General features: G+C 40.1%; 2 protein-coding genes across 2 annotated transcripts; one reads left to right on the forward strand and one right to left on the reverse strand.

Annotated features, from left to right (window-relative positions):
- The first annotated feature begins 18851 nt into the window (after positions 1 to 18851).
- On the forward strand, positions 18852 to 31825 carry ATF7IP2 (activating transcription factor 7 interacting protein 2). Its single transcript, XM_048053766.2, has 9 exons — positions 18852 to 19197; positions 21245 to 21264; positions 22409 to 22543; positions 22799 to 22882; positions 24033 to 24193; positions 26312 to 26373; positions 27342 to 27394; positions 28720 to 28789; positions 31637 to 31825. The coding sequence occupies exons 1-9, from the start codon at positions 19023 to 19025 to the stop codon at positions 31699 to 31701; spliced, it is 825 nt and encodes a 274-aa protein (XP_047909723.1). The 5' UTR covers positions 18852 to 19022; the 3' UTR covers positions 31702 to 31825.
- A 754-nt stretch (positions 31826 to 32579) lies between these two features.
- EMP2 (epithelial membrane protein 2) lies at positions 32580 to 55440 on the reverse strand. Its single transcript, XM_048053770.2, has 5 exons — positions 55261 to 55440; positions 39784 to 39895; positions 37322 to 37415; positions 35829 to 35975; positions 32580 to 35270 (listed from the first exon to the last, which is right to left on the reverse strand). The coding sequence occupies exons 2-5, from the start codon at positions 39859 to 39861 to the stop codon at positions 35086 to 35088; spliced, it is 504 nt and encodes a 167-aa protein (XP_047909727.1). The 5' UTR covers positions 39862 to 39895; positions 55261 to 55440; the 3' UTR covers positions 32580 to 35085.
- Positions 55441 to 72089: the final 16649 nt, after the last annotated feature.

A 72089-nucleotide genomic window follows, 5' to 3' on the forward strand; every position in this document is an offset into this window, starting at 1 on the left:
TTTACTAACACTTCAAATGCCACCTAGTTTTAACAGATTATTCCCAAATAAATCATCATATATTTCTCTTATATCTGCCAGCTTTTTATCTATAAAATAGATTTTTGCAGATGGGGTAGACTCACAACTATTAGAGTCATATTTAAGCATCCTCTTTTGCTCTGTCATCTGGATTCTGGCAGCCATAGAGATTCCTCCTGCACACACTACATAGTTAAAGCACTAACAAATACGAGCTGTCAGTGGATGTGCTCAGTCTGATTTGCGTCTCAGTGGCACTTCTGCAGCTCATACGGCTGGTAACTCTCCAAATCTGTCTGATCGCCCTTTCTACTATTATACCAAAGTCTCCAGTTTATGACAGTTAAAAACAGAAGCACGTTATACCCTCTCTTAGAGCTGTGGAGCTGGGGAAACAACAGTTCTCAGATTTTCTGCATGAAGGGCTTTATCTTTATCCTGGTTGCCTATTGACCTGTGCTGTAGGGAAACAAGTCTTTCCCTAGCTCCTAGGAATATTTTACTCAGCTCTGTGGGTTGTTTTTTTTTTTTTTTTTTTTAATCTTTTGGATTTGGATTTTGGAGCAACAAATTTCAGAATAATGCATCTCTGAGAACCTCTTAATAATAATTCTGAAAAAAAATCTCACAAGATATAAGGCTATTTCATATACCCTTTTGAGTGTATTTTTTATACAAAAGCTACAGAAAATTATAATTTCTATACAAACGACTCCATTATCATTTTATCCCTTTCCTCCCACACAAGAAAATACCTCAGTACTTTCAAGTTCAGCACCAGAATTGAGAAAAGTAAGATGTAAAGGTTCATCTGAGCAATTCTATTTCATTCAGGATGCCGAATGCTGTCTTCAGTCCTAAGACAGAGTACTTATTAGTACCTTCAATCTTTGGGCAATTCTGTTAGCTCATTCTTGACTGTTAAGATCATCTTCTGCCTAAAAATTGTTTCAGAACAACTGATGCCTATATGAGAGATTAAATTTAGTTTACTTGCTGCAGGGTGGCATTTCTTTTGAGCTGGCTTTCAGTACATTAAGAGGAAAACTCCATTTACTCCCTGCTCCCGGCCTTTGAAGAAAGATCTTGTATCCAGCCTATGCAGCAATTGCACCACCTGATGGAGTTAGGAGTGGAATCCCAATTATCCTGCAGCATTTTTCTCAACAGCACATCAGAATTTATCTTAAATTATTATATATTAGCCTGACTAATCATGGCTTCAGAAAATTTGTGTGCTGAACCCAATTTAAGAATAGAAATGCATGTAGAGAATAGCATGTAGTGAATTTTGCTTATATTTCTGATGTTCTGCCTGTCATTACAGCTGGTAATCAATTGACATGAATTTGAAGCACAGCACATGTTCTGTCACATGAAAAGATACAGGATGGAAGCTCTGTATTAAGGCATGCATCATACAATACAATACGATACAATATCATAATATTATGACCTGAACTTAAAAAGCAGAAGTCAGGAACACATATTCTATATTCTGGACTACGAATATAAGATTAATGTGTTTTAAAGGCAATTTGCCCATCTTTCTCTAAGACCTAAAATCCCTCTTACAAGATGAGAGTCTTGTATAACCATAAACCCAAAAGTTAGTTCTGAAAAATGAAATCAAATGTGATTCACAAACAACTGGCAATGAACTGAATATTTTTCCTAAATGTCACTGCCCTGTTTTAGTTTCATATAATTCTGCAGAGCTATTTATAGAAATCTACAGCATCTCAGATTCAGTGTTTCTGAAAACTAACAGTTTGAATTGACTCATATAACATTCAACTAGATTACTTTTGTTAACCACAGTTCATATCATGCCAGTACTCCTCTGAAGACATTAAGCAAAGATATTTTAGTTTATTGCCAGACAAGGAAGTGTAACAGGAATCATTTCTGTTTTTCTTATGAGTAATACTGACCCTGGGAAGGAACAGAAGATACATTCAGAAAACTATTTTTATACACAGTCTTTAAACCACTATCTCTCTTGACTGTGATCAGTTTTCAAAACAACACGTGTCTTCGGGACTTCCCAGGCTTCTTGTCTTCAAGGAACACTTCCTGTCCAGCCTCTAAAAGTAGCTGTTGAGTATATCCATAATTACCACCACAAACATCTGAATTTTTTGCCTTCCAAACAGTTAGTCTAAATCTGAATATAAATACCACAACACAGCACCACTCCACATCTCCAGGCAGTATTCATCTGTTCTTTCTTTCTGCAAACCATGCCTGCTTCTGCTGTCAAAAGCAGAGAATGAAAAGCCATGTGAGCAATTGAAGCCACAGTGGAGAATCACTCTTAGCTAGATCTCTTCAAAAATTTTAACATATTGAACCACTATGGACCCAAGCATATCAGACATACCTTGCTTATCTATTTCCATAGTAAATTAAGTAAAATTAAATGAGGTCCTCAGACTGTCACTTTGTCACAAATTAAGCACAAAATCAACTATGAAAAGTCACCAGTATTGCAAACAGCATCCTGCACTAGAAGTGACATATGAAAATCTGAAAGTGAGGAGGAGGGAGGAGAAAAATTCCCATTTTCTGACACAAGAACCTAATTAAAAATCATAGAATCATAGAATATCCAGAGTTGGAAGGGACCATAAGGATCATCGAGTCCAACTCCTGGCACCACACAGGTCTACCCCAAAATTCAGACCATGTGACTAAGTGCACAGTCCAAACACTTCTTAAACTCCGACAGGCTTGGTGCCGTGACTACTTCCCTGGGGAGCCTGTTCCAGTGCGCGACCACCCTCTTGGTGAAGAACCTCTTCCTGATGTCCAGCCTGAGCCTCCCCTGCCGCAGCTTGACACCATTCCCTCAGGTCCTATCACTGGTCACTAAAGAGAATAGATTGGCATCTGCCCCTCCATTCCCCCTCGTTAGGAAGCTGCAGGCCGTGATGAGGTCTCCCCTTAGCCTCCGCTTTTCCAGGCTGAACAAGCCAAGTGACCTCAGCTGCTCCTCATATGTCTTCCCCTCTAGGCCCTTCACCATCTTTGTAGCCCTTCTCAGGACACTCTCCAACAGTTTTACATCCTTTTTGTACTGTGGTGCCCAGAACTGCACACAGTACTCGAGGTGAGGCTGCACCGGTGCAGAGCAGAGCGGGACAATCACTTCCCTCGACCGACTAGCGATGCTGTGCTTGATGCACCCCAGGGTACGGCTGGCCCTCCTGGCTGCCTCCTGCCTGGCTGACACTAACACAGTCAGCATTATTCACCATGATAGGACATCCAAATTTTCAGGATCTAATCAAAAGAACATTAATTTGCCTCAGCAACTTCAGTTACTTTGCCCAAGTGCTTTGGGAGCCTTCTGTAAGTTGCTGTTACCAGCAGCCATTTCAGAGCTTCCTTCTGTCACCCTGCCCAGACCTGCCTGCTCGGCAGGCAGCCTGCAAGTGCCTTTGTGGATGAAAAGTAATCGAATACGACCTTGACTACTACTTCATACTTTTAATACAGATTTGGAAAAAGTTAAGAACTATCTAGGACTATTCTCGTAAAATTATTTTTCTTTGCTTCAGGGTTTTCTTCAGCAAAGGTGAATTCTAATAGCATTCAGATACCACATTCAATTCTATTTAAAATGTTCTTTCCATCAAATTCATGTACCAAGAATTGACCTTGTTATTGTTTCTCTTTTTCCCTACACAGTGGGACAGACCATTATAAATGTGACACAAGTCTGGTATGAACTGCAGGCATTGGGGCCTCTGAGGATCAGTTTAATGTCATAAAAATGACATTCAGGCCCTGGGTTTGAAACCTGGTCAGAGCTGAACCTCCCACTACAAAATGGGTAAACATTTGGGGATTTTGTCCCTGAGGCTGGAGCAAGCAGTTACACTGACTCATTAGCTAATAACCTAAGTTTATGTTTTTAATTATATTTGAAGTTCTTCCCTGTATCATTCTTCTTAACATTTTGTGACTGGCTGAACTGAATGGAAGCTGGCAAACATCTGTTTTTTTACCAATGCAAATTCAAAACTCTCTGGCACTTTTTAAATATCTTGTCATCTCCAAAATGTTTGGGCAGAAATAAAAAGATTAAATGAAATTTAAAAATCCAAAAATCCACTACTATTAAAAAAAAATAAAAATAGAATACAATGGAAATTGGCTAATGGGGATCAAAAAACACATATAATAGGGAAGGATGCAGAAAACCATGTGTTACTAGTAAATATATTTCTCAATAAAAAAACCTCCAAAACCAGGTTCAGCATGTTTAAGGATTCTTAATTTTTACGTAAGAGGGAGGGAAAGCCAACAAGTCATTCTAAGCCTGTCAAATGTCACCTCTTCCATCTCTTCTCCAGAAGATGGAGCATCATGCTAAAATATTACAAACCAGGACACTGTAATTGAGCTTCACAATATTACCCTGTGGATCTTGGCTTGTTTCACTTCTGCCAAAGTGTCCTAAGCAGCAAGCACAATGCTTGAAGGTGCTGGGAGGAAAGGAGAAGAGTGCAGTGCTCAAGCTGGTCCGAGCCCGCTGTCACACCTTGTCCTTCCAGCAGCTCCTGGAGCTGTACAGTGGGCGCTGAGTGCTGGGCCAGGCTCCTTTCTTCTCTGATTCCTCCTACAGCTGCCCCAGCACATGCGTCTTAGATGCAGGGTTATGTTCACTCTAGAGAGTAATGAAACATTTCCAGAAAGAGCTCTGACTACTCCTATCCACACTCCAGAGGCTCTATGGGCAGATTCAGACCCTAATGGGCTCATCAGGCTTTAAAAATAACTTGAAGCAGAGCTTCTGGTTTCCTTTCCTTTGAAAATAATCTAATTTATGCATGCAAAAACTGCATTAAGAGATGAACCAACAGGACCTAGATAGAAGTAATCAGGGGACTCCCTTCAAAACTGCTCTACTCTTCTGAACTTCATTGCTAATGCAGAGAGAAGCCAAAGTCTAAAGTGAGGGTGTAGATGGGTATACTGAGGAGACACAAATGCTTTTACCTCCCTCCACAGAACAGAGCAGAGGAAATGACTGCATAACAGAATAAGGTGAGGAGCCCACTCAACTGCTGCTAACATATCTTTATAAATCATTTTATTCTTTACAATATTTAAAACAAGTACTTAAATGATGTATTCAGTGTAATACAGTGATTACAAAAGTTTATCAGGCATGGGGTACAACACAAACACAATCCAGTTTATGAGGTTGCTAGTTTATAAGGCTGTATACTTAAAAAGAAACAAGTTGTGAAAGCAGCAAGTTGAATATTCTTCCCTGTTCTTTTTAAATTTGTAAATAAAAACAGCAAGTAAAAGGGTATTATAGTTCTGTCCAGGAGGGAAAACAAACAAACAAACAAACAAAACAACAACAACAACAACAAAAACATATACTATGCATTGCAAAACAAATTTTTGCAAGACAAACTTTATTTTGCAGGGTTAGTAATAGTACTGAGAACTGGCAGGTGCTCAAAGCACAGCCTGTTTCTTGGAGACTGATTCCCTAGTCAGTCTGTCATATATCAGACTTGAACAGGTCCAGATACAGGCTCTTCTGCTTAACAAGCAGTTATTCTTCTCGTAATAAATCCTTTCTAAAGACATTTTCTTCTTAAGAAAGAAGAGTTAAAACACCTCTATTTGGTCTATTCCAATGTTCATTCCCTATTTGCTAAAAAAACAGCCTCTCTGCTTCTGTTCTCATGTTTAATTGGTCTAAGTTTCACTGATTTTTGGAACCAGGATAGTCAGCACGAACAACTAGAACAAGCTTAGGTTCAAAATATAAATTTCAGTGTGCTTTGTCCTTGTCAATGTGTACTGCTAAACATTATCATGATTAAACAGATAAAAAGATTAACTATCATTTACAGTTAAAAATGCTGTTCTTCTAGATATTTTCTGATATCATGTGGGCCTCTTGTCTGTAAGCAGGAGTTTAGAAAGGTTAGTGCTTGTGCTCTGGGCATATTTTTGGTTCCTCACACACGGTTATGTGTGTGGGACATCCTCTGAAGACTGCACAAAATCTGGGCAGAATCTTTTCTCATTAGAAGATTAAAAGATTAAAACCAAGAGTCCCCTTTCTAATACAGATTTTGAATATAGTCAACATCCCTGTTCATTATGAAGATCCAGACTGCACAGTGATTCAAAGATCATAAATCCAATTTCTTTAAGTGATTTATTCTTTATTGACGGCGCCGGATGCACGGGGGATCTTTCCGCCTATCGTGCATCCCGAAGTGAAAAGCCGTCCCAAATTTATACATCACAGTGATTAATATTTTATTAACGCCTATACATATTCATTATCTAACCCCGCCTACTCTCGCTTCTCATGCTAATCAGTTTTTTGTGTCCTGCGCCTGCGCAGATCCTCTCAGTGGTCTTGGGCAGGGGTCGTCGAGCTGTGGTCGGTGGTCTCAGAGAGGAAGGCCATAAGTCTTCCTCACAGTGTACTTTTCACCCTTGGTCAGGATTCTGCTGAATTAGCTTTCTTCCTAACCGCAAGGACTGTTTTTTCTTCGAATCTTCTGCTCATTATTTCTTATCTTGGATTCCAATGTCTTGTTCGAGATATATTGCCCGTATGTCCTATTTTGAGATACATTGTCCGTACATCTGCTTCCTGCCCTACACCTAATGTTCTGTTCTCCTTTAATAGTTTCATTCTTAACCCTTTCTTATCTGGAATCGCCTCAGCTTCCCTAATCAATCCCCCCTTTTCTTTTCCCCATGCAAATTCTTTTGCATTGCATGCCCTTATCATTAGCAGTATCGCAGTGACATACATACAAATATTCCTACTACCAATAACATAACCAGATCAGTAAAAACTTGTTCTAACTATTGAAAGTTGGGTAACCATGAAGTTAACTTATTCCATATTTCCTCAAAGCCCCATGAAATGTTATCCTTACTAATCTTATACAGAACCTTTGTTTGTTTCTATATTTCCTCTATGTCGGTAGAGACCTTTCCGAATACAAAAATTCTTCTTCCCAGCCTCTACGATATGTATCTCTCAATACCTTGCCATGTACTTTCGTCAGGGAAGCTAATATTGCCATTCGTTGTAACAATTTCCAATTCCAAACAAGTATTACAAAAGACAATATTAAACTTATACCAACTAACATCAATAGAACAATAATTGGGTGACACAATGTGTTCAAAATCCCAGTTGCAGTTGGCGACCATCCAAAGAGTTTGTCCCACCAGCTATGATCTGTGTCTTGTTTTACTCTTTGCAAAACTTTGTTTATTTCTTTTGTATCATGGTGGACAGTGATTAAAGTCTTCTCTCCATCTTCCTGAATGCCTTTTAAAATTTTGATCAGGTCTTGGTGTTTAAGTAATTGCTTCACTAGCGTGAGGTTCATCCCAGTAGGTGTGGGTAATAACTTGTGATACATTGTGTGGTTGGACTTGATCAACTGGTGGGATACCACTGGTGCTGAATATAAAAAATCACACCCGATGATTCTAACAAAGTTACAAATACAAAAGTTAGAGTGATTTTTGCTAGGTAGAGTTATGTTTTCCTCATCTACTTCTACAAAAGCACAAGCAGTTCTTAAACACACACAGCCTTGACCAATATATACAAGCACAGTCTTTTGACTAGTATTTGGATGAATTTCAAAGTGGCAAACACCTTGCTCAGTGTCAAGACAGACATCCTGAGCATCAATTGTGTTGCTCTCACAAATAAATCCTTGTTGTTCCCGGGTAACACATGATTCTAGATTCACAGACTGCCATTTCCCGTTCTTCATCCGGGCCCAGGTTCTATGCTCCGAAGGATAGAGCACTGTTTCCTCATGATTTAACCCTAGTGCAACAATGGGGTGGATAACATAAACTGTAGCATTACGTATAGTAAGCACAAAGGCAGTAGCCATGTTAATAATGGGATCATAGGTAAAATTTACCAGAGTCCACCAAGATTGGAACTTCTTTTCGAAATCATTGGCATTGTCCCAAACAATCTTTCGGACTTCAGCCGGAAAAATGCCTTCACTTCCTTCCCTAATGATCAAGGCAGCCGTTGCCTGCATCCATAACTGTACCTGTATACAACTAAGAGCTAAAGATACATTATCTTGTGCCATACTAAGTGCATCTATTATTAGTCTGTGGTCCTGGTCTTCAGCCTTTTTTACGGCTTCAGACCAAGGCCACCCACCATTCTCTATCATCATAGAAGCACCTTCCAATTCTTGAATCACAATTACAACTATAAGCCACAGAAATAAAACAATTCTGTTAACTAAATTTCTGCTAACTACATTACTAAATACTCCTGACCATAGTGTCTTCATTTTGCTTGACTGAACTTTAGTTTCAGTTCACCGTCACCCAGCGTTACTTTCCAGGGGGCTTTTGGAGCTTTCTTCACTCTCGAATAATGGATCCAGGCCGTTTGCTCCTTAATCTTGATGGCGGTATGTGTTGTCAGCAACACCTGGTATGGTCCCGTCCACTTTTCTTCCAAAGGGCGACCTGCAAATGCTTTTACATACACATAATCCCCAGGTTTAAAGGGGTGGATTGGTTGGTCCAGCCCTCTAGCCCTGGTTCCTGAGACAACTTTAGATATTTGATCCAACTGTTTTTGGAGTCCTATTAAATAATTACACAAGTATCCCGACCCCAGTTGCGTCAGGTCCTCCCCGCTGAACAAAAACTGATAGGGTCTTCCGTATAATATTTCAAAAGGGCTTAGATTTTCCTTTGTCCGTGGTTTTACTCTAATTCTAAGTAAAGCCAAAGGGAGAGACTGAGGCCATGATAAATTAGTCTCTTGTCCTATTTTGGCTATTTGTTGTTTGATTAGATGATTCATCTTTTCCACTTGTCCGCTTGCCTGTGGTCTGTAAGGGGTATGGAGTTGCCAGTCTACCCCTAAGACCTTACTTCTTGAACTATTTGCGCACAAAAATGAGAGCCTCTATCCGAGGACATTGCTGCCGGAATTCCGAAACGCGGTATTATCTCATTCAGTAAAACCTTAACTACTTCTCTTGCCTTGTTGGTTCGACAGGGAAAAGCCTCCGGCCACCCGAAAAAAAGTATCTGTCAAAACCAACAAGTATCGATACCCCCCTTTTCTTGGCAGTTCTGAAAAATCTATCTGCCATTGTTGTCCTGGATAGTTTCCTTTACTGATTATTCCGAACTTTACCCTATTTTCTGTATTAGGGTTATGATGCAAACAAATACTGCATTGCTGGGTTACTTGTTTTACCGTAGTATACAGATTTCTTCCCACCAAGACTCGACTCAGATTTTTATATAAGGTGTCTGCTCCCCAATGAGTCTTATTATGTTCTGCCATGACCGTAGGCCATATTAAATTAGAGGGTAGTACAACCCTATTATCTTTCAGGTATACCCATCCATCACTCCTTGCTTTTCCTCCCAGGTCCCCAATTAACTTTTGATCTTCCCGTGTGTACCTAGGTTCCTGTCCTTCACCTAAAGTTTGTATTTTACCGTCTGGTATTAAAGTGAGCGCTTCTGCCTCAGCCAATCCGGCCACCCTTTTTGCTTCTTGGTCAGCCAATCGGTTCCCTACCTCGAAGTCAGCGGTTCCTTTTTGGTGTCCCCGGCAATGTATAACAGCCACCTTCTCTGGGTGCTTTACCGCTTTCAACAACTTCAAAATCTCCTCAGCATATTTTATTTGTTTTCCTTGGGCCGTTAATAATCCTCGTTCCTTCCAGATAGCCCCATGTGCATGCACCACACCAAATGCATACTTAGAGTCTGTCCAGATATTTACTTTCTTTCCTGCTGCTAGTTCCAATGCCCGCGTAAGGGCAATTATTTCTGCTTTCTGAGCAGACGTCCCAGGGGGTAATGGTTTCGACTCAATTACCTGTTGAGTGGTCGTCACCGCATACCCTGCTTTGCGTTGTCCTTGTTTCACAAAGCTGCTTCCATCAGTATACCATGATTCGTCCGCGTCTTCCAAGGGCTCCTCCTTGAGATCTGGTCGGCTAGAATACACAGTTTCCATAGTTTCGATACAATCGTGGACCACTGGCTTGTCAGGAGCGTTACTAAGGAAAGAAGCTGGGTTCACAATGTTAGTAACCACAATTTCTACGTCATCTTGCTCCACCAGTATTGCTTGGTATTTTAAAAATCTTTGAGGGGATAACCAGTGTGCCCCTTTCTGCTCCAAGACTGCCGAGACAGTGTGTGATACCAGCACGGTTATCTTCTGTCCCATAGTGAACTTCCGAGCCTCCTGTATATTCATGATGACAGCGGCCACCGCTCGAAGGCAACCCGGCCAACCTTTACTTACTTCATCCAGTTGTTTAGAGAAGTAGGCCACAGCTCTCCTGTAGGGGCCCAGCTTCTGTGCCAGCACCCCCAGAGCCATCCCTTGTCTCTCATAGGAGTACAACCAAAAGGGTTTAGACAAGTCCGGTAGACCCAAAGCTGGTGCTCGCATTAACTCCAATTTAAGCTTCTTAAAGGCAGCCCGTGCTTCCCCCGTCCAGACCAATTTTGATTGGTTATTCTTGATGAGGTCATATAGGGGTTTTACAATTAGTCCATAATTGTTAATCCATAGACGGCACCAACCTGTCATCCCTAGAAAAGTTCGTAATTCCTTAATGGTCTGTGGTTCTGGGGTACGGCAGATAGTTTCTTTCCGTTCTGTTCCTAACTCCCTTTGTCCCCCTGAAATCTCAAACCCCAAGTAAGTTACACGTGACTGAATCAGCTGAGCCTTCTGTTGAGAGACTCGATACCCATTCAAACCCAGAAAATTAAGGAGACTTATCGTCCATTGCATGCAGCTGCTCCTATTCTCAGTGGCTATCAAAAGGTCATCAACGTATTGCAGCAGAACTCCTTCGGTGTTTGGGGCCTCCCAAACCTCAAGCTCTTTTGCTAGTTGATTCCCAAAAATCGTGGGGCTGTTTTTGAATCCCTGCGGCAATACGGTCCAGGTCAATTGAGCCTTTCGTCCTGAGTCTGGATTTTCCCATTCAAAAGCAAAAAGCTTCTGACTTTCTGGGGCTAAAGTCAGGCAGAAGAAGGCATCTTTTAAATCCAGTACGGTAAACCAAACTAAATTATCTTTTAATTTAGTCAGTAATGTGTACGGGTTGGCTACCACAGGGTGTATATCTTCAGTGATCTTATTTATAGCTCTTAAATCCTGCACTAATCTATAGTTCTTCCCATCTGGCTTCTTAATTGGTAGTATAGGAGTATTATATTCAGATTCACACTCAACCAGCAGTCCATGTTTTAAAAACTTATCCACTATCCCCTTAACTCCTTTCCTGTCTTCTAATCTTAGGGGATATTGCTTAATCTTAACTGGCCTTTCCCCTGGCTTTAATCTCACCACTATCGGGGCTGCATTTTTGGCTCGCCCAGGGATGTCAGTAGCCCAGACTCCTGGGTAAACTTGGTCTAAAATCTCCGAAGGTACTTTACCGATGGGGTCTGCTTGTATCAGCGTTAAGCTTAGCGCGGTTATCAGCTTTTCTTCTCTCACCTTTAACCCCACCTTCCCTTTTTCAAAGACAATTTCCGCTTCTAATTGTTCTAGGAAATCTCGCCCCAGCAAAGACTTCGGGGATCCTGGTAAATATAAAAACCTATGTATTCCCATCTGTTTCCCTAACTTATATTTTAAAGGCCTTAGGAAAAAGGCTTTCTCGTGCTGGCCTGTAACTCCTATCACCGTCACAAAATCCTCATCCTCTGGTATCAATTTCTGGTTTAACACAGAATAAGTCGCTCCTGTGTCAATTAAAAACTCCACTTCCTGTCCTGATTTCCCTAGCTTAATTTTAACCAGCGGATCTGCTAGGGTAGAATCCCCCGGTCCACTTCATTGGTCGGGAGATACACTAGCTACCATCAACCTGTTCTTCTCCCATTGTTTCGGACACTCCCTTTTCCAATGACCCACTTCCCTACAATATGCACACTGATTCGGTCTCAGGGGAGGCTTTACTGACCTTCCCCTTATCCCATTCCCTCTTCCTTTTCCCCGAAAAGGTTCTTCTTGCCTCTGTAAGGCTGCAACAGTTGCCGCAGCAATAGCCCTACCCAGCCTTTGTTTCTCATTCCCTTCTCGATTCCTAAATACCCTCCATGCCTCTTCCACCAGCCTTTCTAAATCTCTCACATCCGGCTCTTTCATTTTCTGAAGCTTCCGCCTTATATCGTCCGCAGACTGACCCAAGAACAGTGATACGAGCTGGACTTTACCTTCCTCAGAAGAGGGGTCTATCGTTGTAAATTTTTGCATTGCTGTCCTTAGTCGATCGAGAAATTCTGACGGGGTCTCAGTTTGCCCCTGTTTTATGGTATATAACCTAGACCATTTTACAGACTTTGGTATCGCACTTTCCAAGGCGATCCTAATCCATTCCTGATATCTTTTTAATAACCTATAATCACCCTCATCATTATAGTCCCAGTTTGGGTCCACTCTGGGCACATATACCTCCACAGTTCCAGGTAAAACTCCTGACGTTACCTGGGTCTGTACTTGAGTTTGTGCATTCTTAATTACCAGTTGCTTTTCCGTTTCCGATAATGCTGCCAGCATTATCTCTATATCTTTCCAATCGGGATCTAAATTCTTTACAATCAGCTCAAACCTCCGGGCCACTGATTCTGGATCATCCCGGTATCCTTTCACAGCTTCCTTCCGTGAATCTAACTCAGCAGTTGTGAAAGGTACTTTTATCCGAGCTGGTCCGTTAGCCCCCATAGCCTGTCATAACGGGGCTTGAATGATGGGCCCGACCTTACTTCGGGTTCGAGCCGTGATCGGGGTAAAGTCTCCATTCCCCCAACTCTCATTTTTCTTATCTATTCTGCCGTTTCCTGAGCTCGCCCCCACGCCTCGTTCTATTATCTGGGGCGGGAGGACATAATCCTCCATTCTCTCCTCTGACTCATTCAATTTCAAACATCTCTGCCCGATACTGCACGCCGAACAACATCTTTTCATTTTTCCTGCCCCTTCCTTCTTCATATCCTTTTCTATTGCCAGGATCAAAGGATCCTGTGGGGCTAAGTTAATTCCACACTCCTTCTGCCATTCCGGGTGGTTTCTCAAAGTGAAAAACATATCTGCGTATGACACCTCATCCCACTTTCCTTCTCTCCTTAGAAACAACATTAACTGTAGTAAAGTATTATAATTTAAGGTTCCATTCAGTGGCCATTTTTCCTCACAATCCAACTTATAAAGTGGCCACCATTGATTACAATATTTTATCAACGTTTTCTTATTTTCAGTTCCACCGGGGGATCCCCCTATATCTTTCCAATGACTCAAGATACATCCCAACGGGCTTTTCTTTGGAATCCCACTACTCTGCTGCCCCCCCATGCTACAGTTCAGAATGTTTCTTGTTACACAATACAAGCCGGCAGCTTTCCACAATAACACCAAGATCCTAGTAACGTTATAAAGAGTATAATCAAAATCCCAAAGACAATAGCCAAGGTCAAGTTCCACATTTAAACACAACGTAATACCAACCTCGCATGCAAAGGTTACTTGTTTCCCAACAGCAACTGAGTGCTTTCCAAAAAACCAAATGCCGTCTTGCAGAAAACTTTTACTTTCCGACTTACAGACGACCCCAACTGACCGGTCAACCAAATAAACCAAAATAAAGAATATAATCACTTACAATGATGGGGTCCGTGTCTGCCTCCGCAGTGATCCGTTGAGTCGAGGAGTCCCTCCGGGAAATCCCGGGGGTACCCTAGGGAGTCCTGTTCCCAGCGGGTCCTGCGGTCCGACAGAGAAGAAGTCCCATCTGGGTCGCCAGATTGATTCAAAGATCATAAATCCAATTTCTTTAAGTGATTTATTCTTTATTGACGGCGCCGGATGCACGGGGGATCTTTCCGCCTATCGTGCATCCCGAAGTGAAAAGCCGTCCCAAATTTATACATCACAGTGATTAATATTTTATTAACGCCTATACATATTCATTATCTAACCCCGCCTACTCTCGCTTCTCATGCTAATCAGTTTTTTGTGTCCTGCGCCTGCGCAGATCCTCTCAGTGGTCTTGGGCAGGGGTCGTCGAGCTGTGGTCGGTGGTCTCAGAGAGGAAGGCCATAAGTCTTCCTCACAGTGTACTTTTCACCCTTGGTCAGGATTCTGCTGAATTAGCTTTCTTCCTAACCGCAAGGACTGTTTTTTCTTCGAATCTTCTGCTCATTATTTCTTATCTTGGATTCCAATGTCTTGTTCGAGATATATTGCCCGTATGTCCTATTTTGAGATACATTGTCCGTACATCTGCTTCCTGCCCTACACCTAATGTTCTGTTCTCCTTTAATAGTTTCATTCTTAACCCTTTCTTATCTGGAATCGCCTCAGCTTCCCTAATCAACAGGGAGGACCATCTGAAAAATTGCCATAGGGATGACAAATACACTCAAAATGTTCTTGTTTCCAGATCAATTATTGGGCTAACACATAATGCCTTACAAGCTTTAATGCATTGCTACAACTTTAATAAAATATGTCAGTGTTCACTGTTTGAGATATACTCTGTTAAGCAAGTAACAAATCTACTAAAACTAGGCCTCTCAGAAGCCTAAGTGTTTTCTTCCTGCAATATCAAATCATAGAATCATCATTAAGGTTGGAAAAGACCTCCAAGATCACCTGGTCCAATACTTCAATATTAGCAATAAATCATAAAATGTTCACTGGGTTTAACAGAGCAATGAAACTCCTGTAATAAATACTAGATATCCTTTAATAATTTAAAGATATTGGAAAGGATTTCTAAAAAGACATGGAAAGACTAGCTAATAGCCACCATAGTTCCCGAACTTATTAAATTAAATACCACCTATATTGCAGTGAGCAGTGATACAGCAACATTTAATCAGCATTTAACATATTGATAATGTTAAAATCTAACTTTAAGACTGGAAAAGCTAAAAAGCCTGTTATTTTAAAAAGTGGAAGAATATGATAAGATAGTCTAGATAGTTTTGAAACAGAAGAGACTGATCACTTTTGGAAAAGAGAGCCCAAAGGAAAGGCTGAAGAAAAAGTCCTTGGTCAATAACAAATATTTGTTGTCCTTGACACAGGAAAACGGTTCTACAATTGACCTTCATTGTTATACGAAAAACAAACAGATGGTATACAGTATGGAAGAAAACTAATAGAGAGGGGAGACCCCTACTTCAGTAGTTCTTCAAAGCCAGCATATAGATCATTAATCAAACTTCTTTCAGTCACTACATTTTATCTTTAAAAAGAAAAAAAAAAGAGAAAATAAATAAAACTCTGAGTTCTAGATTCCTTTCACAGCTAATCTTTCTATCCTACATCAGGTCTCTGATTTTTCCTGTGTTCCAAATGGGAAAAGCCTTAGGCTGTACCCTGAGGAACACCTCAACCACATGCTGGCACTGCTGCTGAAAGAAACAGCTCTGTCCACCCTGCCATCCCTGGAAGCAGCAAACACCATCAATACCAGGAGGAAACAAATGGGTTCATATTTGCAAATATTGATAAAGTGGCATTGAGTTTTAAAAATTAAGGTTTTACAAAAAATAAAAGTTTTTTCTTTTAATGTTTTAACAATATTTGATAGTATTTTCTGTTTCTTGAATGTGCATCTGCTTCATGTAAGATAGCAGTAAATTACGGAGATGAGCTGTCTTACCTTCGAATTACACACAGAGGGATTTTCCATGCCTGGAACCAGCTTAGGACAGCTGGAGCTTTGCCTCTGCTATGCATTTTCTCTTGAGAGAGGTACCCTCTGAGGTCTGAGGTAAGGAACCCCCAGGCCCCTTACTGCAAAGCTGGTTTCTAAGCAGTTTTTATTTCGCTCCCAAGGCAGGGCTTTACACCTGCCTTTGTCATACTTCATCAGGTTCCTGTCAGTCCACTTCTCCAACCTGGCAAGCTCCCTCTGAATAGCATCCCTATTCACCACTGAATTCCCTTGTGCCCACAGGGAAGTCAGACTAGTTGAGGGAACTGAGGAGTGTGCCTCTTTCTTCCTGTCTCTGCCAGAACCCTAAATCTGCCAGATTCCATCGATCTCTCTTCATCACCTACAGCTCCTCTTCCTGCAGTTTGCTCTGCTCCTATTACCACAAACAAACTGAATTTTATCACATAAAGCATGGTGACTATGGTGAGAAGCCTTGAAGCAGCCTTCTGATAATGAACCATGGAGGAGACCTTCGTGACTCATTTGATATGAGAGTGAGGGCAGAAGACAAGCTGCTGCCAAGGGAATCAGCATGCCAAGCTAGCCCCTCAGCTACATGGCTGGGCTGGCACAGGGTATGATAGGAATGTAAGCATAAAAAGCGTATGTGAATAGAATACCCTAATCAGCCTGTTCAGAGAGGAGGTTTGCTCAAAACCTGGTAAAGCTAAGAGGAAACTAACAATGATGAAGTTTGCCTAAGACATCCATCAGCTGCATCTAACAGTAACCCAGGGATTACCAAGAGGTTTTTTAAGTCAGCTTAAAAACAAGTGTGAAAGAAGCACGAATACTTGTGATTGCAAGCTCTTGTGGTGAGAGGAATGTAACAGAGAAGCCACCAAATCAGGTTTGGCACTGCCATGAGTCACCCTGCTGGGATCACAACCCCTGCCTAGGCCCACACAGCATCCTCCCTGTGGTAACATCCCTCAGTAAGTTTGCAGACGACACCAAGTTGGGAGGTAGTGTCGATCTGCCTGAGGGTATGGTGGCCCTTCAGAAGGATCTGGATAGGCTGGACTGCTGGGCTGAGGCAAATGTGATGAGGTTCAACAAGGCCAAGTGCTGGGTCCTGCACTTTGGCCACAATAACCCCATGCAGCACTACAGGCTTGGGGCAGAGTGGCTAGAAGACTGTTAAGAGGAAAGGGACCTGGGAGAGTTGATCAACGCTCGGCTGAACATGAGCCAGCAGTGTGCTCATATGGCCAAGAAGGCCAACAGCATCCTGGCCTGTAGTAGAAATACTAGAACCACCGGGAGCAGGGAGGTGATCATCCCCCTGTACTCAGCTCTGGTGAGGCCGCACCTCAAGTACTGCATTCAGTTTTGGGCCCCTCATTACAAGAAGGACATCAAGGCCCTGAAGCGTGTCCAGTGAAGGGCAACAAAACTGGTGAGGGGTCTGGAGCACAAATAGAGGAGCAGCTGAGGGAGCTGGCGTTGTTTAGTCTGGAGAAGAGGAGGCTCAGGGGAGACCTCATTGCGCTCTACAACTTCCTGAAGGGAGGTTGTGATGAGGAGGGGGTCAGCTTCTTCTCTCAGATAACTAATGAAAGGACTAAAGGAAATGGCCACAAGTTGCGCCTGGGAAGATTTAGATTAGATATCAGGAAAAACTTTTTCTCTCCAAGAGTGGTCAGGCACTGGAACGGCCTGCCCAGGGAGGTGGTGGAGTCACCATTGCTTGTGGTGTTCAAGAAGCACCTAGACATGGTGCTACGAGATATGATTTAGTAGCTTAGTGGGTAGTACTGGTGATAGGAAGACAGTTGGACTAGATGATCTTGTAGGCCCCTTCCAACCTTGTGTTTCTATGATTCTGTGGTTCTCCCTGGGCACAACAGCAGCTTCAGCAGCGGGGACCCACAGCTCCAGTGTGTGCACGTGAGCTCCTGGAGTGCCTCCTCACTACCCAGTCGTTCAGCAAAATGCAGAGAGCATCATGAGCAGATGTAGAAGCAGAACTCCTCCACACCTCCATGGGCAGGCGCATAAGGAGGGGACACCACACCCCCAGGAGATGGGGCTATGACCAGGGGTGTACGTGCAGCAATGTGGGGCAGAGGGTGAGATGTTGGAACGGTTTGGGTCTAGTTGCAAAATGGTGTTAAGGAATTGGTGTTTATCAACATGTTGGAAGTGCATAATATTTACGTTTATGTGCTGAATGGCAGATAGTGATCTTGCACATACAGCTCATTGGTTGCTGGCTCATAATTTAATAAATCACTTCAGCCCCAACTTAATTTGAACCAGACGAGTTGAGCAGTTTTGCCTTGAGACAAGAACTCTTTGAAGCACTGCATGGACTCTGTTAATCATGGCTGCTACGTGTCCACAGGCAGCATGTGCTGATGTAAAAATAATTGTTTAGAGGGCATTTTCTTTCACTTATGCATATTAGAAAACATAAATTAAAATATTAAGTGTGGTAATGCCTTTTCACTAGAGAGGATTCCTGTTCACAGAGTGAGATCATATCATTTAAATTTTGGTTTAAATGTACAGTTTCATTCAAATGTAGGGAACTTGAAATGTTCTGAACCAACTCTGGCCACAAAAGTTTTACTTTTGAATGAAAGCATGATTTGTAATGAGGTATCTATGCTTCATTTGAAAAAGAAGATTAATTTCTAAGTCTTGGAAGCCATCCCATCTTCTTACGACTTTGGACTCCTCCTCACAGTGATAAACATACGAAATACTACTTGAAATCCCAACCTTGAAAGCAAATGCTGCTGACGCTTATAGAATAGCAGATAAATCGAAACTAACACAAAATGACTGAATATCAAGGGCAAGGCTGAAGCAATGAGAAGATAAGGCAGCCTTAACTTTTCAGGTAAGTGAAGGAAGGCAGTGTCTTGAGAAGGAGACATCTGCCTACAGTCCGCCGCGAGCTGCAGGGACATACATCAGACCCGTGTTTGTTATTTATAATAACAACAAATAAGCAATAAATGTTATTTTAGACAGAAAACAGAGAAAGCATAGGGAAAAAAAAAAAAAAAAAAAAAGTATTCTGCCCAGAGGGGACAGAGAACAGGAGCCGGTGGTCTTGGCTTCGCCCCCAGAAACGTTTCATCACTTCAGCCGGCCGGCTGTCGGTCACCGCCTCGGAGGCGTCATTGTCATGGTTCTGCCCGGCAGCACGGAACGTCTGTGGCCGCACAAAGCTCAACGGGCTCCGCCAACCGCTCGCCACGCGTGGAGAAACGAATGGAGCCGGCGCATCGGCGGGGCGCCGGCAGCGACCAGGGCCCGCAGCCCCAGCCCCGGGGCCAGCCTTGGCCCGCCTGCTCGGCTCCGGCTGAGGGCCGGGGCTCTGCGGACAGCGGCGGGCTGAGGCTCGGGCTGAGAGGAGCGGCGGCGAGAGCTGCGCAGGACCCGCGAGGTGGGCGCTGGACCCGGAGCCGCGCCTCAGGCCCCGCCGTTCCCCTCGTCCCGCGCCCCCAAGGGCGCTGAGGGGACCGGCTCGGTACCGCCCCGCTTCTCCCGCCGGGGAGCCGGCGTGCCGGCACGGCTGTGGTTACTTCTTCGCTACTTCGTTCACCCGGGCAGTAGCATAAGGCCCGGGGTTCCCTTGCCCCATCCCCCTCAGAAGGCTCCGGGCTGGGCCTGGACACCTCTCGAAGTTCCCAGTTGTGTGGGGAGCGGTGGGGAGCCGTTGCGGTCCGGCAGGGCCATGGCACGGGATCGGACTGCTGCTTGACGCAGCTCCGGTGAACACCAGAAAGTTTTCTTATAACTGGCTTGTACCAAACTCCCCGGGTGGATGCGGTCACCTGTGTCCCTGACTGCTGGAGAACTACTGAAATGCTGATAGCAGGGTGAGGAAAAAGTTATCAAGGAAAAGAGTGTGCAGTCTGCTTATTTGTTCTTTTCTTTGTCAGAAGCTCCTGGTCCTTTTTCTTGTTCGGGCTTACAAGTAGAGACTCTCTTCAGTCTCTAAGGGACAAGAGAACTTTCTCCCTGCAAACTGCCTAGAACAACTGACAATTTAAAAATTAAATATTACTGTAAAAGACAATTATACAAGTCTAACTGCTAGAGGTGGAAGAGGTGAGATCTTCTTGGTCTTTTTGGAGTGAGGAAGATTGAAGCAGTTGCAAACCAGTCGATGCCCTGGAGAATGAAGCTTTTCTTAACCTTCTTAATCATTACCAAAGTATAGGTGGTTAATTAAAGTACGTCTTCAGTTTGAAAGATATTTGTTGTATATAGTCCTAATTATCTTGTTTTGAATGTGTTTGATTAATAGCACTCTTCATCTTAATATTCTATTTAGAAAAAACAACTTCAAGTTTTTCACCCTTAGTATTGTAATGGTAGTTTAGTTACATTTCTAAATGGTCAGATATTCAGATATTTTGGAGGCCAGTGTTTTTACTAGCCTATTCATTTTCAGCTAGCTTATTGGCTTTTACGTTGTTTGGGGTAGGGAGTTAGTCTTCCAGCCCTGCCTGTTACTTCAGTAACTGCCTCTACTGCTATTGCTGTTGCTTGAGTGGTGATCAGTGGAGTAAAACAGAAATGCCCCATTCTCTGGATGTGCTTCTGCTTGGGTATGGTGCAAAACACCTGTTGTATGGTCATAAAATGCTTGTTAAATTTACATAGAGCATGGCCAAGTAACAAGGCAGGAATAGTTCTTTTGGCAAGGTAAGTAGAATCTTTAAGTTTCAGGTTCAAGATTCTTCCTTGACTACAAAGTATTACCTCATTGAAATCCTTAAATATTAATTTCCTATTTTTCATTTGAATGTGGCTTAGAGAAAGAAGGGTAGGAAGAGAGTTCATTTGCTGATGATAAGATGACGGTTTTGACATGCCTCAGAAGCTGGCTTCTCAGGTGATAAGCCTTAAGGGATCCCTGTTCCCAGGAGAAGGCTTTCCATGATATGTCAAAGAGCTCTTAGTAAAGGAGAGCTGAGAGGCACTAGCCTAAAATAAGGTAGGAATAGCCTTCAGGCATATCTTGCAGTTTCAGCAAAAGAAAAACATTACTTTCTTTCATTTGCTTGTCTCATGAAGGTAGAAAGGGTGCTGTTGTCACTGGGAAAAAAAAAAAAAGGAAAAAAAAAAGGAGGGGTAAAATAGATCTCAATAAGTATCTCTGTAAAGTTTAGTAGTGAAAAAGTTAATAGTAGCAAACTAATCTTGTTTTTGTCATTGTCATCATCATCTTCTGCTACCACCACCACCTCCTCCTCCTTCCCTCCACGCTTTTGCTTGAGTTCCTGGTTTCTGTGCCTTTTTGCACAAAATACTGTGTCCCAGTTCTAGTTCAAACTACTGCAGCATGTTTAAGGGGGCACATCAGGTGATTTGAATGATACTGTTCCTCCCTGAGTTGTAATTCTTTATGTTGTACTGTAGAAGGAGGTTTGAAAGGTTGATGTAGGTGATGTAGGTTTCTCTTTTTTTTTTTTCCTCCTCAGCGAACATTCAGAGGAAGAGGGTAAGCTCCGTAAGCAAGGAAAATACCCTCTGTAAATACATGAAAACTTCTAGTGAAATCACACAAAAATTTGTTTGTACAGTGTCAAAAAAAGAAGAAAAACTTTTGGAAAAGGTAATTTGCAGTGCTTTGAATGTTTGAAGTGTTGTTTTGTGTGTGTTTTAAAACAGATTCGTTAATGTTTATAACAAGGTGTATTTGTGGGGAGGGCTAATGACTTCAGGGGAGGACTAATGAGTTGGTGACTGTCTTTCTAGGGAGAATCACATGGGTGTTTGAAGGGGGGATTATTTTGAATGGATTATCTGTTTATCTGAAATTTAAAATATTTTTGATTGCCATATAAGGAAAAACTTCGCATAAAATATTAAAGAATTGGATGCACTCATATAAGTAACATTTTCTTTGTGAGTGGATCTTGGTATAACTTCTTGAAAGTGTGTCAAACGGTAGGTTTGCTCCTGCATTTGGTAATTTGCTTTGGACAAACCAGACTTATGTTCTTTCCAGAATATAGAAGTAGGAATAATTACTCAAAGTAATAACAATTTCCTTCTCCATTTGCAGAGAATATCTGAAAATTCTCCTTTAGCTCCATTACTGCTGCCTTGCCCTGGTCCAACATAAAAAGGAGATTTTTGTTGGGAGGAAAATGTGCTCGAGACTGGGTAGAAAGGGGGGAGGGAAATACTGAAGGGCTGTGGAAACAGGTTAAGTGGTGTTTGGTGCTGGTAGGAAGGGATGAGGAACCAGAACTGGGTGAAAAATTAAAAAAAAAATAAAAATCAGATGATCAGTAGGATCTGAAAGAAGTAGTTGTGTTTATACAAAAAAAAAAAAAGACAGAGCATGGAGTTGTGGAGGTGCTGCTGAATTCATCAGTTAGATGTCAGGAATCCTTGGGAGATGGGGAATTTAAGGGATACCAGCTTAGTCCTTCATTTGACAGCAATTTCTGCTAGTACAAAGCTTTCTCCTCTCTGCATTGGAACTGGAGAGGAAAGACTGACAGATTCTGAAGGAGGGGATAGAGGGCAACTTTCTAAATTTTAAAATTAACACTGTATATATATATATATATACACACACACACATTTCAATGTTGATGAATTTTTAGATTTGATTTTTTTTATTTTTATTATAGATCAGACTTATAATTTATGAACGGATGGATATTTTAAATAATGACTTCTTTAATCAAAAACTAGAAAGTTTAAATAGAAGACTTTTACAAGTGCAGTGCAAAAAAAACCATGGAGAAATAGCTATGACGTTCCTAGTAAGTTTCTTTGGATAACTGTGTGAATGTTTTGCTTGTATCGCATATGATTGTTATGTTACCTTAGAGAAAGAAGACTAAATGTATGCAATCTTTTCATCTTGTGTGACATAAAGATAAGTTAATAATAGCTTTATTCTCAGCCTTTGTTCATTGCAATTGTTTCACCATCTACTTGTCTTATAATAATAATATATAACTTTCCTTATTTCAGGTGAACATTTGAAGTAATACTGTGTTTCTTTTATGTTGCAGAGGAAACTATCAAAACTTGAGAGACGTATTAATGCTGTGATAGTATTTCAGGAGGAAGTGTTGTCAAACATAGCTGTTCAGCAGGTATGATGCAGATGCATATGCTAGTATAGGCATTAATGCCTAGTTGTAAACTACTAGATAAGTGTGGATGTTTACAGTGACACCTACGTTGCTGTCACTTGCATTAAGAACAGAAAAATCTGTTCAGAGTTGTTAGGTTGATCTTTTGAGGATTTGTTTATTTTCAGTTGATTATTGTATATTTCTTTTCAGTCATCACGATTAAACAAACTCAGAACAGCATAGATGCTGCATGTGTTGACAGCTTTTGCTTTGATGCTGTTTTGTTGGAGAGTCATTGGAATTTTTTCTGCTAAAGGGTCAGACTTCTTTTTTACAAAGCTAAAGCTACGTACAGCGTATTACCCCTTTGCATTACCTTTGATCAGCCACTTAGCTATAATCTACCAGTTGCATAGGTGCCAGGAACTGCAAGTCAAAAACTAATTTCTTAGGCATTTATCAAATTGAAAATATGATAAATGGAAGTGTTAGCAACATAGCTGTTAATACATGTGTACATTTCATGGAAGGTATTGATACATTAGTACTAAAAGAAGCTTACAAAACATTTTTTTGTGGGAATATTTGAGTATTATGAAGAACAGAAATTTCTCGTGATTAGGTTGATCATATTTTATTGTGTTTTTATGGGAGAATGTGTTCTGTGAACTGTCAACATCCTCTTCCATGCTGACTGTATGTTTCACGACAAATCTCACTTTTACAGGAATATGCTTGTTTAAAAGAAGCCTTTGGAGTCTAAGTCTTTTGGTCTTTCACATCTAAAATTGTAACAAGGGTTGCATGTGACAAACATAGGCTCGTCGTTTTGTTAAAGGCTTTCACGTATTTTACAAAATTTGCTTTACATCTTCTTGGTTTCTGCCCAAAATCTTTAAACAGAAAGCATAAAATAGGATGAGGTATACTAAGATGCTTATTTTAAAAATTTTAAATAAATTAGGTTGTCTGGGTTTATTTATTTATTTATTTAACTAAATTAAGCTTCAGGTTATTTTTTAACTTACTTTGGCATCACTGTGTACTTTGGGTAATTTTTGTCTTGTTGTTGTGTTTAAATACATCTTGATTACTTTTGCACTACAAATATGACCAGGTTTATACCGTAGGTTTTATGACAATGCAGTATTGTTTTCTCCTCCATCAGATAACACTTCCAAGTGCAGACTATCAAAATGGGATACTAAACCATCTTGGACACTCTGCTTTCTTTCCTAATATCATAAATACACAAGGAAGTCCCTCAAATACATTTTTGTTGTTGTCTCATACTGATTTCACTTCAGCAAGTGTTTCAGAATATACAAGGTACATATTTAGATTTGAATAGTGAAATGTAGTTAATATCCGTACATTGCTTCAAACTATTTATGATGACATTTATTTTATTTAAAAAAATAAATTACTCTTTTTCCTTTATTTTTTTTAATTGACAGTTAAATTCTTTTTAATAATCGAATTTAAACTTGATTGCCATTTGGTGTCCAGTGCTGTTCCTGGTATCTCCAATTTATCCATTGCAGCTGATGCTAGATCATCAATTCTTAAAGTGTTTCAAGAAAAACATCACAGAATCACAGAATGGTTGAGGTTGGAAGGGACCTCTGGAGATCATCTAATACACCCCCCCCCCACTCAAGCAGGGTCACCCTGAGCATGTTGCACAGGATCGCATCCAGGCGGGTTTTGATTATCTCCGGAGGAGACCACAGCATCTCTGGGCAACCTGTTAAGTCTGTTAGGGCAGTGATTTCTTACTGAATGTCAGGAAAAAAAGTCTTTGTAAAGGTATTTTAGTATTCATAGAAGGAAAATTTTCCAGGTAACTTCTTAATAGAAAATGTTTTTTTTTTTTTAAAAAAAATCGCAAACTTACTTCATTTTATAGCACACTTACAGAATGAGAGAAATCCAAAATTCAATAAATACTTCTATTTATTATGAAACTTTAGGTTAGAATATATTAAATCATTGATCTCAAACTTACATTGATCAAAGAATGCACAACATTCCTTACTTTGTGCTGAAAGGTAGTAATCACTTTTATTTTTCAATATGTTCACTTCAAGTTTTATTTTACAGAAAAATGTTTTGTTTTGTTTTTTTACCTTCTAAATAACCAAATTAATCTTTGCTCATGGCTAAAATAAAATCAGAAGGGGAATTTGATAGTTCATAATCAAAGATGAGTAAGATCCAACCAGTAATTTGACACAGCTTGACCAGTATGGTTGTCATTTCCTTGATCATAACTAGAAATCAACAACAAAGTATCTAGAGGAAAGAGCTGATATTTAACTGAGCTGATACGGTTTAATTGTCACAAAATCTGGCTAGGGTTCTTTTGGGAAATCTTCTGAGTCTGCAGTGTTAAATTGCTGTTCTTTTGATCAAAACAGATGCAATAAAACTGGTGCATCCCGGATACTTAAAATTTCCTTGACTTATATAATATCTGCATGTGCAGAACCTGTTTATAAAGTAGCTCTGCCCTGCTGATTTGATGTCTGTTCTTCCTGATGCATGGCATCAGGAAGTCCTAGATAAAATGCACCTCAAAATGGGCAGCACAAATGTAGAACGGATGCCCGCTTAGGTATCTTTTTCTCTCAGTAAAATTACACATAATATGTTTCCTGTCCATCTTAGACAGATGTTTTACACCTCAGATCAACTGGACTAGCTTAGCCATTAATAATAAAAGTAAATAATATATATTGTATATATTACATATATTCATATATCATATATATATATATATATTATAATCATATAAATTCTGCAGGAATTTGCTTTGCTATCCGCACTATAAAATTGACCTATTAGCAGGTATGCATTTTGGTTTGCATAAGGGCATCTATTTTTGATATTTCTGAGTATTAAATGACCTTGGATCTGAGATAACAAAATATACCGTCATAGATCCCCGCGTACCTGCAATTTGATACACAGACTAAGGTCATGAAGTTGTTGGGTTTTGTGCAATGTGGGAAATTAATGGTTACAGTTTGGAGAGCACAAAATGTAGTACTAGTGGACAGACTTTCAATTAATGCATACCCCTATTTTTAAGAAACAACTGAATAACTTGTTATTTTACTAAGATGGAAGTAAGTAGAATTTATGTCTATAAAAGATGTCTAGAATATGAATGCTCCTGAATTGCATATTTCACTGTTAAATAATAAAATGTAGGAATTCACAAGTTAGTCAGTAGAATGGATTCAAAACTTTTTCTCGGTGCCATAAGTTATATGGTTTATTAATGGTTGATTTACTGAGCCATTACTTTGTTATTTTAGTTATGTTTTAATCAACAAGTTCAACTTTTCATTGTTGATGTACTTGTGTCGCCATATTTAATGCCTGTTTGGAAATGAATTGATTCTTATACATCTCCAAGTTTTATATTTTTTGTTTTATTAGTTCTGATGAAGTCAGAGTGATCTCTGTGGAAAGACAAAACTCAGCAACTACAAATAATTCAGGTATTGAAATTTAATGTGGAATTCATGAATGCTAATTCCTATACTGCAGAATATACAAAATACATCTAGCATATTGTCAACAACTTTTTTTCTTTTAAAATATCATTAAAATACTGTTGTGATTCCAAAATATTTATAGGCGTGGCAGTTGTTTGTTTCTTTGTTTTTAAATTATATAAGCATGTCTTCACTGTATGACGATGTCCATCAGCAGATTTGCATTATTTTAAAAATCTGGAAATTAAAACATTTGAAAGTCTTGTATGATGGGACACAACTGGAAACTTTATATATTCAACACACTGTTTTACTATTACCTTACTTTCAGGGAATAAGAAATTAATTTAATTGCCTTTGTAATAAATTGGTATAACAATAGATGTTTCAGAGCACTACAAACTCTAGGTTGTTTGTTTGTTTGTTTGTTTGTTTTTTTTGCTTGTTTTTAATAAGCTCAACTGTCATATAAACAATGTAAGTGACAAAGTGAGAGTTCTGAGCAGCCCTTCCCTCATTCTGAGAGAGACTGCTGCTTAAAGGGACTAAATATCACCCTTTAATCAAGAATAATGCACAGTAAGCATTCATTACAAGTGGACAAATTTACTGAGGGGAAAAAATGTCTAGAAAAATGTTATTCCAAAAATCTTGACAAGCATGCTCAGAATGCAAATTTTCTCATGCTGCTTCCCTACAGAGATGTATTTGATTTTTAGAACCCGTCTGAGATGGTTCTGGGCGGGTTGGGTTGACTTGCTAGATAGTTGCTGCTCAGAGGCAGCACTGAGTGTTCCTGGCAAGTCTATCATTTCCATAAAACTGCTGTCCCATGTGCTTTGGAAGTGTGGACAGGTAATATTCTGCTGCTCTGACAAGCTCTAAAAAGGATTCTTGTCACAGTGTATATTAAGACTTATAGATCAAACGTGTTTGCATGTTTTAAACTTCTTTGGAAAATTGTATTACAGTGATTCTACATTACCAAATACCCACACAAGAAGAAATGACAGGAAAAGTTCAGGTAAAAACAATAAACTCAGATTTTCTTTTTCTTCAAATAAAACCTATTTCAGTTGATGGTGCATAGACTGCTTCAGTATCCTGGCTTTTGAGTTAGTTTTATAGGTGCTTAGATTTGAGGCAAACATATGAACACCAGTATGGGAATGGCAGTATGGGGACTGCCATTACCTTTTGCTTGTATTATTCTATCACCTTCTTAAAGGTGAACTTACAAGGAAAAGAATGATGTGAAAAGTGATGAAGAAATACCATGCTGCTTTCTCCTTTGGAAATTGAAACCTTGTCTCCTGGATGATTGTAGTGAATGAAAAACTGCAGAAACAGTTAGGTTGTGGGCACAGGAAGCTGAGCAAATGAGAGATGGAGATGTTGGTCAGTCTTGAACTACGTTAGTTTTGTATGTACTTATTCAGTTTCATTTATTCTTCGTTTTTGGATAGAACGTGAATATTTCAAGGAAAAAAAAACTGGCTCTCTGCATAGACAGCTTAGTCTGACTTGTTTTTCAGTCCCTTAAACCTAAGCTGATGCTTTCCCATCTGAAAAGCCACTTTTTAGTCTGTGTTCAGAATGCTTTTTCAGTAATGTTGAATCTGAGTCTGTAGTCCACCTTGGCTGATTTTTTTTGATTGCTCTGAGCAAATAATCAAAAACGATTGCAAAAATTCAAGTCCTGAGGAACATGGCTCTTACCCTGGTAATCTCTATGTTCTCAGAGAAATCCAGAGACCACAATGGGACTGAAGTTTGATTAGTAACCTCTTTCTTACCAGTAAGTTAAGTCAGTGAAATTATATTGGTGACAGCAGCCTGGTCAATGGGAACAAGTTAGCAGTGTTTTTTCTTCCTCTGGGAAGTGGGAGTAGGCAAAACTTTATTGGTCTAAATTTGTACATACTGGAATAAAAACACACGGTGTTTAATGGTTAAGTTGATTGGTTGAGTTAACTATTTTCCATGAGAATATCAAAGAACATAAAAAGGTACAATTTAGCTCTTAAACTGTTAGGTCCTATATAGTTTTTGTTTGTGTATCTAGTACTGGGTCCTGTTGTTCTTGAAAGTGTCCTCAAACAATTAGATGACTTTCTAAATAGTTTGTTGTTAACCATAAAGTATTACTTTTACTTGTTTGAATTTCTGGGTATGTACTATGCCTGGCTCTACAACTTCACATTTTTACAAGAATTTTCTTGTTTTGTTATAAGAAATCTAAGCTAATATATAGAATTCTGTTCTGCAAACTGTTAAGTAATCTTCTTAATACTCGATATTTAAACCGAAAGAGAAGCTTTATCATGAAATTCTATATTGCTTTATCAGAGTGAAGTGAAGGGAGGAAAACTCAAAGTGATGGGTATAATTCAAGAAGAAAGCCACAACTGTAGCAAAGGTAAAAGAAAAATATTTTCATTTACTCTTCAATATTCTCATTTTACTTTTCAAAAATATTTTCATTTACTTTTTACTTTTCTCCCTAAACTTAATATCTGAAGTATAGCTATGAGTTATTTAGTTTATTTAACTTCAAGGAGAAGATAATCCTGTAGAATCATAAAACCGTTTGCATTTCTCAAAAGAAAAGTACACATGCAATAGCAGCTGCTTTTGCATATCTCCATAATAACAGCAAATGGTTTTTGGAGATCAAAAGCAGTATTTATAAGGGATGTCTGTTTACTGGCTACAAATCCTGTCTATTGCTCTCGCAAGCCCTACTCCTACCAGGAAAGTTATCATATTTATACTTTGTCGCTGTTACGCTGAACAGTCTTGTTAATTGCTTGGTAATAAAGTTAGTCACACTGTGTCATTGGAAAGGATAGTGTTGAGTATAAACAAAAGTGACTCTTGTTCTTCATCCAGCTAAGTGTAGGCTTGTTCTGGGCATAATAGGAACTGATTCTCATTCTTGCTATGAACATGTATCAGATAAGTACTTCTGGTGAAGCTAGGCCTAATTTTTGGTGGTTTTGTTTTGTGCTAATTTTAAATCGAGTCCTGATTCTTTGCAATCACTACTGAGCACATTCCATATTAGAATAATTTTTAAATCCAGTGATGTGAAAAATCTAAACAAATGTTATTGAATCCACTTGAGAACTGCTATATTACTTGAAAAAATATCATTTCTATAAACTGACACATCTGTATTGTGTCTTTTAGTTGGTTTCACAGCTTTGATAACAGGTATATATATATCTTTGAGAACATTTTGAAAGCTGTTTTGCTGGTGGAAGAAATTTGTAGTTAATTCTGTATGGGATGAAGTAGTATCCATCTAGTATCTATAAGATTGGAAGATGAAAATCAGTGGTTACATGGATTCAGGATGACTCATTCTGTTTCACTTACAGTTTAGTCCAGCTAGATTATTGTTCTCTAAGACTAAGCAGTCTTCCAGTTTGAAGAAATTTTTGCTTGGTGGATTGATTTGTAAAGATAGGAATCTTAGCCTGAAATTGACACTTCTCACAACAGGGAAAAAGTCACAACCTGTGAAGAAAAATCATTGTTAAAATCCTTACTTTGTATATTAAAGCTGTCTTATGATAGTTTATTGGGTTAGAAAAATACTATTTAAAGCTTGCTTCTTGTTTGCAGGGCAAAGAGAAAAAGATCAGAAATTTTTATCAAAGTAATGGAATTCAAAGCCAGTGTGCCTAAGTTAAGGGTTCCTAAAGCTGAGAGAACAAGTATCAGATGAGTTACTCTCAAAATCAAATGAGTTTACTCAAATTTAGTATGGTATTAATTGTGTATTTGCGTACTGCAGTATGCTTTAGAACTGGATGGCATATTAAAAGACATTTTCACAAATGGGAAAGGAATGGTGTTTAAACAGTTGGGCTTTGAAAGAGTGGGCTGTTCTTTCACCACGAGGAGGCTCTATTGTAACGCTAAAAGAACAGTAAAAACTTTGACAGAAGCAGGCAAGTAAGTAATGCTAGGAGGTACTATGGCTAGAAATAAACCCACAAAAAAAATCCTAACCCCAAAACTTGTCCCACTTATCTTTCTCATTTCCTCTTCCCCCCTCTGCTTCTCCCTCCTTTGAATTTGTCATGACTAAAAATGTGTTAAAACATTAGTTGCTAACAAGATTTAAATTTTTACTCTATGAGCAAAACAGTTTAAATTCTTCAACACAGATATTTAATCATGGATAAGACTTTTTCTGCTGAAAATATTTTACTAAAAAGTAAATGAAACTATGTAAAGTAACATATTAAAAAAAAGAGAGAATATAGTACCTTTTTTATTTTACCTCTTGCCTATAATATGTTAAAAACGTTGAATCTGTGAAGCAGTGAACACAGGCATTATATTCCTACTTTGTCCTTTGTATTAATGTGTGCATATTTGGTTTGAATGAAGTTTTCTGAACCTTAGCATTTATGACAGTAACACAGCTGCTTTTCCTTTTTTTTTCTTTTTTTTTTCTTTTTTTTTCCTTTTTTTTTTCCTTTTTTTTCCTTTTTTTTCCTTTTCTTTTTTTTTCTTTTTTTTTTTTCTCGGGTATTTGGTTTTGATTCAAATTTACTGACTTGAATCTTAAAAATACAGTTTCACTTTTTTGGTAGTGGTGGTTTTTGTTGTTGTTTTTTTGTTTGCTTTGGAAGAGAAATAGAACACAAGCTTTCTTCTCCAAGCAACAGCAGTAAAATAAAACAACATCTGCACTGCATGATACAGTCCAGACATCATCAGGATTGTTTCATATGTGTTGAAAATGATAATAATAGTTTAATTTTGTTACAGCACCTGCTGGTTTACTCAGCCATGCAAGGTACACCTGTTTTAAAACTAAGTGACTATGTACATGCACAGGTTTGTGGTTTTTTGGCTGAATTTATTAAGGGGGGAAAGGTCCAGAAATTCAGTTAGTTAGTAATGATCCAAGGTAAACAAATATCCCTCTAGATGTAAGGCACTCCCTTCAATAGCACACAAGTTGTTGTGTTTTTTTTTTCCTAAGTTGTTATTACAAGCATGCAAGGAGTATTTTCTACTTCAAGTAAAGACCTACTGGGCAGATAGCATGTTGCTGACATTTGGTTTCTGAATGTTAATACACAAACATGAGGTAATCTCTAACACTTGTTAGCTTGGAAACTATAGACAGTAATAATTCAGAAGTTTATATATTTACGTGAAGGCAAGCTTGTGTGAATAAAAATCAGCGCATTTGGCTTCTTATTGTTGTTTAAATAACAACTGCTTTTGTTTTGGTGCCTAGACTTTCAAGCAATTTCCACATCTACCTCCACTGCCAAGGATCCCTCCTTCTCCAGAGCTTGCTGAAAACCCGCAAAACTGCTCCTCCTCAGAATCCTGAAACTAGAAGAGGCCTATGTGCAACTGCTGTCATGGACACTTACGGAAATTGATCCAAAGTGTGCTCCCCTACCCAGTTACAATTTGTGTCTTCTCCATGAAAACCTCAATAGTAGTTCTGCATCACGTTGGAAGAAAACAGGCAAAACAAGGGCTTTGCCACTTCCAGTGGCTTGCTCACAGGTTATCACCCAAAGAAGTACTAATTTGTCATTCGATTAAAAAAAAATACATGGAGATTACAAATCATTCTGTGGTAATCTATAACGCCTCTCTATTAGTCCTGGACTACCTTATGAACTGGTCTTCTATTGTTCCAGTATTAAATGCTATATTCTTACTTGCAGTGAGTTTTGAGTCTTGTGAGGCCAAAAATGTCAAGGTGGATTCGCAACTGCTAGGTAATAATCTAATAGTTTGGACTTCTCCCTTTTGTTCACTATGATTAGAATGCTGAAAGTTTTATGAGGTTTGGGAAATTGTTTCTGTGGAGTTGCGGGGAGGGAAGCAGGGTTTGCTTGAGAACAATCTATAGAAACCCATCTCTACTTCTGTCATTTCAGTGCAAACCCGAAGCTTGGACTGCAGCAGATACAGAAGCACTGGCTTGTTTCTAACATCTCTCACATAGTCAAGGCACTCAAAATAAGCTTAAATGCACAGCTGTTTCTGCAAATGAGGAAAAGAGAGTTTACAAGTAATCTCCCTATCACAGCATGTGTGGATGTTGCATTATTCAATAGCTATTCTTGTGGGACCATGCATTTACATGGTTCAATACACTAATGTTTTCTCTGCTTACCCTGAAAGGCCTTCAACAAAGGACAAAAATAACCAGCTTGTGGTTCTAGTACAGGCAGGAAGAATTTAATTTTACCTGTTCACACAAATACTTAACTATTTCTCATCCAGCACTGTGTAAATATATCCCAAGCTTAAAAACAACGTCAAACTGCTAAACGTATCTAGCTTGCTATTACAGTACAATAATTTGTTTTAACTTTATTTTCATGTACAGCTTCAGAATATATAGAGCATAGAAAACTGTATATTTTAAAGGCATGTCAGGTAGAAAGAATATCCTGAAGTATATTTATCCTATTAAGACTCTAGTCCGAGGTTTTTGGCGTTTTCTTGGTACTCAGAACATTCACATCTGTTCTATGTGGAATCACGTATATGCTGCTGTTCGTATGCTACAGTGAGCGCGGTTTTCATTTCTAACTAAAGGGACTGCACTTTTACAGTTGAAGCTGAGTTCAGGTATATATACATCTTTATTTTAAATATTCACTCTATAAATGACCTAAGCATTATCAAGGCAAGAAGCTGAAGACGCATCTCTTCAAGTCAATGTCATATTAGCTTAACTTATAGTTTTATAGAACTATATTCTAGATACAAAAGTTTTAATCCCTATTTGCTTTAGAATTTTTGCATACTATTTCATGTTTGAATAAGACTAGCAAAATGTCTAGCTTATACTCTATCTACTCTTAGCCTTAAACCTACATCTGTTTATTTAAAACAAATTCTGCTTGCTAGCAAAATTCAGGCTTTGAATCTGAAATGTATTCAGCAAACTGTAGAAACACTTTTTAAAAAAGTAGGGTAGTAATGCTTGAAATTCAGAGTGTTCACACTAAGAGGGAAAGAAAAACTGACAAAATACTAGTGTCATGCTAGACTGGTGAGAATGCATTTTGCTCAGACTGATTTATTGCATTTTTTTTTAAACTACTATTACTTTTACTTGCTCTTCTACTTACTGGTCTAATTTCTTACCAGTCTTGTTGGGCTTTCTTTGCTCCCTAAGATAAGTATTACATGTCAAAGCATTTTAGGATGTTCAAGGAATTGAGATGGAACGATATGACCTATTAGTCGTGTTGGAGACCATTCCTATACTGGTTCAGTTTTGTACCTGAACTTTTACTCCGTGAGAAATCAAGGATGAATTATCTGCAGGAATGGGTAGACCATCAGCTGATGTATAACAGGGTAAGTTATCAACTTTAAGAGAGCTACGCTATTTTGTAATAGCAACTTTATTCTGTATTAAGTGTAAAACCTCATTCAAAACCTATTTATTTTGTATTGCCTGTGTACTGGGCCAGCTGTAGAGAACATACTGAAGTAAATACATGGTTAGTGCTTTTACAAAGTCAAATCTGTATTTAAACATCAAAGCTGTGACTAACCAGAAAAAGCCACTTCATTCATTCTCCACCTTGGTCTCCAAACTCTGAAATCACCATCAGCCAAAGCTAGTATTATACTGCTGAACAGTTAAGCCTGCTATTACAGTAGAGATTTCTCTCACAAAGTTATTGAGAAGTAAAAATTGCCAAGTCGTTTTATTTTGAAAAACTATCCTGGAACTCATAAACAAAACTATTACACTGATTTCTTTCCTTTTCGAGTAAAATCCACAAAAGAATTTAGAATTAAATTTGTAAAGGCCAATTTCTTAGTGGGCAGACTCAGGGAAGGCTTTTGTAAATGATATACTAGCCAGGAAATTACTATCTAACCAAAGCCCAGTGGTAATAAACATGTTGAGTTTGGCTGTTTTTTCTTTTTTTTTTTTTTCCTCCCAGAAAGACTGTACAATGCAAAAATAGAGGGATATAGAACTTGAGTGGCGTATCTCTTACTGCTCAGACTACTCCAGTCCCAAGTTGTACACTGCATTTGTTGGTAACTTCTGCCAAAGGCTCTGTATGCTTAAATTAAATGTGAAGGAGAATCAAGAGAATGATTTGCTGGAGTACAAAAAAGAGTTGTTTACTTTTGCAAAGCAAGTGGTTTTAATAAAAGCTCAATGACACTTACTGCACATTATAAATAGCAGAACACTAGTCCTCTGCTAGAACAGGCATGCTGATTGCAGTTTTGGGCTTTTAAAATTGTTTGCTTTTGCACTGTGATCTTGGCCTAATTTTTGACTCCCCTATATTTTTCCCATCCCAAAGGGCTAGATCTGGGCCAGGAATAGGGTTAGCATATTGCTTACAAATTAATTTGCAGAGGTTTTATTTGTAATCTGGCAGAGGCCAAGAACAAACTGTTAATGCCTAGTAAACGGAAAGCCATTGATGATGATGACATATGTTTAAAAAAAAATCAGAAAAAAAAACACCTTGGCTCTGTCTTGCTCAGCCCCGACCTGTTGGTGCCAGGCATTCCATTAAACCTGCCATTTTTTTGTATTCTGTTTCATATCAAGAACACAGTACATTTTTAGAGAAACAATACCTTTACTACAAAACCATGTAAATGATTATATACAAAATGGTTATTGGAATTTGGTTTTGTACTGTAGTGACAGAAATAACTAGCTGCTGACATTTATTTACGCTTCCTTAATATTAGGTACATAATGCCGCTGATCAGAGTAAAGGCAAATGCAATCCAGGCTAAGACGAAGGAATAGCCATATTGGCCTTCAGAAACTTCAGGGATATATTCATTGCTCTTGTGCAGTTCTTCATGCCTATCTGTATAAATGGAAGCTGCAATCATAACACACAGACCTAGAGGAGAAATAAAACAGCAAAATTTAGTAACCTTGGATACTGTCAATATGCATAATAACTATTCACTGACTTCCACCAGTGTCCTTTTCTGCAAACACTTACTTTCCATTCTCAAACTAAAGTGGGAGCATTTCAGGACACATTTTCAGTTTCTTTGGCAGGGACTAAATGTGAAGTGCTGTTGTGTATTCATGTCATTTGCAAAGAACACAAAATGATTCTAAACATCTAGATAGTTTTAAGGACTAACAAAAATGAAGGAAGAACCTGTCTATAACAATTGCAGAGTTATTCAATTTTACCAAGATGTTCAGAATCTTAGATATTTTCCCTTCAAAATTTAAATGACTTCTGAGCTGTGATATTATCCTTGTTTTAACTGACTAAATAGTACAGAATGGAGCAGTTCCATTTTTAACAAATATGCAGGACAATATATGACCTCCAGAGCCCTACAGATTTCTCATGCAGCTCATTCTTTTCGAAACCTTTTTCCCTTTCCCTTTCCTACTTTCATGTAATCGTTAAATTCACAAGTGTTGCAAAATCACTCACATGACAGGAGCTGGATAATAGAGGTTAACACAAATCTTTCTCCTTGCTTTAGACGGAAGAGTTGAAGAATGAAAACCAGAAATGCCACGCAACAGAAAATAGTAGACAGGATCATGGAGGCCTGAACAGCCTGAATTGATTGATACTCTGAAAAACAAAAGCAGTCTTGGTTAAAAACACAGTCTCTCTCTTTGCCTACAACTGCGATGAGCAGAGGGGCAGAGCTATGTTCTCTAAACAGGAGTTCAGCACATATAGCAAATCAGGTGGGCATGTGTTGCCTAGGAGGGCCCTTCTCTGCTTTCTTGGTATTAATACAGCCAGTGGATTAAAGACTTAAAAGCTTTTTATAATTCTGAATAAAACACCAGAGAGACTAATTCTCACATACCGCATCCTTCGCTACCCTCTATATACTAAAAACACAGTGGAAGTGCCAGGTGTCCAAGATGACTTACAGCTACAGAACCAGGCCTCTCACCAGAGCTGGAGACAGCTCTATTCCATAAGAAGTATCCAGACGTGAGAGCCACTCTCAGCACAAAAGATTCCTCACAGGTTTTTCCTCCTGCCAATCATCCTTTATAACTAGGAGCTAAAGTGACCAATAAAATTTTAACTACATGCAGTTAGTTTGTGTAACTTGGCTGCAATGATATGGACAAGCCAAACTGCAGAGATAAGCTGCTTGTAGCACCTCCGCTTTAGCATAGCTATGCTGCAGTCAGCATGTCTGTGAACAGCAGACATACCTGAGCTACATTTAATCTACCTAGTTCTGGTACCTAATTTCAATGAATGCATAGTAATACAGACATCAAACCTACCCCAAGCATGGGGTAATTCACGTTACTTTAGATAGGCCTGTGCATAGCAGGATTGTCTCACTGCAGTATGGATATACCCTAAGCCAATTTGACATTTAGGCAGCCAAGTTACTTTAAGGTTACATGGCTCTTCATCTACTTCATTAATATACACAAAGACTGAAAGTGTGGGAATGCAGCAAATGTAGCACTTGAGAATAAAAAAATATTTATTTTGGTGAAGCAGGGTAAGTTAGGCTGTGCTATGTGTTAATTTATCTTTGTTAAAATTTCAGATTATGGTCTTAGTTTCCTCCCATCCCTGTAAAGCAGACAGTACTCTTTTATGTTCTTCTTTCAAAGCTAGAGGCTGAGAGGCAAATTCTATCACTGCAGAGCCACTTTCAGATGACTTCACTGTTTTTACCTGATCTAGTATTTTAAGAGTACTTTGGCACTCATTCACAATTGTTTGTGTTTACTCTCTTGTACTGGGCTACAGTTTCTTCTGTTTTCCTCTTACAGAAACTGTTGCAATAGTTGGCTTTTCCAAAAAGCCGCTACTAAAGATTTTAGAAAACAGGAGCAGTTAGCATATGCAATTTTTTGAACAAATGTATTACTTTGCAGTGATTTTACCAATCTTCCATTAATGGAACTGAGACATACACATGGAGAAATACTCACCTCTGAACTGATCAGTTATAGCTCTGCAGGTGCTAGTGTTTGTGGTACACATTCTCCAGACATCTGTAGAAAAATTATCTCCTACCCACCAGGCCTGCAAAATAAAAGCAAAGGGCTCTTACACAAAAATAAATACATAAATAAAAATTAGGGGTGGTGGGGGGGAAATGTTACAAAACAAAAAACCCTCCCTCCTTAGTTATCCTAGTGGCTCCTGATCAGATGCATCAACTGGAACAATGTTCATTTTGCTACTTAACCATTAAACTAAATTTCAATTCTAAAGTGCTTAAAAGCATTCATATAGGCTAGGTCTCAAGAAAGTGAGGGCAAGAAAGGTGTTACTCTTCTGTATCTTTAGATGGGAGGGGAAGCCAACAACTTCAGGAGTTAGAAAATAAGTTTGTGTTCCCAGTAAAGAACTGAAAGCTTCAGTGCCCCTGTTTGAGACCTGGATTTGGGGAGTAACAAGCAGAGAAAAGGTATCAGAGGTCTTTCTACATGTTTCCTGATAAATTTGATGCTGAGTCATCTACTGACCAAGAAACTAAAGGCTGCATCAGTTGCTATCTGTTTGAACATGAGGAATTTAAAGCCAGACAATTCAGACAACTTTGAGCTTTCCATATTTATTTATTAGGTATTTTGGAATAAAGAGTATTTCCTTATTTATGTATCATTTTCATTTTAGAGCTGTGTAAGGTAAAAAAAAAAAAAAGAAAAAGATGGCAATCCTGAAGCACAAGGGATTTTCTATGTTTAGACAGAAATCTTGGATGTTTGGTGACTGCTCGCTCCTTAAGATATCTAGACAAGGATGCTTTGTTCATCCGTAATACCCTGTTTGGGATGCACAGCTCTTTAAAGGGTTGGGAAATAGCAGGGTAATACACAGGTGAAACAGAAGCCCTGTTTATAAATTTTCTGGTTCCTGGCACTGACATGAGCTAATCTCAACTTAATGGAGCTGTGCTGGCAATGTGCAAATGCAGTCCATAGACTATGGCATCTGACTGGCAGTGACAAATTAAGATCTCCCTGTGGTATTTCTGGTTTGGTGTTTAAACATTTAATGCAAAATAGAACTACGGTGACTGAACAGATTTTTACGGTAGCCTGGGAAATGCTGCAAGCACTCCACACAAGTGGCATTTCCTCAGGAAATCCATTCCAGTTCCAATAGCTACCCAGGCCTTTGTTTTGACTAGATTTGGAAAAATATGACTTTTAAATATGACTCCTGGTAGCATCTGCTGCTTATGCAGACATTCCAGAAACCTCACAGAATACCATGCAGCTTAGCAAACAATACACTAATAAAGACACTAGCGTATTATGACAGCAGCCACATGTGTCATAGTAACACTGGATTACTGGCTTTAGGAAAAAGCATTACTTCCTCTAGATGTACTAAGTCATTTTTATTTTTTTTCAGTCCAAGTGATTGATCTTAGTCCAATATATTCATATATGATTTTTTCCGCTTTGAATGCTTTTTAATCCTTTCAAAATGATTTTCATGACAAAACCTGTGAAGGTGATATAATGTAATAGGAGGTAGTTACACAGTTTAAGTTTGCAGTTGTTTAAAAGTAGTTAATGACACAAAGCAGAGTGCATGGGTTTGTATTTCTGTAACAATTTTTTGTTGTTGTTATTGTTGTTTTGTTTTTTTAATGTAGCAGACCTGAACTAAGAATAATTCACTTGTCCACTGTCCTAGCTTTTTAAATATTCAAAGGAGCAGGTTAAGATGACCTGGTTTTAGTGCTCAGTTAATGACCTACTTCAGTGTACCCAATCAACCATCTGACTGAAATATAACATCTCAGTCTGTACAATTTTGCAATACAAAGTTGTGGCTAATACATCATTTTACTTAGAGCACAGTGTCTGGAAAGACTGGGATTCAAACCAGCTTCAGTGAGTAAGGTAAAGTATTTCAAGCAGACAATTTTTTTGTCAAGCATTCACTGAATCTCTTAAAGAAAGAAAGACTCCAGTGCACCGTTAAGAGGACCAATCATTGTGCTTTAGAAAGAGGCCATTCAGATTGAGAGCTAGATATAAATATTGGAAGATAAATTCTTTCTGGTCACAAAAATAAAAAGGAAATTTGAAAAGAAAGCTGCATGATTCAAAAACTTTGTGCTGAAATTGCTTCAAGTGGATAGAGACAGTTAAATTCATGTCTGAAATTATCCTCATCTGAGGCTGGTTTGAAGAAAAGCAGCCACCTCTTTAGTTAGTTGCATGATTTTAAGTGTTACACAAGAACAAACCTCGGGAATAGATGTTTTTTTTCTTATATATGGTTTTGTTCTTCTACCAGGTTGGTGGAAGACTTATAAGATTCAAAACATACCTAGAAAATAACCTGAAATTCTGTAAGTAAGAGTACATGGTATAAAGCAAAGAAAAACCTGGGTGTCTGAAGGACAAAGAGAATAAATGACACGTACATTGTCAATAGTTGAGATGAACAGCAGTGCTGCTGAGGTTATGTGAAACACAATAATGAAAGCCAGAAGAATCAGCATCCTTGAGCTGAGGAGACTTCAGTCCAAGATAAATCTGTTTAAAAAAAAAAAAAAAAAGAGCATAGATGATCATTCTTTAAAAGCTGTTAACTGCTCAACCTGTCATTACACTATTTCGCAGTGACTATGAGTGGGCAAGGTCATCACGAGTGCGTTTGATGCTGTTAAAGAGTTCAGAACATCGTAGGCATTTCATCTCCAGAGGCACAAGATTTCACTTAATCAGTCTTTACATCAGCGTTACAGCTTTCGGTTTGTTACCTGTGATAAGTAGCCAGCACCAGTGGTGTTAAGACGAAGCGCAACTTGAAGTGAAGCCAAGAGGTGCATTTTGTAACATGCCAGTGAGATGGCTGCAGTGAGTAAACAGAGAACTTTCTGCAAGCTTCTCCAGCAAGGGTATAAAACACTCCTTCATGTTGACTTTTAGAGAAGTACTTTTCAAACTATCGCCTCATTTTCATTTGATGCCAGAATTTCACTGGCTTTAGTAAGGTCCTGTTTCGACCATGCTTTCAAAGTAGGAAGAACTGCAGATTTCAATAGGATGCTGGTAGAACAAAATTAAGTGTGTCAAGAACTACCTCCTACGCGTAGGAACAGCTGTGTTGTACCTTAGGCTTCACACAGGTTGTCCTTTGTTCATACAGTCACAAGTTTTACCCACTGGTGAATGACTTAGGGCTACCATTTTCTCCAATAAATTGCTCGGACAGATATAGCGGAATAAATCAGTTAGCAGCATAACAATCCAGTTAGTTATTTCATGTTCAGTAACTTAATACTCTCTCTAGTGCCCCTATTATCTTCTTACCTTATATAGCCCATTTCACATCTCAAATGAAAAAAAAATAAATAAATCTTAGGCACAAGGGAACTTTTTTTGACATGGAATCCCCAGGAAATCTATGGACAGACAACAAATAGTTATGGCAAACTAGTTATCGACAGATAAGAATATGCAACTGCTCGGCATATCCGTTATCTTTTTCTTATTGTATACAAATTCTTAACAATTATCATATGCAATATTCTACAAAGAATCCCCAGTCTTGCAGATATTTTCTTTGTATTTAATGTGTACCACCTGTGGCACTATCTGCATGTTATCACTCATCAATACATTAATGTATGTTTCTCCACTTCCTCAGCTTTTGAAATTTTCTTGTATGTCAAATGATCGTATCCATGCAACACACTAAATACGCGTAAGAAAAGGCAGTTATTTTAGGACTTATTTTCTTTTCATGTCTAACCCTCTCTCCCCTACTGCCGTGTGCTACACTCACGAACTACACGTACTGCAAGTAATGCAGATGGAGAATTTAACCAAATAAAAGGACTACTTTGACAGCATTTTTGAAGAGAATAGCAGCTCCACAGGCACTCTCATCAGTCCAAAATACAACTACTCTGCAAAACTTTAACAAAAAGATAACAGCATATAAACACGCTAAATACAGACTAGAAGTTCCAGACTAATCCTTCACCCTCTGCACTGCAGGATAGCGCTTCACTGCAGCACCGTGTTTTAACGAGCAAAAAGCCAAACAACGTTAAAGAGCTTTTGAGAAAATGATCCAAGAAGTTTACTTCTATATCTAATTTGAATGACTGCATTGGAAAGCCATGTCAAATCCTAAAACAAGGGAAGCAGCTAGTCAAATCCTTCCAACTCCTTCCAACTTTCTCCCTGTTAAACTTGCCTTTTCAGCCACAACAAGAACCAGAAGTGGTAACTTCCTCCAAAGAGCCGATTCCACCACATGACTCAAGATCTTCTGAATCTACCAGCCGCATTCTGCTTCTAGAAATGTCATTCATGGCTCTCTACCGAGCCTTTCTTGAATGAAAGGAAGGAAGAAGGAAAGGAAGATATTTTGTGGTTTTGTATAATGCCACATCAAAATATTTTCATCGTAAAATGTACTAGTCTTCACACAGCACTCTCTTGTCTTGTGGTTAGTTTTTTTCCAGAGTTTCATTTGTTGCACAGATGGTATCTAAGCAGACAATAATGCAACAGTCATCTGCCCTATAAGGAGAGAGAATCAAATTGCACTCTATTATTTTAAGGCTAACAATATATCTTATTACATGATGTGTCATGAATTAAGAGAGGCAGAGAAAATGTAACCTAATTAAAACCAATCTTCCAAAATCAAGACTTGCCAGCCCAGAAAAAAAATCCACTTAATTTCAATCAACTGAATGTTTTTGTTTTACTGCTTTCAGCCATAAGCAGAAGTGTTTCAAACAGGATGGATAAACTTGTATGGGCGATGAGAAGACAGTGTATGTTTCTCCCAAATAAAGACAAGATTAAATGAAAGAGCATTTAGTTTTGTTTTCACAAAATAAAACCACAAAGGCCAGTAAGAGTAGTTTCATGCTTCTCTTCTGAATAACCTTCCTAACAGCCATTTTTAGACACTTCCTCCTGGCTTGCTGGCCAGGCTCCTTTCATGAGCTGCTACAACTACCCAGCACACAGCGCGACAGCAACCGCACGCAGGTATTGCGTGCGTAAATGCCCCGGGGGAAAGAAAGCAGACAGACCAACTCCAGGTCGTTCATACCAAGGCAAGACAACCACTGCTTGCTCCCAGGAGAGCAGAGGAAGACCTGCAGATTTCAGTCTCTCCTTTTCTCCTATGATGCAGCTGGTGCTGATGCAGGAGCTCCTACAGTATCCACATCCCGAGGACGAAAAGACTGCTCTCGAGGCAGAAAAGACTTCACCTCTCAGCCCATTAGCAACCAGTCCTACTTCAGCCCAGACAAAGCTGGGATTTAAAAGTTTATTTTGGATATTCAAGATTCTTCTACTTTCTAAGTAAGAAGCTCTTCCTCGCCTGGTACTCTGAGAGCAGCCTGCCTGGGTACCTCTCCTAGAAGCAGGCAGCTCCTTTCCTCTCTTGTGAGCTGGCAAACAATGTCTTTAGGTTTTTGCATGGAGAATTTTGGAGAACACTGTTTGCATTTGCATTCAGAATTCTTAGTGTTTTAATTATTCATTGCTATCAAAATGCTTTGGTAGCATCCCAGTCTGCATGCTAGCTGTAGTCCTCTCCGCTTCTTATTCACTGCTAACTGTTCCTCAAGGGTTCTCTTCAGGCTCACAATTGTTTCCAGCTTTTAGCAGCAGCCTGAGTGCCTGCCGAAGCCAAGCCAGCAGCGTGCCACCTGGCAGCGAAATCAACATCTGCTTTTTGCCTCCCTCTCTCAAAATGGAGGGTACCTGCAGGAACAGATCAGCTTGCTCTGCTGTTTAACTTGGCTCAGTTCTACTCAGCAGAACCACCAGCAGTTCAGGTTAGATTAAAACCCTACCTTTTACATTTAATATATGCAGTCAGGAAAAGTGGTTACTAATGAGAACAGAAAACACATTTTTTAAATCCCAGTGCTCTAGCACCTCATAGTATTACATATAAACAAGAATCTACCGGCAATTATATTGAGAAGATGCATATAAACGATCAGACTTTTCAAACAAAATTTTGGTATCGATGTGTGATGTGATAGAGGATTCTGGAGTATTTTTTCATTTCCTTTTTTTGCAGACGTGGAAGCACTGCCCTACCTACCAGTGCTAGTGCATGCTGCTATGAAAAGGCTTCTTGCTCTGCCAGGGTTCTTACTCTTAAGTTGCTCATCTTTCCTGTTTCAGTTGCTTGATTATAGGTAAGAGCATTTGTGTTGATCAAAAGCTTTCTGGGTAGAATCACCCGTACTTTCTATCATTTGAAGTGATATGCATGATGCTCTCTAGTCAAGGTATTTCTAATTTTTAAGTACAATGCCTTGAGGCATGGACAGAGACTGGGATGATGCAAAAGATATTATTCATATTTCCCCAAACTGGTTTCAATTATTTTAATAGTTTCTACACAAACACAAAAAAGCTTTTTGGACCCACTACAGATGTCTTTTAATAGAGGTGATGGAGCCACTCTTCACAGACATGCACGACAAAAGGACTTAAGGCACCAGTCACAAGTTACAACAAGGAATAATCCAACCGTGAAAAATGCTTTAACATATTCAATAAGCACGATCAAGTACTGGAACTGAGCCCAAGAGTCTGGGGGTTCTCCATTCTTGGACATCTTTGTAAGTTGACTGAAGCAAGGCCCAGAGCATCCTGAGCCAACCCCATGCTTGGAGCAGGGCTCCGGACTGGAGACCTCCAGAGGCGCCTCCAGCTCTGCTCTCCTGCCACTCTGCAGCTATTTCAGGACACCCTGTACTGCATCACTGGAGGAAAGTCCAGCAAAGCTGTGAGAACAGAGAGCTTAAAATATGACTTACTTCATCGCAGTTGACATTAAAAAGAGATGCTGGGATTGTGCTAAGAGTTACGTTGGATGACAATATGAATTCTTCAGTTGCAAGACTCAGTATTTAATACCACTTCACAAAGTATGTGGTAGCACCAAATGTACAGGTCCAGCTGAGTTAAAAGTGCATCCTACCACTGAATCCAGGAAGAGTAAGTTAGGAGAATCCTACTGAACACATCCAGATTTGCTGTGGCAATAAGGTTTCCCACAAATGCTGTTATGTTGCGGGACACTTGCATAAAACACATTGAAAACAGAAGGCCAGTTATATTAACAAACATTTTTTTCAATTAGTACAAAAGAACTGTTCCTGGGTAATACTCTAGTGCTGCCTGCTTTTGCGCAGAGAGGATAAATGCAGCAGTTGGAGTTATCTTTAATTTTTTCAGTAATACAGTAGTATTAGAAGCAGTAATTTCCACTTTCAGTATTAGAGCATGATGTATTTTACAAGAGGTGGCTAAGCGCCTTCAAGACATGCAGAGGCAAGTTCATTTTTACAAGATAAAACAATACAACACTCACAGAACTACATGGCATTAAAAAAAAAAGGCATCAAGTCCACGCTTCCCAACGTTTCTGTGCAGTAAGCAAACACGTTACAAAACTGGCTTGCCTCTCTATGTCAAGCTCCACCCCTACATCTCCAAAAAAAGCTTCATTTTATCTCTAAGATAAACTTTATCTTTAATGTCCAGCAGTACAAAGAGGCATGCCTATTTGAATTTCTTCTGCTGTTTAGTACAGCAAGCAAGCAAAAAGGAAAGCTCTGCCTTGGCCAGCTCAGCAGAAGGCTAATCGCTACTTTCCAGTTCAGATGTGATCTCCACAAGCCATGCTTTCATTTCATCCCATGCGGTTCCATTTTGCTGCCAGGCTATTTCTCATGTTTGTGCATCCTTAGCTTTTGCAACCAGAGAAGCATGCACATCATACAGTCTGTTTATCCCATGCTCATGTGCATTGAGAAGACCAGAGCTTCTCCCACCACACCGTCTCCTGCTCCCACTTCCTAAGATGACTTCTCTGTCTCATCTTCACCTGAGCCCCCACATGGAGAAAATCTGGAAGCAGCCAGGCCCTGCACGTAGCAGGGCGAGCACCCACAGCACAGCTCCTGCTCAGCGCAGACGGCCGCTGGGCGCGCAGACTGCCAGTCGCCCATGGCAGGCGTGCTGAACAGACACACCCCAGCGAGGGGGCTGGGGATCCTGCTGAACAGGTCAGCGTACTGCAGCCTTCTGAGCCGAGATTCCTCCTCGTAACCAGCACAGCAGGTCTTTGGGCTGTCAGTAAGGATTCGATTCGGCTGAACTTTCTCGAGGTCACCACTGTAAAACCGAATCAAAGCGAGCCTCCTTAATTAGCAATTCTTCTGCCCCTCGGTGCTATAATTAAGACTGTATTTGTGAAGCTAGAAGAAAAAGGTTGTATCCTGGTCGCATGAGAAGCTTGTCATCTTGTGATGCATCATAAGACGTTTGGATTTACATGATAAGCATTTCATTCTGCTCCGAGTTCTTGCCACATCCCATGGCGTCTCATGACACAGACACAACTCAGGAGTCAGCGCATGTTGTGCCTGTACCGTTGCCTCTAAACATCCATAATATTCCCTGGTTTACAAGGAATGGAGGGACACAGTAAACTTTTTCACTTTTTTTTTCTTTTACCAAATACAAAGGGTTCTGTTTTTCTTGTGTGGTTCTCCAAACTGGAACCAAAAGTGAAGTAACTTCAGAGAGCAAACCTATCAAAAGCTTTGAGGGTTTCAACAGTTCTCTAATGCCTAAATATCAAACAACATAAAAGACAAGAAATTCAGGAAATTTAACACCAAGAGGACAATTATACCAGTTGAAACAACTCACCCCAATTTCATTACTTCTGCCCAAGTTAATTTAACAAATGGGAACACCAACATTACAAGCTACAATTTACTGAGTGTCATTCCTTAAAACAAGGCAAATAATCCTCAAACTCATACTTCCCGTCTACACTTTGTCCTTTCAATATTCTCCAAGCCAATCAATACATAAGACTGGGTACAACAGCGTGGTTTTAACGCTTGATTCTCTGCTAACGAGCTTTTTTTCCAGTTAATTTCTTTGTTATGCAGGAGGTGCCACCAGCCTCCTGCAGCCACCTTTCCTTGCCACCACTATGCGGTTACCTACTGGTAAACCACTTATATAAACTCCAGTCACACCTACTGCTTGCTCTTGCCAGCTCCTTTTTCATTCAAGTGATACTGGATTAAAACCTCCTTGAGATGCCTAGAATATTATTTCCTTAATTCTTCTAATACCAGTTACACCTCTATTTTCAACCTTTAGTGGCGTATGAAATATTGGTGGCCCATGACTGTATCACTCTGGCCGTATTCACTGTCTGTGGTAGTATCCATACATTAATTCATCATTTGAGTAATTCTCATCGGATCATTTGTCTAACACAAAACTAACACTGCATGTAGATTTACTGCATGTAAAGACTCTGCTGCTGGTAACCTCTGAAAAACATGTTGATAGCTCTCTGGTGCATGAAGTGAGCTGCTACTGTTAGAGCGCACAGATGTACAACCTGCAAAGAAAAATTTTTCTCATTTGTTAAAGTCTTATTTGTAAGTGTAATTCAGCAGCTAAAAATACAGGTTTACCAGCAGTCTCTCCATTTGTGCTCATATTCTGTTCTCAGGGAATTGAAGATATTGTAGAACTAGGCAGATGCAAACTTTTAAAATCTAAAAAGATGCAGAATGCTTATTTTTATATTAATCCCCTTAGGTCCATGCACTGAAGATTTGTATGTAATTTGTAACTTGTATGTATGCTCTCAGATACCTCAGAACTCTGGCTCTGTAGATAGTGTCCCATACAGTTAGGACAGGAAAGCGTAATTTTTCCAGTAGTAGGTAGTAGAATGGGTTACTTGACTTAAAGGACCCTTACACATCCAGCTACTTTTCAAAGTCCTTCATCACAAAGCAAGGAAGCCAGAAGGAAATGAAACAATGTTCCCTATATACAATCACTGCCGTTATGTTAAAAAAAAAAAAAAAAAAAAAAAGAAAAGAAATCAATACCACAAAAGTTGAATTCACAACATTTTTTAGGGTTTGTTCTCTTTGGACTACAATATTGGTCTGTTTGATTCAATGGCCAATATGGCAAATGGAAAACAGGATATTCTCCAGATCTATATTTTTGGTGCTCTTGCAGTGGGCTATCTTAAAACCCATCAATCTCAGCAGCTAAGAGAGTCAGCTTGTTGGATTTTACAGTGAAGTACAGGGGCTTGGAGACAAACTGGCACGATACGGTGTGACCTGGTTTTTATCCAACTTCTTTCAGGAAGTCTTGCCTTGAAACCAACGCCCTGAGGCCTGCTGTTTGCGTGCACCAAGGTGAAAGTAAATGTGCACCTACAGCTTAATAAAACCTTTTGTTATGGCAGTTGGATGTTTGTCCATTGTATGGGACTGCCTGAAGAACAGTAAACTTACAGTGAATAACCTCATATTCTTGGCCTACTGATGACCTACACGTGAGGGGATCCTGAAGCACCATTTCAGCTCTATATGAAACTATTTCATGCTAAATCTTAGCTCCTCCTCAGAAACCCCACTACCAAAGGCAGGACAGACCGTGCTTACCAGTCTGCCAGTGAGGCCTGGCAGGTCCCTGGACTTCCTCCACTCTCAACACATCCTCCTCATCAGATCTGTGCTATTAAACCAGAACTCTGAGGTCTGGGAAATTATAACCCTACTATCCCATACCTTTCCAATCAAAAACAAGAAAAAAACTGCAGCAAAACTGGCTATCTAGCTGCTGGCTACTGAGAACCAAAGAAACTGATGTTTCTAATTCCTTAGGAATGCTTTTAATAAAGCTTTGACCTAGGGATGCCAGTGCTGCTGCCACTTCTGTAACTCTGACGGTCATTTATTTGCAAACAAGTTCAGACCGGGTTTAGACTTGCCCTACCACTCCTTTCACTGTGGCCTTGCTGCATGCACTACAAAGTCGCTCTGCCATGGAGCCTTTGTGGGAAGAGCAAAAGAAAACAGGCAGGGCCTATGGGAAAACACTAGCACAATGCCCTGCCACGGTGCTGGGAAGTGGCACCCACAGGGAGAAGGAGCCTTTCGACATCTTAACCTGAAAAAGTCTCGAGCTTAAAAAACTCAAGATAGATGTATTCAAATGCTCCAGCAAGAGCTGGAAGAGAAGTGTCCCAGCCACCATGTGCTGAGAAGACAACTTAGCGGGTAAAAAACTGCAATTATAGAAGCCAGCTATCTATACCAGGTGGACAGATCCACAAACCAGCACCTTCCTCACAAGTCAATCAAAAAATTGATTGAAAAGAATACGTTCTTCTTTTTCCCTAAAATCCTAATCTCAGACTTAACCTGTCCAACACAAAGCACACTAGTGTAGGGTATGTGGCTGTAACACCTGGAAGTGTTACACTTCCCCTCTCATTCCCATTGTGTGGCTGTTGCTTGTGCCCTCCACCATCTGCTCATCCACCTTCAGTTTAAATAATCACATGCCTTTAGAAAAATGCTAACCTTTTTAATGAAAGATGCCCCATGGCAGCATTCTGTTCAAGAGATCCATTCTCAAGAGGCAAAAATTGAGAAAATCCAGCAGTAATTTCAAAGAAGGAACTGCCAGTATACTATACGTTTGGGTCTCTTGCAACACATGCATGTTTTCTCTTTCACAGAGCCATCAAAAAAACACTACTAAATACCTTTAAGTGTGCATGTGTAGAGCTTAATTGTATACTTACAAATTTGGAAAACACACACACACACACACACCCCATTTCAGGCATTAAATACAGCCTTTCTGTTCAGCCAGTTTGCTCAAAGTTGTGCACCAGATATCACTTCAGTATAAACAAAATTGTGTCATACATTATAAACCTCTTAACAATGAAGCTGGTCTCAAAGTACTACAGGCTAGTTCTCCTAAGCCAAACAAGACAAGAACTTCTCGTTCTGGCTTGTTCATCTCCAAAGACAAAGACAGCCTGGCGATGCACTTGCTTGCAGGTCAAGGCATACACACAGAAGGAAAAGGAACCATGTAACCTAAAGATGAGACTAAATGGCTATAAATCAGGTGTGAGCACATTCAGGATGGAAATTATAACTCTCAGAGCTCTCAGGTTCTTGGAACAACATTATAATTACCACAGCAATAAAAAAATAAATAAATAGAAGAGCTGCCTTCGCAAACAGGGATTATGTGATGGAGTGGGAATTAGCTGGGGAGTAAGGCTGCTGACCCAAGAGGTCCCTCCAGTTGGGTACACCTGTGAAGGTTGTCCCAACAGCCTGGTTTGGGTCTCCATATTTTCTGCAACATGCTTTAGCAGGATACACATGGCCTTGGCACTGCTGGATTCCCTCCTTTCCTTCAAAGACTTCAGGTGCTGCTGGGAGCAAAGCCAAGCATATATCTGTTCGGTGGAGTAACACAGGACGCGACCGTGGGACCGACAACATGCAAGCGGCTTTAAGGCAGGATTCATTTCTCGGGTGGGTGGTAAAGCTGCAAAGAGCAAGGCCTGTACCTCTTCCTGAAGGTGCTCCACTGGCCCCTGCTGCCTCCCAGCACTGGCAGCTCTGGCGCGGGGCCGCAGAGCTCACTGCAGGCTGCTGGCACCGTCCTGCCGCAGGCCCAGAGGCTGAGCACACAGCCACCTGCAGCTGGGACATGGACATGGACCAGGTGCTCCAGTGAACTACTGAGCTGTGGGAAGCTGCCTGGGAACCTGTTCCTGCAGCAAGTAACTGAACTGAGGTGTGGCCGGGCCTCACCCCTGCTCGAGACACCGTGTGGCCACGTTTCAGTGCTGAGGCTGTCCCCACTCACTGCCTCATCGGGGCAGGGAGGGACAGACCACATGTAACACCAGACCTTTTTTCATCAGGTTGACAGCTTAAATGTGTCATCTGTCTGATCTAATTAAAAAAAAAAATTAAAGAAAAAAGAAAGGAGAAGAACAGGAGAACAGGAGAACAGGAGAACAGAGAAGAAAAAAGAAAGAAAAAGAAAAAAAGAAAAAAGAAAAAAAGAGAAAAGAAAAAAAGAGAAAAGAAAAAAAGAGAAAAGAAAAAAAGAGAAAAGAAAAAAAGAGAAAAGAAAAAAAGAGAAAAGAAAAAAAGAGAAAAGAAAAAAAGAGAAAAGAAAAAAAGAGAAAAGAAAAAAAGAGAAAAGAAAAAAAGAGAAAAGAAAAAAAGAGAAAAGAAAAAAAGAGAAAAGAAAAAAAGAGAAAAGAAAAAAAGAGAAAAGAAAAAAAGAGAAAAGAAAAAAAGAGAAAAGAAAAAAAGAGAAAAGAAAAAAAGAGAAAAGAAAAAAAGAGAAAAGAAAAAAGAGAAAAGAAAAAAGAGAAAAGAAAAAAAGAGAAAAGAAAAAAAGAGAAAAGAAAAAAAGAGAAAAGAAAAAAAGAGAAAAGAAAAAAAGAGAAAAGAAAAAAAGAGAAAAGAAAAAAAGAGAAAAGAAAAAAAGAGAAAAGAAAAAAAGAGAAAAGAAAAAAAGAGAAAAGAAAAAAAGAGAAAAGAAAAAAAGAGAAAAGAAAAAAAGAGAAAAGAAAAAAAGAGAAAAGAAAAAAAGAGAAAAGAAAAAAAGAGAAAAGAAAAAAAGAGAAAAGAAAAAAAGAGAAAAGAAAAAAAGAGAAAAGAAAAAAAGAGAAAAGAAAAAAAGAGAAAAGAAAAAAAGAGAAAAGAAAAAAAGAGAAAAGAAAAAAAGAAAGGCAAACAAACAAAACCCTCACCTGCAGCGTTAATTCCAGAATTAACAAAGTTATGTGATCAGATCTCAGAACCTGGGCTCTACTGACTATAGACTTCTGCTTATCCAAAGATTAATCCAGATACAACAGAACAGCTCAAGTGATTTATGTTGTTCCACCTAATTAACCAACAAACAAAGGCAGAAAAGGTCTGTTTTTCCAGATTGAAAGCAATGTGTTTAATTCAGTAGAAATGAAAGCTGATATTGTTTTAACTTTGGCAGATGCTCTATGGAAATTGCTAGCAATTAAATGTGTTACATTCACTGTTGTAAAATTTTCAAACTGCTTGTTTGGATTTGGCTCTGACTAGCACCGTATTGGGAAATTTGGGTTTTCGTTATTTCAGAGTTTACACATCATCTATCAGGAGTGTGAAGATAACATCTCTATTGACTGTAGAACAGTTGGGTATAAAATGGAAAGCAAACTCTTCCCCCACTACTACTATTTTGTCTCACAGCAACACCGTGGCATAGGACTGGATTTAATACTCAACCCAGCAATCGACTTCTGAACACCATTTTTAGGTGCTAGTTTGTAACTGTTGCAATGGAAAGGGAAGCTTCAAGATCACCACCTGAACATCAGCAGGACTCCTAACACCATTTTCACTGCAGAGCTGCACCCGGCAGGTGCACGGCTCTGTGGCAGCAGAGCCCAGCCACCTCCTGCCCCAACAGCGATCCACCCCCCGGCCCCCTGCGCCGGGCGGGCTGCCCTTACTTGCCTGGCTTGGTTCTGTGTTTGAGTTACACTGCTGCCGGTTTATAGCTTCCACAGACTGAGGGCTGCCAGCCTTAGAGCCCAGGTGAGCCCGAAAACTGCAGAGCTCAGCAGCAGCACCAGGGACTTCTGCCTGGAAGAAGGGCATGCGTCCCCTTCTGTGCCTGCACTGGGCGCCCAAGGGAGTGCTCAGACTGCACACCTCTGCTGTCTGCACCCTGTGCAGTTCCAGACAAGGTGTAGCGTTTAAGAACCAGAGAAGTAAACCACAAATATATATCCTATAGCCATCTCCAAAGGGTGCTTGAGTCAGTCCACTTTCTGCTCAACCTACAGACTCCTGTGAATGTCTCTATACAGCCAGAGGGTTGTATTTTAAGGTCACGCCCAAATTATGAGGCTTCATCTGGCATGCACATACCATCATTAAACCTGCCCATGAAACTTCACAGGCAAAATAAAAAGGTGTAATTACATTTTCCCTGTTTGGTGAAGAAATAATAATTCCTTTGATGGATGAATTCAGGCCATCAGGCTTTCTCTTGAATCCCACCCAGCAAGATCTATTTTCTAAACACTGAGATGCTTATCTTCCTGATGAAGTCATGAGCATCACCTGATATAGTGAGATATATGCTACAAAATTATCTCCTCTCTAAAATAGTAAAGCTTTCAACAAAGACAGTAAATACCAAGACCACACCACAAAGATCACTGGTTTGCTTTGAGCATCCAAAAAAACAAACAAAACCTAACAAACGTTGAACAGCTCCAACAGCTCCATGAATGGAATTCCTTAGCACCGTGGCTTATGTTTCCCCTGCTTTCCCTCTGAGACCAATGTGATTTCAATAAAAGATGTGCATTCCTTTCTACTTTCTAATTTGGCTTTGTTGAAATATCGCATGAATTTTATATATAAAGTATTTGGTACACTTCAGAATAAATCTCTTTCTTATTAGTTCCTGTATAAAACAGTGCCTTTTCCTGCTGGGTCTTCTTCCAACAGGAATGTGGCAGTAGGACCTGGAAAGAACATCATCTGCTGGCTAGCAATATAAAAACCTTGTCCCCAGAGACCTACTTATCTCTAATTAAAAGCATTCTTGTAGTGATTTATGTGGTGGTGTCATGTCTTACATGACGTTCAAGACACAAATAGAACACAAAGTCTCAGTGCAAAACCAGAATAAGCACAAACCAGAGAAGTGAAAAAGAGTCTCCTTGTGCTGCCATACCTCTCATTTTTAAATGGACAGGGAAACAACATTATGAAAGGAGACGGACTACAACTAATATATTTAGCAATCACAGAGGAAGGTCTTGCTCCTCTAAATACCAATATGGGACTCATTAGTACAACATTCTTCTAATCATTGTAGGAACTTCAAACCCAAGATGGTTAACAACCTTGAGACAAACAACACCACAAAATAAAAGGCATGAAAATGGAAATGACAGAAAGATACAAAACAACTGGGAAGCAAGAAATACTAATAAATCAAGGGACGATCAACCATTAACCAGCAGTGGGTATAAGATTAAGCTGATTTCTTTTAAGCAGTGTTGGCCAGAAACAGTAACTATGGCATCTGAGAATTGCAACAGCTCGTCTGAGAACATGAAGGCCGAGAGCAGCCGTCAGTCTTGACCTGCTCTGTCTGTTGAACAACTTCCATTATTAGCAAGGCTTTAAATCTGTGTAAGCAAATAGCATACACTGTTTTTCCTCACTGGCAGATCCACAACATAACCAACACTGTTTGGGTGTTTATGACAGAATTCCTTCCAGAGACCACAAATAAAGCATACACCACCAGTAGTGTCTTGTCTACTAGCATTGTGTTGTTTTTATTTGAAATTATATCAAGAGACTGTTTTCTTTCCTGAAGGAGTATGCTAACAAGAAACCAATCATCTTGTAAGAGATTTCATGGTATTAATGCATTTCACTCCTTTCACACTTAATGTTGACGGCTAACCAGTTAGCAGAATAATTCCTGGTTTCCTCAAAATCAGCCTGGCCTGGCTGGGTATGCAGCTTACTTGATAAAACCAACATCAGCCATACAGCTGACGTGACAAAACCTGTACGCATCTTTATTCAGCACGGAGGAGGAACCTTCCTCCAGGTATCCATTCTCCAGCTTGATTTTACAAGTTCACAATGGGATGCAGAAGGCGCCTCAGGTTTCTCCCTGCGCTGAACCACTTGTGTGGGTTACTGCCTGCCCACCTCTGCAGCCACCTGCCATCCGTCCCGGCAGCCCTTTTCCTGAACTGCCCAACACTGCCTGGGCAGCAAAGCTTCCAAGATTCAAGTCAAAGAGCAGGTCCAGATGGAAGTGTCATTACAGGGTATTTTTCATTTGACAGCAAAAATATCTGCTCAGGCAGGCAAGAAGGCTTACTTTACATAGCTAACATACCAGCACTGGATGTAAGGAGTCTGAAAGTAAGGGAAGAGAAAGTGCTGCTTTTTCTTTCTTGATGGAGACTGGCCAACCCTAGTTGTTTATTTCTTAAACTCCTAAAGAACTCTAAGAAAATGTGATTTTACACATCAAAATGTGCAGATTACAGCTATCCCGTGGGTTTCTCCACACACCTCAATGAAGTCAGATACTTCTACGATGCTCAACTGCAGTCATTACTCATCATTTCCAAAGTATTCTCAGGTGCTGGGAAAAGCAAAGCAAAGCAAAACAAAACACACACCACCTCCCTGCACCATGTGAACAAAGCATTTGTGCCAAGAATTTAATGGAGAGGCCGAGCGGCAGGTTTCTCGGTGGCAGCAGGCTCTGATCAAGCTCCGGGGAAGTCAAGGAAAGGCAAGCTGTGCAGTAGTCATCCCAGAGATGTCCAAACAAGGAGCTGGCCTCTCAGACTGAATACCCAGCGCCGCGAGCAGCCCGCACTGCTGAAGCTGAACGGCCCCTCTGGTACCTGGCACGTTAACGTCCCAGGTGTCAGCCGGGCATCACAGCTGCAGAAAGCACCAACGGGACAAGCAGAATGGCTTTTTGGACCTGTAGCTCGACTCAAGTGGAAAAACGCCTAGTGCTGGCAAAAATGCCATAAACCGAAATCTGCACTGAATTATATATAAATGTGTTCTCCTTCCACTAGAGGGGGTGAGCTGCCAAAAACAATCAAATCTTATCGTAGTGCACGCAAACTCCACTCAAATCCCATCAACAACGACGAAAAAAAAAAAAAAAGAGAGCTGAGGAGAGAGACGGCGAACTTCGGGAGGCCCAGCCCGGCCCCACATAGCCCCACGGGGGGCGGCCGGGGCGAGCTCCGTGGCCGGGACGGAGGGCGGCAGCATAGTAAACAACCCCCCCGATGATATTTTTGTATTTTTTGTCGCGGTTTCTTCCTCCCCCCGGTTGCAAAGCGTCTCCCCACTTCCCTCACACACCACCCCGTCCCGTCCCGTCCCGTCCCGTCCCGCCCCAGTGCCGGGCCCCAGCCCCTGTCACCCCCCGCCCGGCCCGGCCCTACTCACTGCCGGGGGCCGGCGGCGGCTCTCCGCCCGGGTGCAACCGTCTGGCGGCGGCGGCGGCTGCTCCCGCCCTCTCTCCTGCAGAATGATGTCAGATGCGGGATGGGTGTGGAAAGAAAATAATTTTCAAAAGTGCCCCTCGGCCGCCTGCGAAGGCAGAGGTGTCTCCGTGCGTGTGTGTGTGTGCGCCCCGGGAGGGAGGGACGGGGCGAGCACGGGAGAAACTTTTCCCCGCCCGTTTCCACTCCGCCGCCCCCTGCGGCCGAGGCAGTGCCGTGAGTGCGGGGCTCCGCCGCCCCCGCTCGGCAGAAGGGGAAGGGGTGCCTGGGGGAGGCTGTGGCAGCCCGCCGAGGGCGGGCAGGGAGCGGGATGCACGCCCGTCGAGGCGGGGCGGGCCGCCCGGGAAAGCCGCGCTCTACCCGCCGCCCGTCACTGAGGGACGGCGCAGTGCCTGCCAGGCTCCGCGAGGAGCGCCTTCAATGGTAGCAGCGAGGATGGACGGCTCGGGGGGCGCCCACTGGGGCTTGTGTGCGGGGAAGGGAGTCCCCCGGGGGGACATGGCGGGGCGGCCGGGAGGCGCCATTTCGCGTCGGCGGCCCGCCGCGGTAACGCGCCTCCTCAGCGCCGCCGCCCCGCTGAGGCGCCGGGGGCCGGCGGTCCTGCGGCCGGCGGCTGTTTGTCAGGAGGCCTCCCTTTCCTCCTCCCGGCCGGGCTCGGTGCGAAAAGCCCCGGGACCGGGGGAGCCGGCAGGCTGAGCCGCTGAGGGAGTGGCCCCAGGCCGACCGGAGCGAGAGTCATGTTAAGGCAAAGCCTGCTTCACGGAGGGCGTATCTCCGCTGAAGCTGAGAGGACAGAAGTCATCTTTTTCGTTGGAGAGAAAAAAAATTGACTGAAGAGCTGAGGCTGTGTTCAGAAAGCCGGCTCCGGGCACCTCGGGTGAGCCCCGGTGGTAACCACGCACACCTGACGAGCTCTCCTGAGGAGATTTGCTTCATGCCTTCACCACTAACGGGAGTCAGTAATGACCCGTGTCCATTTACAGCTTAGTTTTCACAAAATACACGACAAAATAACGACTGTTGCCAGCCGGGCAATGCTACTCACAAACAGAAGACTAATTCAGCTTCTGGTTGCCTTGCAGATTTCGGTGTTGGTACAGCCACTTTGCTTGCTCAGAGGGCTAAAAGGTCTCATCTGCTGTTCAAAGTAAGTTCTTATCACTGCTTAAAGTTGTCTCCTCAAGTCTTTACACAAACAGTAGCTATACTGTTGAGCAAAACACTCTGTTATTTACTACTCAAAAACTAGTAGCATGACCTGAATTACTTCATTGCATCTTCACCCTCTGAAGTGCAGTGCTTGGGGCTACAAGCAGCTGTGGGGAATCTCTTGCCTTGCTAAAAAGCAAAGTTACAGTCTAAAGGTGAAAGAGTCCCATCATATGTACGTGCACCACCATGCCAACCTCTAGGAGCAATTCAACTGGAGATGACGACATTGTGACAGAAATCCGTCCTGCTGTGTCAGTCACTCAGTTTGCAATTAGTTTTAACTCTGTAACAACTTCCAAACTTCAAAAGCAAACAAAAAAAAAGTTATGCTCGTAAATCAGTTTAGAACCACACACAGGAATATCCAGTGCCATAAACAGTACAAACTGCACAACTGTAGATTTCTATAGGGTCATATATCCCAAGTTTCTGTGTAGGAGGGACTGACAAAGTCCTCTAGTGGCTGCTACCGTTGGCCATTCAATATTTTCTGGTAATTGATGTGTAGTTAGACAGGAATAGGAATACAAAGTGGCTCTAAGAGGAGATGCTTGTAGATTTGAAGGAGCAGAAGAAGGAAGCTTAGGAGCATCAGTAGAAGAGGGGTCCCTGCTTGTCGATCCCCGGGGATTTCAGGAAAGAAAGCGGTACCTTGTGCTGAGCCATCCGCTAGGAGCATGGGCAGCCTGACCTCCACCAGGATGAAGCATTAGAGCTGCAGTTATTTAAAACATTCCCTTCGTACACAGACAAGTGTGCCAGTGGAATTGTGCTATTAAACAGAACACTTGGTTTTTAAACAAAAGATGTTGTTGCTTACAACTTAAGTGACTAGAAAGAGGAAAATTGACTGTTCTACTTCATCATGTACTGCATTAAAGGCATTGCTTGCTAGAAAGTGTATAATATTGCCCCTATAAGAAAACACAGTAACATTTAGTGGTAAAAATAGTCCCCATCTTTCTTCTTCATTAATTTCTCTTGCCTGTGTTTTTAATTGTTGTATAGTTGTCATCCATATTTCATTCTTAGCTAGAAGCTAAGAATAAATATTCTTAAAGCAATATCAACACACTGCCAGATGACTTCAGGCTTTAACTGTAAACAAATTATCCAGGTTTTACTTTTCATACTTATGCTGGACGGATGTTCTTCGAGTGATCTTTTTTAATGCATTGCTAAGTGTCTCAAAAGTGCTGTTGACCTCTTTCCTGGCTCCTCTTTAACCCATTTGCATGAAGGACAACACTGTGAAGGAAAAGGTGGTATATCCAAGTACCTCCCTTGGCAAGATTATGTGGAAAGATAAGCTTTTGAAAGCAAAGTTACTGACAATAGAATTCTTAGTGAGCAAACACAAGACAACCGTTCCGTGTCAGTTCTTCCTGCTTGTCCTGTCATATCTTAGACTGCATCTTTACAACCAGGTGGAATTTGTAAATGAGCAGATGTATCTCTCCCACTACCAGCTGTTGGACTCTGAATGAGCAGTGGGCACAATTTACCCATAATTTGAGATAAGCCTTTTTTCCAGTAGATATCATTCACTTTTATAATCAAGGGACTTTTGGAACAGGGTCTCAAAAGTGCAGGCTGTGTAGCCATCATGACCAAGAGAGTATTATAGAAATTCAGGCCAAAATGTTGGTCTTACTGACATATTTGTATGTACAAGATGTTGAAATTTTGATGTGAAAAAGCTTGCAGATGATTTGCAGATATGTCAAATAGGACCATGATATCAGTGTTGCTCTGATTAATTTAGAACTAAATAGAGTAATAGTAATTTCTTTTTTGCGTTTAGCAATTATGTAGCTACAGTTTTTAAACCTTCATTCACAAACATGTAGAAATAGGAAATAACAGTAAAGTTCCACAATGAGATATAGTTAAACAGAGAATCGGTGTTCTAACAGAAGTATTGATAAGAACAATCTCTCTGGCATTACTGTTTATTTTAGAACATACGTTATATCAGAGTTCTCAAAAGTTGGTGTTTACTGAGAAATTTCAGTAGGGTTTCATAGAATCGTAGAATCACAGAATATCCCGAGTTGGAAGGGACCCACAAGGGCCATCGAGTCCAACTTCTGGGTCCCCAAAGGACCACCCAAACATCAGACCATGTGCAGTGTCCAAATGTTATTTGGCCTCTGTCAGGCTCAGTGCCATGACCACATCTCTGGGGAGCCTGTTCCAGTGCCTGACCACCCTCTCGGTGAAGAACCTTTTCCTGATAATGAGCCCGAACCACTCTTGTCACCTTCAAGCTGTTTCCTTGGGTTTGATCCTTACTATTTCTTTGGACAAGCCAAAAATATGTGAGCTGTGCTGCCTTTTTTCTTTTAATTATTTATTAAATAAATTTTTCTTAATCTGCTAGGAAGAGTGGTATGGACGTCTGTATTCTGTGAGCAACCAACTGAAAGTTGGATCCTTGCTCTTTCTCACTGCCACTGAACAGGGCAGGACATTTGCAAGCTGAAAGATCCAAAACTATACTCTTATGACAAAAGATAGGACTACTTGCAGACAAAGCTGATCTCAATGTAGGGTTGTGAAGAAGGCGATCAGAAGCCTTAATTTAGCACTCAGATATGACGCTGAAGACTCTTACTTTCCATAATGCTTTTCAGACATAACGTATCATTAGTGAAATAAATGGGACTAGACGATAAAATCTCTCGGCTTTTCCATTGTAATGAAATACTAATGTTATTTTGATTTTAAAAAATAGCTTGGCTTTCTCATCAGTTTGTGGAAAAGTTTCTTAAAAATTTAAGGACAGTGGGAAGGGAATACACTTTTCATGATGTGTATTAACAGCATTGTGTATAATTTTCTTTTTCACACATTATTTGTTTTTGCTGTGTTTACACCTACAGAAGTATAGAAAAGTCTAAGTTGGAATAGACCTCAGGATATCACCTGGTCCAAACTTGTATTGAAAGCAGGGCCTTAGATTAGGTTATCTAAGAGGCTGTCTGAGTAAGTCTTGAATATTACTGGTAAGGTAGATTCCAGCACTTCTTTGGGCAACCTCACAGTGAAGATTTTTTTCTTATATCCAGGCAATTTTCTGTGGAGCATCTTGTACCTGTTGCTTCTTGTCCTGCCACTGTGTGTCCTTGTGAATGGAGTACCTCCACCTCCTCTATAGCTATCTTTTAGGTATTGGAATACCATGAGACCACCCCTGAGGCTTTTCTTTCCTAGGCGAAACAAACCCAATTCTTTCAAGATTTCTTTATATGTCAAGTTCTTCAACTCTCTGATCTTCTTAATGTCCCTCTTCTTGGCCCTCTATAATTTTTCAGTGTTTCACTTGAACTGGGAGGACCAAAATTGGATCCAGTATTCCCTGGGTGGGCTAAAAGGTGCCAAATCCAGTGGAATAACCACATCCTTTAATCTGCTGGCAGCTCTTGATAACATGACCCAGCAGGTGACAAACCTTTGTTGCGAGAACACGCTGCTGTCTCATGTTTAGCTTGCCCATCACAGCCCCCAGGGCCTTTTCTGCAAAGCTGCTCCCTGGGCAGCTGGTGCCCAGCCTAAATTGTTTCTTGTCATCCCTCAGTCCACATTGCAGGACTTTGCACTCGTTGAGCTTTGTTGAATTTTATGCAGTTCCTGTCTGTCCCTTTTTGCGATCTGTCAAGGTTCTTCTGATTAGCAGCCCTGTCACCTTGCTTATCAACTGCATCTCTCAAGTTGGTATAGTCTGTGAACTTGTTGAGTGTGACCTCAGTGCTAGCAGCCAGGTCACTAATAAAGACATTAAACAGTAGTGGTCTTGGTATTGTCCCCCGAAGGATTCTGCGGGTCACCAGCTGGACATTGCAACACCGGTCACAAATCTTTGAGCCAGCCAATTTTCCAACCACTTCATTGTCCAGTTCTCCAGTCTGCGTATCACCAATGTAGTGATAATATCATTAACCATTTGGGCAAGGCATTAGAGGGCTTTGATGATGAAGGGGTCTTTCTCTTCCTGTAGTTGTTTCCATCAGTTCTGGTTAGTTTTACTCTACCTTACACTTACTGCATCTTTTGTGTTTGAATATAGGATTGCTGCCATTCTAGACTTGGTGGCTCATGTGTACCCATAAACAGTAGCACATGGGTTGGTATAAGGGGTTTATATAAGGAGCTTGTGTAAGATGACCCAAAAACTTATTCTCTTTTCAGGTTGAGTTGAAATTACAAACTTTTTAGTACAACACTTCTACTTTAGCATCTGAATTAGAAGAAAGTCTGAATATAATGGCCTTATTTAGCAAGTTTAGACCTGTTTTTTAAGCACCAGCAGATGGATGGTTCATATATTCCTCAAGGTATTAGTTGAAATGAAGTCCAGTAAGATCTCTTATCTATTCTTCTGTAATGTCAAAAATTGGATCTGATTGAGATACCGGATCTCTACCTTTGCATTTCTTTTCTGGTGATTGTTGTGTATAAATGAGTGAGAAAATAACCTTTCCATAGCAATTTTTCCTTTTTTTTTTTTTTTTGGTGACAGTTATCTAGGATGTAGACTGTAGGTTGCAAGTTTCCTCTTAGTTTCTGTCTCCCAGCAGGGTGGATGCTGAATTACCCCACAGTCATTGATTCCTATGGCTGAGAAAAAAAAGAAAAAAAAAGAGAGAGAATGACTGTATTCCTGTTTGAGCTGTGTTTTTTCTGTATTAGTTTTTCATTTGAAGAGGTAGTAATTGCCAAATGCTTAGGGAGGTGTAGAATGAACTTCAAAGCATTCTTAAAAGAACACTGATAGAAGAAACCTCGTGCACTTCAGGTACAGTAGCATGGGGAAAACTAGTACAGAGCTTTAGGTTTTTGAAAGGTCAGCTTACACATGAAGTGCACAAAACAGCCATTTGTAATACTTTGTCTGGTGCTTTCTGTGAACAGTAAATGTTGCCTGCACTTTGTGGTGCTGTCATTCACAGAGCTTCCTATGCTGCACCTTTAGTCTTTCCATTGTTGGTCACTTTTTCTTAACGTAAGTTCTGACAAACAGCTTTGCAGAAATACGAAGGTGAAACCTATGTTTTGTTTATTTAGAGTTAAAAATTCATACAGGACGTTCTGTAAAATAGGGCCTGGATAGTTCAAAGGTAATATGAAACACAACTGTAAATGCTCAGCGTTGGAAGGTTTGGTAATCTGGAGCTGAGATGCCTAAACTGCTTTCTTTGGAAGCATCCATGCCTTATTATGCAACACACAAAGTGTTAGGGATAGAATTAATCTACTTATAAAACATATGTTTTTTGGAGAAAAATCACGATCTGCTAATGCTCAAAATCCAGATGAATATGATTTCTTCCTCCTGCGGACTTTAGGAAATATGCTGGAGAATGATTCCACCATTGGACAGCTCTGTGATGGGAGGAAGGGACAAAGCAATGAGAGAATTAAAAAAGTAAAATAGGCTTCTTCTCTCTCATGGTTCTTTAAAAGGCCATACAAAGGGAGCTGCCAGACATAGAACATCAGCTCACTGACTTCATTAGCTACCTTACAAACCACTGAGGCACACCAAGGTTCTCACAGCTTTGCCCTCACCACTTCTTCCCACCTGCCAGTGTCAGAGGGCTCTTTGCTTTCATCCTGGAGAGCCGTGGTATACCTGTAGAAAGTGTTTCATACCTTTACAAACTCTAGTGTGCCCTTGGTAAACAACCTTACTCACATACCCTTTCCCACTCCAGCCTTGGAAGCACTCTCTCTCCCCCCCAGAGGAACATAATGAGGTTAAGTAAGAGCTGTAGCTTCCCAACAATCCTTGACTGCTTGAGAACTGAAGTCCTTGATTAGGCTTGCTGAGCCTAGAACAGGGCAGTTGGAAGAAGTTCTGAGAAACTTATGAAATCCTGAGAACTCTGAAGATACTTTCTTTTTCTTACTCCCCACCTCCATCTCAATGAGTACACTTCCCCAGCTGCCCCTTATTCTGCTGTCACCTGCTGAACCAAATGATGTGTGAGTCCCTCCCTCCCCAAAAATACACCTGAAAATGAAAGCCTTTAGGTAGCTGCAGTAAGGTTTTGCTGAAACAAGTGAAAGACTTGGGTGTAAATAGCACAGAATGTCAGGGAGCTCTGTTCCATGATTTATGCAGTAGACATATATAGGATATATTATTTCCAATTTTCCTTTTCTTTCCCATGCTGATATGCAGGACCTATGGAGATGGTTTAATTGAAAAGGAAGAGCTCGCCCTTCCTTTTCTTCCCCACTCTTGCATGTTCTCTTGAAAAATGCTCTTTTTGTATTAAAGTTGTAGGAAACCAATAAAAATTCTTTAAGGAAACCAATAAAAAATTCTGACAAAAACTAGCCAAAGCAAACTGTGTTGCTGCCCCTGGAAAAGTTATTACTGGATCTGACAAAGCTATTTGCCAGTGCGGTGATTTCATTATGAGAACTTTTTAAAAGCAGTATTTCAGAAAATGGTTATGGATGACGGTGGCAAAAGCATTCAGTCCAGGGGTGGTGAAATCAGGAGGATATTTTGCTTCTGTTGGCTAGTGGCTCTCTCTAGCCCATATGCAGAGATTTTCTATTTAGTCAAAAGTTGTGCAGACTATAGTAAATAAAAAAATGAGCTCAGTAATTGGATCTAGCTGTTAAAATCTGTAACCTTAGGTTTTGACAGCTTAGCTTTATTTGGAAAAGGAAAGGAAAGAAATTGGCAAGGACTAAAGGCAAGCCACAACAAAAAATAAATTGTGGAGCCTCTGAAGTACAGTACAGTATGTCAAGGACTTCATACATTACAAATAAACTTGTATGTTTCTTTCCATCCTGCCAAAACAATCACAATAGCAACCCAACCCTCTAAACCTATCAGCTTTACTAATCAAACACAGAAGAAAAAGACTTCTAAGCAGTCACTGTGCTAGAGATATGAAGATAGTAGTCTAGATCTTAATGTTAAAAAAGAGGACTTGTTATTAAAAATAAGGACTTGGCCACAGAAAACGTGCCATTGCTTGAAATCTGCTGAAGTGTGTGGTTAAAATGGCAAGACTAGGATATGATAGGGCAAACAAAGTCCAAAACAAGGTCAAAGTGCCCTCCAATACAGAAATGATTTTGAAAAGTAGCCATTTGTACTACTTAGATAAAGAATATATTTTGTCAGTTTGGTTACTGACCTTGTCACCCAAAAAGCAGAAATCTTGAACCGCTCACAAGTCATTAAGAACAAGTTAGAAAACTTGCCTGCCTGTGCCTCAAGATAATTGCTCATTTTCAGCATATTTCAAATAACATCAGATGTTTAGAATGTAAGAAATGAATAAATGACATTTTTCATTTCATCTGTAAAGTGAAAGAAGCTACTTAGGATTCCTATTTCCTATTAATGTCCAAGCACACAAAGAGGCTTACCCATTCACAGCAAAAGGTGAATGACAACCAGCTCGACCAGTGAGGACCCTGTCCTGCTGTGTGACTCTGTTCTGTACAACACACTTGTAAATACCCAGAACTAGACTCTAACCCATCTATAAGATGTTCTGCTGCGGGGCCCATGCAGCAACTGACAGCATTCCTGCAGCTTTCCCACTTCAACGGCAAGCCTCCGTGCAGACACACTTCTCTGCATATAAATTTGTGCACACATACACATGTACACTTCCAAATATGTACAGATAAAAATTCCAGTCCATGAACTGGGTCATCTGAAAAGAGTTTTTGGATTAACATATTGTCTGAGGGCTAGCACACACTACAAAAGCTCTTACTCTGTATGCCATTTGGAAATACATTATCTTTGTTTACGATTATAGTATGTCTCCATGCATGCAAAGTGTTAGCTCCTTCTAAGGCTGTCTGTTAGAAGATCAGAACATTGCTCCTACTGAAGCCTTATGTAAGTTTAAGTATCTAATGATCACTTTGCTAAATCTCACAAGAAGAGCATTACAGAAAAGGGAGAAAACTCAGCCTCTAGAGATTTTAACACACACCGAAGTCAGTGCGATATGCATTTGGATATGGATGTGCTCCGTGTGAGCATTTTGGTGCTGCGTGAAACGACAGTGAACTAGATTCTGACCTCAGATATGCATTTCTAAATCTCATTGACTTAACTGGATGTTGCCACAGACAGGATTTGGACCTGTGTACTTTTAAAAACTTCTTACAGAGTGGAATTTGTTTCATAGTGGTTGCAAGAATTAACGCTAAACGGGCATAACATGAGCCCAACCATTACTAAGAACTATAGTTTTTATTGAGTTACAGACTATTCTAATAACAAACATAAATTAAAGGTATTAACAAGTCTTGCAAATTTTACATTTTAACTTCCACTATGTAAACAGTGCAGAAGGGTATCGGGAGACAGCCATGTGTTGTAATTCTTGCAACATCATTAGGAGTCTCAAGGCACTTAGCATTTTCTCAAAGACAGTCATAGGAATATTGGGTATGAGGGTAAAGGGCTTTATTCATATTCAAAAAAAAAGAAGAAAATATCATCTAAAAGAAGCCCAACATTCTTTTGTGAAACCTATCATTTTTTAAGCCAATCACAAAATGTACTTGTGTTTGAATGTAGGTACGTGGCAATACTAAAATGCTATCATACAGGTCTTCACACAAAAATAAATAAATAAATAAATAATCCCCAAAGCAAGTGAAGCTGTATTATAATAGCTGGGACCTATATATACACTAATTTTAAGTAAACTTTGGGAAGTAAGTAAATGCCATAGTGTTGCAGCAAACTGTAAAGATCACTTTGACAGAAAGGGTACGGACAAGTTTAAACAAAGACTATTAATGAGTGGAAAAACTTTGAAGCTGAGAAGGAAAATACTAACAAGAGAGGTCTGTCGGCACCGTGCTTTCAGCCCTGGGTGTGTGTGGCCCTCCTCCCTTTTCCCTCTGACCTGCTGCCTGTTTCCACAGGAAACAAACACATGTAAGTCAGAGGAAATCGAAGTGTGCTCTGCCAGGCGGGCCATTTGTCCAGGACTGACGTCTGCCCGTCAGAATAGGTGCTGAATAAGTTGGGCAATTCGAACAGCATCCCTGGGAGCAAACTGCGCAGTGTTGGGGTTTAGATCAAGGACAGGATTTGTGGAAGGTAGGAGCAGCACTGTAAATTTTAAGTAAAAGCCATTAAAAAATGTATTTTTATTTTTTAAGAGGTAGTGTCATTAGGATGATCGAGAAGTGAGATAAGGCAAAGTACAGGATTTTTGCAAATAAGTTTTCGGTAGGTGGACGGGCATCAGGGGGGTACCTGCAAAAGAAGGGGAGAGCAACAGCTCAGGGCATAATCTGGTGGGTTTAGCAGAAACAGCAATTTTTGAGTGAGATCAATCTGCATGGCTTGTACAGTAGCTGTGTTCAGGACCTGGCTCTTCAACCTGATCTGCAAATACTTGTGTTGAGAAAGAGGGAGATGTATTTGCCCAACAAAGAGGAGAGCAAATTTAGCTAAGCTGAATTTCCCCACTGATGGGAGGTGAAGTCTTCAGTGGAAACAAGTGCTCTTCTGGGAAAGGGTTTCTTTCTCCGACCCTCCTTTCCCCCACCCCGTTCCAGGACTTGAACACTTGTAACTGTTTCCTTGCCAGGCAAATGTCATCCACCACACACTTGGATCCACTTTGTTGCTTCTTGCATTTATACTGCGATCAGTCTAGACTTGTCTCATATTGCTTTGCATTCCTGGCAATTTTAAGGAAACATATCTCTTGCTGGCAGCACGCGGGCTGCTCAGATTGAATGAGATGCGGCCGGAGTGCCCAGGCTGGCCTGCTTTCAGAAAACCACAACAGCCTCATTGCTCTTCCTTTTAAGAATCCCATCTAAACTGTGTTGCTTTCTTTTGTCTGCGGTTAAAATGTCACGTAGGATGCTATTTACAGTCCTATCTGTGGAAAACGATATTCTCATATAACAACTAGCCTTGTAGTTCTTCCTCTTTCATTTACTGAGCGAATATATATCTCAATTTTGTTCCTGTGCAAAGCCATTTTACAGGTGTGTCTTCACAAAAATTTAACAGCAAATATAATCCAAAATATTTCAGAAGGAAAGGAATAACATGAGTTCACATTTCCATACAAGTTGTGTAACTCACTCGATGTGCTTAGCCCATGGAGGAACCAAATGGGCCAAGGTCTTCTCTTGAGATCATCTTGTCCTGAAGGTTAAAAGTTTGGTAGAAGGGCACTCACAGTAATGAATGAAAGTTTCAAAATCTGATCATTTATTTATTTATTTATTTGAGAGTGGGCAGGTAACCAAAACCCTCTCCTGGGGAGCTCGTTGAACAGTGCAGAAGGTTTTGGGGATTGCTTCTTTTCTTTTTGAGGTAAATTATTCTGTTGGCTAGAATACAAGCTCAAGACTGCAGAGACTTCACTAGATTTACTCTTCTTATAATGCTAGGTTGGTCACATCACTTCTTACCTATGAAACGGACTTTATACTTACCTGCCATCCAGGCTTATTATGAAGCTTAATCAGCCTGTCAAAGATGAATTCTATGAACCTTTCAAGATGGTGGTTATGATTGTTTCCATTGAACTGATACGGTTCTTACTGATGCACTTTTGCTTTGTCTTTCATGATGATCTGAGGCTTACTTGTATCTAAAGAATGATAGAGACAGAAAAATGTTGCTTGAAAGACTGAGATAAGACTGTCTAGCTCAGTATTTAAATCCTCCAGGGGTGGAAATCCCACCACTTCTCTCTTGGCCTGTCTCAGTGTTGTACTGCCCTCCTGGTAAAGAAGCATTTCCTAATGTTCAGGCTGAACCCTCAGAGCTGCGATGCGTGATCATTGCCCTTGCTATACTGTTTAACAGCATGTAGGAGAGTTTGGCTCCAATGTCTTTATAAATCCCTTTCAAATAGTTGTAGGCAGTTATTAGAATTCCTGTTAGCCTCCTTTTCACGAAACTAAACAAATTCTCTCTTTGTAGGACGTGTGTGAAATTTCCTGCACGATGCAGTGTGAAACAAGCAGAGAGAGAATAAGCAGGGGAGCCAGATGAGAGCATGGTGCCACAGCAGCTGTGTATGGTGAGTAGCACTGAAGTATCTGCAGGGTTGAGGTGCACGACCCTTTGCTATGCTCAGTTCACCAGAGGGTATCTGGTAGTGAGACTGACAAGGAATTTCTTAGCAATGGCATTTTTTTTAGGATCTAAGGACACATTTATGTCATCAGTTCCCTATTTGATCAGGTTTTAGATGCAGATAAGTGAATCATTATAGGTATCAGGAAGTTGAAATTTCTAAAAATGACAGCTGTTCATAGAATGTCAATGGTATGTGCCTAACCATTTTCTGCTGTCTCTACTTGAATGTGTTCACATGTGCCTAGGTTACTCTAGGAATTAAGATCTGTGAGGCTGCAGGACCAATGTTCTGGAAACATCCATACAAAGAGAATTAAATTTAATATTAAATCAGTCAGGACATATGTTAGTTTATATTTTTGTATGACCTACAATGTGTCTTAGGGATGAAGAAACTATGGCCCTTGATCACACAACAGCAACAACATTATCTTGCTCCCAGTTATGTATAAATTCGTCATTTAAAGCTCTGTGTTTCTTTATTTAAGTAATAATATGCACTTGAAAATTGTTCCCTGTGGCACAGCGCTATATGTTATCATGAAAGCACTAGAAGAATGTTACACATGACCTGTTTGGCCCACTCTTTTTTAGTCGAATCTGTCACTGTATCAGGGTGAAAGAATATTTCCATTTTAGTAAAGTTTACAGGTTTTGATTGCATTTATTTTGTTCATATACAAGCATGGTTGGCAAAACATATAATTCACTAAATCAAAGTATCTACCCTAAGAGGATTTTGAGAGTAGAGCCAGATGATTTGTTTCAACAGCACAAAGCTAAGGGGATGTTGGGACATAAGAATGTAGGTGTAGGTGATATTGTATATTGGAATTAACCTAATGTTAAGGAATATATAAATAAAGTAGAAAAAAATTGTTTTAAGGTTACATCCTCTACTTATAGTCTGAGCATTCTTTCAAGGAAAGGGTAAGAGATCAGTAATGCTCACGTGCATAGCTGTATGGAAGGTAACAGTGATGCTTTGTAGTTTTCTATAAGCAACTGAATGGGGACATGCTAAGATAGACAGTCACTATAGATGCAGTACATTATCTCCAACAGTGCTTGATAACTTTATCTATAAAGCTACTTCTCCTTTTCCTCTGTGATTTCATATTCGTAGCTTATGAAGTAAAGGAGGTTATTTCAGCTAGTAGCAGTATGTGCTTTCATACAATGGGTAAAATATATGCAAAACAATGTAGGTTTCTCACTTTTTGCATTCAAGACTGTGGAAAGCTGATAAACATGGAAGTCACAACAAAATTTATGTGTGTTTTTTGGCAAATGTAGTTGTGTGCATAATAAATTGATGCCCTAATCATTTTTCAGATTTTTAAGCCATTTAAGTGCAATGGCTTAAGTGGAGCTCGTAAGTATCTGCTGGTTTTGTTGAAAAACGTGGAAAAATCTTTTCCTCTGTTCTGTAATAAACTTACATTAACCAAGAGTATAGTCCTAAATATCATTCAGTAATTTTGCTTCCTGTAGCCCAATCATTTTTGACTGCTAATTATACATGTGCCATTTTGTTTAAAGAGCAAACAGTACAGCAGTCTGCAATCTGTTTAGTTTAAATTCACAGGAAGGGTCTTAAAATTCTTCAGGGTCTGTCATATTCAACCTTTGGTTACTAACAGTAGTCCCTCTTTGAAAAGATTTACTGCTTAGCAAACATTTCAGTTTATTAATGATTTATGAAGTCACAGAATGCACAAGATTTCTAGCCACTTGTAGTGGGAATTGTAAGAATTGGACTTTTAGTTCAGTATGAAAGTAAGAATGCCTTTTGTAAAGAAACATGTACAAATCTATGTTAAATAAGTTTTGCTTGCAGTGCATTTCTATGGTAACCTTTGTCCGATGACATATCTGTTCCAGAATCTCTTGAATTATTTAGCTGGTACATCTACTATACTCATAGATTTTCCTCCCCTCTTCCTATCACATTCTTTCTTTGTCCAATGTGATGGTTTGCAAAGAACTGTGAACTCATCAATGATATATCACACTCATAAACATACACATATAAACAGTACATATACGCATATACAATATGTATACACTGAAGATATAGAAAATATAGTCTATAGTCTATAGTCAATGTAGATGTACACTATATGTTGTATACTACCAGTCTTCCATAATTCAATCAACAAAAATTGCTCAGAGAAACAAAATCCCAGGGGCATCATGTCATATTTCATGCAGGAAGGTTACAAGGAAAGAAATGCACCAAGATCAAATCACAGAGCAGAATTTCTCCCTAGATAGCAAGGCTGCGTAATGCCTGGTCTGCTCTTGCATCTGCCAGCTGCAGTCAGACAGACTGCACTGCTGAGCAGAAGTTGGAAGAGATTAGACAATACAGGGAATAAATAATAAAGTGGAGCATGAAATAGTTTTGTTTGTTTGTTTTTCCAGTAATTTCCACTTATTGCCCTTGTAGTGGAGAAGTGAACATAAAGAATGTTTGAAACATCTCATGTTATCTTTCTCCTTTGTTCAATTCAAGGAGGTAATGCTGGTCTGCACACAGAGAGTGAAAGGAAGAGTGCTGCTAGAAAACCAGACTGGGTTGGCACTCAATCTGGTCATTAACAGTGCAATAAATACCCAAATTTAAAAAATGTAAATATCATAGGGTAAAATGCCTGATTTTAGCAACACTATTAACATACAGTCAGTTATATTACAGTTACTATTACCATTCATTTAACTTCCAAAGTTTTTCCCATTCCAAAGACAAAGTGGTTATATCATTTTAAAAGCTCTGCCTATTTTGTAATATTTATTTTAGAACTATTCAAACTCACATATGCTGCTTAACCACAAAATGCACTGTAAGAGCATATTATTACAATAAATCTTAGAGAGATGATCAAGTAATATTTTAACTAATACATAGGGAGCAGAAAAACTAGCAGGTAGCATGCAAGAGCACTGCTGTAATCTATCTCTAGTTTCTCTGGACCTGCAAATCTTTGTGAACAAAGAAATAGAAAATAGGAATTGCATCCTGACCATTCTGTGTGTCACCCTGAAGGCTTCGATTTTACAAGCAAAACAGATGCAGTCACAGTTTCTGAACAGAACTTCTGAAGCCTTTTCATTCACAGTACGCTCCTGTGTTTTAGGAGAAGTCAGTCAGAGCGAGTCCATCCGCCTCAGATGTTGTGGGAGGCAAATATCTGAAGGAAACATTGATTTTAAAGAAAGATTCAGATTACAGGCACAGCTAGCAATTACTTTTCTCTTGCTTTAGCTGTTTCTATCAGCTTTACTTTCAAAATTCCAGAATGGGTGGTTTTCTCAAGTTTGTTTCACTCCCTCCAAACCTGGGGAATGGAAATGTCATTAAATATGAAAAGACTTTTCTTTTACATTGTTTACCAAACAGGAGCTTCACTGAGAATTAGATGAAAAAAATATTATGCACTTCTCAGGAGTCTCCTATAGAAAACTTTGGCATAGTTGTAGTATTGTGAATTGTGGAGCTGACGTCTGACTTGTCTCCCATTTTTTTGCCAAAATTTCTGATCCACTTAAGACATCTTGGGAATAGTTTTTTTAACTATAAGCATTTACATAGGTAGTGTTATAAATGCTTTATGCACATGAAAATGCTCTTACATTCTGACAGTCATGCAAGAAATACTCCTAAACACACTGTACACAGGGTACTAGACTTATATGCACCATTGATCATTCTCTTCAAAAGGTAGGGCAGTATGTCCTCTTTCATACACGCAAAACTCCACCTTGTAATCCACCCACTTCTAGAAGCACATCAAGCATGAACAGTATGAGCCCAGAGGGTCCATGTAAGAGAAAGTTGTTCCTTAAACACTGAAACGCATTTTAACTTTTAGCACAGAATCTCTGTTAAACCCACGGTAGCTATAATTGTGTTCTGTGTATACAGTTGGGAAGCTTTAATTTTCTAGTCTTAATCATGATTTTAAAGGCTGCATTGTGTTTATGCTTTGACATTTTAGAATATTAAAGTTTTACAAATGTGTAAATGGAGTTTTCTATCTGATTGTTTCTGCTTAATAACTTTTATCAAACAAGATGAATTTAGCAGGTCCGTCCTGCAGTATCTGCTTGCTCCTAGGGTACTGGTCTCTCAGCTGAAGCAGAATGAGTAAGTGATTTGTTTTACAGTGGATCAGAGGGGCTGGGAATTTGAATCTATTTCGACTTGCCTGCTTCAGTTCTTAGGACTCACACTACATACTACATACACGTCAGTTAGTGTCTTTGTTTCTTATTTTATCTATCCTTTATAATCCTCTTCGTAGTAAATGGAGAAGAAAGAGAAGAAACAGATGTTGGTTTCTCAATTACTTAGGTCATTCACCAGGTATTTTGTGTCTCATGCCTACTAAGAACAGAGCAGACTATAATCATCTGCCTACATAGGAATGTTTGAATTA

Source organism: Anser cygnoides, chromosome 15, assembly GCF_040182565.1.
Source record: "Anser cygnoides isolate HZ-2024a breed goose chromosome 15, Taihu_goose_T2T_genome, whole genome shotgun sequence".
Taxonomy (NCBI): Eukaryota; Metazoa; Chordata; class Aves; order Anseriformes; family Anatidae; genus Anser; species Anser cygnoides.

Coding starts and splice junctions, on each gene's coding strand:
- ATF7IP2 (XM_048053766.2), top strand. CDS start 19,023: ATGGAGCCGGCGCATCGGCGGGGCGCCGGCAGCGACCAGGGCCCGCAG. Junction 19,198..21,244: donor AGCTGCGCAGGACCCGCGAG/GTGGGCGCTGGA, acceptor TTTCCTCCTCAG/CGAACATTCAGAGGAAGAGG. Junction 21,265..22,408: donor CGAACATTCAGAGGAAGAGG/GTAAGCTCCGTA, acceptor TTTTTATTATAG/ATCAGACTTATAATTTATGA.
- EMP2 (XM_048053770.2), bottom strand. CDS start 39,861: ATGCTGATTCTTCTGGCTTTCATTATTGTGTTTCACATAACCTCAGCA. Junction 35,976..37,321: donor TATAACTGATCAGTTCAGAG/GTGAGTATTTCT, acceptor TTTGTTTTTCAG/AGTATCAATCAATTCAGGCT. Junction 35,271..35,828: donor TATTATCCAGCTCCTGTCAT/GTGAGTGATTTT, acceptor TTTCTCCTCTAG/GTCTGTGTGTTATGATTGCA.